At 32.2% G+C, this 72,089-nt stretch overlaps 3 protein-coding genes across 4 annotated transcripts; 1 reads left to right on the top strand and 2 right to left on the bottom strand.

Moving 5' to 3' along the window:
- The first annotated feature begins 12,962 nt into the window (after positions 1-12,962).
- On the top strand, positions 12,963-13,544 carry LOC103485706 (uncharacterized). The gene has a single exon (XM_008443404.2). The coding sequence runs from the start codon at positions 12,963-12,965 to the stop codon at positions 13,542-13,544; it is 582 nt and encodes a 193-aa protein (XP_008441626.2).
- A 17,583-nt stretch (positions 13,545-31,127) lies between these two features.
- On the bottom strand, positions 31,128-37,086 carry LOC103485705 (probable metal-nicotianamine transporter YSL7). Its single transcript, XM_008443403.3, has 6 exons — positions 36,262-37,086; positions 33,592-33,749; positions 33,402-33,499; positions 32,803-32,937; positions 32,520-32,709; positions 31,128-32,422 (listed from the first exon to the last, which is right to left on the bottom strand). The coding sequence occupies exons 1-6, from the start codon at positions 36,698-36,700 to the stop codon at positions 31,325-31,327; spliced, it is 2,118 nt and encodes a 705-aa protein (XP_008441625.2). The 5' UTR covers positions 36,701-37,086; the 3' UTR covers positions 31,128-31,324.
- A 12,834-nt stretch (positions 37,087-49,920) lies between these two features.
- On the bottom strand, positions 49,921-62,004 carry LOC103485437 (UPF0400 protein C337.03). 2 transcript variants are annotated; one of them, XM_008443030.3, is made up of 8 exons: positions 61,572-62,004; positions 60,345-60,466; positions 59,402-59,649; positions 57,945-58,064; positions 57,695-57,851; positions 53,725-53,837; positions 53,595-53,630; positions 49,921-51,084 (listed from the first exon to the last, which is right to left on the bottom strand). In XM_008443030.3, exons 2-8 carry the CDS (start codon positions 60,418-60,420, stop codon positions 50,275-50,277), a joined length of 1,560 nt encoding a protein of 519 aa, XP_008441252.1. In that variant the 5' UTR covers positions 60,421-60,466; positions 61,572-62,004; the 3' UTR covers positions 49,921-50,274. The 2 variants fall into 2 exon arrangements, with proteins under 2 accessions (XP_008441252.1, XP_008441251.1); XM_008443029.3 differs by having other exon boundaries at positions 53,725-53,864; positions 61,572-62,003.
- Between the last annotated feature and the right edge of the window lie 10,085 nt (positions 62,005-72,089).

Genomic DNA, 72,089 nt, shown 5'->3' with positions numbered 1-72,089 from the left:
ATGATTCATCTTCTAACTCGTTTAGAAGTCTATTTTTTACCAATCTCTCGATCCAATCGAGATTTATATGACCTAATCTTAAATGCCAAAGATAGGTATTGTTATTTGGAGAAATTCTTTGTCTTTTATTTTAAGTATTAGCAGTTTTAAACATCTCATGATTTAAAACTGCTTTTCCTTCATTAGGTCTTAATACATACAAGTTGTTTTCAAGCTTAGCCGAACAAATATGTATATCATTCTTAGAAATGACCGCTTCATTCAAAGAAAAAGTAATTGAGTATAATTGTTCGATAGGTGAAGAAACAAAAATTAAGTTCTTCTTAATTTTAGGAACTATGTACAAGTTTTCTAAAAAACAAGAATCTATTTCTGAAAAACAACTTGACATCTCCCACTACACGAGCTGAAATGACATCTCCCGCTCCAACCTTGAGCGTCATTTTACCCTTCTCAAGCTGCTTGAAGGAGCTAGTTTCCTGTAAAGAAGACTAAACATGGTTAGTGGCTCCTGAATCAAGTATCCAGACATTTTTGTAATTTTCTACTAAACATGTTTCTAAGACAAGTAAATCATATTTACCTTCCTTTATTTTCTTCTTAGCAAGGTACTTAGGACAGTTTCTTTTCCAATGTTCATCCACATTGCAATGGAAACAGTTCCCCTTGATGGCTACCTTAGCCTTCCCTTTGCCCTCAGCAGTAGCAGTAGGATATTTCCCTTTCCCTCCTTTCTTCTTCTGAATTTTCTTAGATCTAGAAGATGAAGATGCAAACCTCTTGGAATGGATAACATTTTCCTCTCTTTCTTTCTGTCCCTTAAGAGACTAAAAAGTTTGCAACTCTTTTAGGAGGGTAGTCATATTGCACTCTATCTTGTTCATTTTCGCATTGTCGAAAAATTGAAGAAAACTCTTCGGAAGAGATTTCAAGATATAGGACACTTGACTCTTCTCATCAAAGACCGCTCCGTTCATTTCTAATACGTTGAAGTTGACTATCATACCGAGAACATGTTCTCTAATAAATTGGCCATGTTTCGTACGTGCATTATAAAGGTATTTAATAGCCTCTTATTTGATCTGAATGGACGGTTGTCCAAACATCTCTTTGAGGGTGTCCATGATCTAACGTGTAGTGACAATGATCTCCTGTTTCTTCCTCAGTATGTCAGACATACTAGCCAAGATATAGAGGCGGGCCTTGTCATTGGCCTTTGTCCAGTGGTTATATGCATCCCTAACATTCTGGGATGCATTTTGAGCAGGGAAAGGAGAACATTCCTCCATTAAGATGAAGGAAAATCAGCGATAACTAGAATCATATTTAGTTTCGATTTCCACGTCGCATAAGTTTCACCGGTTAATTGATCTTTTTTAAGCAGTGCGATAAGTGAGGAAGACATGTTGAAATAACAAATAATTGTCTGTATTAGTTATCTTTGTCTTAACCCATTATACAAAATAATCCAATCAATTCAGAAAAAACAAACAATCAAAGAATTCTAATAAAACAAATGATTTAGTTTTTACAACGATACTTCAGAAGTTTAGAGCAATAGTCACCGAAGGGTGATCAACTACTCCTCTCCTGAATTGAGACAATCTTATAGTTCTTAGCTATCGTTGTTCGATTAAGAATTCATTAGCTAACTTAATTTATCATGTAAGTGTGGCCCTACCATTTTCAGCTCTCAAAGATACGCTTCAACAGGCTACCATTAGGAAAGATAACTGTTGAAGATTAACCTAAGAAACCCTATCCATTTCTGGAGTTTGCGATGTTCTGGCTTAAATGATTAGGCCCTTCGAAGGGATGATCGCTCCAGAACGACACGCATGCAAATCATAGAAATCTCACAGTGCAACCTAACAAAGAAGATCGTAGGATACGTTGACACGCGTCTTTCTCCCACTTACTATGAATATTTCCTCTATTCACCTTGTTATTGACCCATACAAACATTTTCCGAGGAGAGGTTGCGTCTAGGGCGACACGAAGCCAAGTATGAATCTCACGTGTGAACTCTTAAGGATGTGAGAGCTAAAAATTGATATATCATATATACCACTTTTCTCCCACTAAAATGTTCTATTAATTTAGGGTTTGGTCGTGCTTAGCTAAATTCTGGCTAAATGAATCTAACTAAGTCTATTTTTATTATAACACTTATAATAAAACTTTACTCTAAAGTTTCTAGGTGTATTAAACCATTTAATTTACCTAGTAACATCTTATGCTAATAGGAATAAGGTTAATTCAATGCTGGTTCCAGGTCAGTTCCCAGGTAGGAGGTGTTCCATAAACCGTTAACTTAAGTACCCTCAGCCTTAGACAGAACTTTACGGGTGGAGTTCCCTTGTAACCTTAAATCCTATTTGTTCTACTTAGTTTCATTAAACTAAAATAAGACTTAATTCTAATCCTATTAAATTAATGTGATCTTAGGTTTATTTAATTTTAAACAATTTAAAAATTAAACCAAATTTATCATAAGATCCTATGTTTGCATGAACTCTTTATTATAGGTTGACAGTTTCTAATTATCAATTTTTATAACTATTATAAAATTAGTTAATTAGTCCTATAATCATGCATACTATGGTTTAATTAATTAAAAACAAATTATAATTAAATAAAACCATATTACATGCAAAACAATACATTAATATAAGAACTATATTAAACTATGAATGTAATATGCTCAATGCAAGTTGATTTTCATCTTAATTAATATAACACTTATATTAAAAATATATATGAAAATCAACCAAGCATATACAAGACATTAATTTAATATAACAAATTATATTTAACTAAGTAATGTCATGCATCATACTTATCCAATTTCATATATTTAAAATATCGACATATTTTAAATAACTCATGAAAATCACAATCATGCATTATTACCATACATTATAACATTTATAATATATAAAAATGCATGAACACGCTTAACTTAAGCTGAGATTTATCTAAATGACATCCAAAAGCATATAAACAACAATTGAACCTGTAAAATTGGCCCTTAGGATAAAATCTCAAGTGTTTTCTAAAATTCATAGTTGTGAATTTGCGACGACTATAACTTAACAAAACGTAAAGCGCTAGTAAAGTATATAGAGTTAAAAGTACGTACTTGCGGTACTCTGCATTTTCATCTACATCGTTCAAGATGTATTAATGTATTTGGTGTTTCTCTTCTTGTGATAGAGATCGTAAGCTTGCCGTGCCTAATGGTCGTACCTTCTGCATAAACACTTTAAACTCACCAACTACCTCATCCTCGGGAATGCTATCATCATTTCGTTCATCTCTAGAAAATTGAGTTTCAATCTCATTTAGATATTTCGAACAAAAAGTACTTGATTCATTCATGATATATGCTTCGACAATAGACTCCTTGGGACGTGATTTGTTTCTGACATACTACTTCAGCGTGTGTAGACTTCTCTCAATGGGATACATTCAACTATAATTAATTGAATCAGTGATTTTTGCTTCATACGGTAAGTGAACAGTAAGATGTACCATTACGCTGAGAAAGACAAGTGAAAATATTATTTTCAATTTACAAAGTATGATGATGATATCTTCTTGCAACCGGTTCAAATCTCACGCACAAGTTGCAAAAAAAAAAAAAACTACACAGTTTAGTAATAGTAGTGTACACATTCTTCGATAAATAGGTAGAAGTCGATGAAGCAAAACATGACAATCGTGGGTCTTAAGACCTGATATTTTTCTGTCTTTATCATTCACACATCTAATATTATAAACGAATCCTTCAGGAAACTTAATTGATTTCAGGTAGTTACAAAACGCAACTTGTTCGCTGCTAGTCAACGTGAACCTTGCATGGGGATTCACTAATCTGTTATCGACTTCTAGCAAGTGTAAATCTTTTCTTATTTTCAAATCCTAAAGGTCCAACCGAACATTCATAGTATCCTTCATTCTCCCTTCAATATTCAACAATGTATCGACAAAGTTGTCACAAGCGTTCTTTTCAATATGCATTACATCCAGTTTATGATGTATTAGTAAACTTGGCCAGTAAGGCAAATCGAAAAAGATACTTCTTTTCGTCCAATTCAGAGTTTTTTTGTCTTTTTTTTATCTTTCAATGATAGATGTTTACTCATCACTGAAAACTTTAGATAATCTAGTTGTTCCAAGATATCATGCTTATTCAGTATAACTGGATGAGGGCTACGCTCTACACTTCCATCATGTAACTGTAACGACCCAACTTTCCGGACTAAGCTGAGGTCACTACTCAGTATTAAGACTCGACCATAAAACACACAAGTTCATAAAGAACCAGTTACGATTCATTAAAAATGTTTTAAAATGTCACAAAAGCAGTTTCAGACCCTATTTTAAATCACATTCACGAAAGTTCCAAAATACAGTACTCAGATCATCAAACACAAAATCACAACCCAAATATTCTAACCATGACTCGATCTGACAATGAAGAATAACGGGTAACAAAATACACGAGCGGAAGCATAAAGAAAACCAGACGCGTCCATATGGCCTTCACGCATCCTTCTTGCCCCTCGTTGGTCTGCCCCTCGCTGTGCCCTTACCTGAAAAGTTAAAGAGGAAAAAAGGTGAGTATAAGATATACCCAGTAAGGGACCCGCTACTGGGCCCGTTAGGGATTAACAGTTAACTTCCTATTCAGGGGTACCCTACATAAATAGTCTAGTGGTTCCGTAGAACGCACACATCAGTCTCGTGATCCTGAAGGATGCACGTATCAGTCTAGTGATACCGAAGGATACACGTATCAGTCTAGTGATCCCGAATGATGCACATATCAGTCTAATGATCCCGAAGGATGCACATATCAGTCTAGTGATCCCGAAAGATCCACATATCAGTCTAGTGATCCCGAAGGATACACATATCAGTAAGGTACACTACCCCATAGATGAAGCTAACCGTTATCCCTCAGTCCATACTACATCGTCTATAACAGTCACAATCCGACAACGTTCATACTAACAATTCTGTCATAGGCTTCGCCAGTCAGACAGTATAGGTTTAAACAACTATATCCTCAGTTGCTATATGCATATCCAATTCACACATCATTGTGACATTCTTTAAATCCAGTCAACTAGTCAAATCAGAATCGGACTCTTAGTCCTTCCACGACATAACTCCATAACCAATATTCGGACAATAGACTACCACATACCCAACATTAAGACTTTAAAGTCCATCGACATACAATTCCAGTTCACAACGTAGCCCACCAACATAACTACAATACACAGAACATCTGGGCATCGATGTCTATCCGTAAGCAACTCATTACACACGATGGCACACAAGCTACAACTAGCGGTCACGCTACCTTTAATCAGACAAGAGCATAAGTGATAGGTATTAGTCAAACATGCGTCAATTCATTCAGTACAATTACTAACGTATAATCCCCTGTGGATTATTACGTTTCCAGCCTCGATCCGAGGTCCAGTAGTAAGAAATCCCTTACCTGTAACTTGGTTATGCCTCTTGATCGAATCCGCGCCCAAAAAATCACCCTAAACGAAATCATAAGGATTTAAACGATGACACTAGTAAAAGTCACTTTTAAATCGTTCTAAGCAACATCCGACAACTTACCCGAGTAAAGGAGAGCTATCTCCAATTAAGCCTGCCGTGAAACCCGAGAACTTAAGCGTTAACTCACTAATACCTTCAAAGATTGAAAGATAGAACCATGTCTTATTCCAATATCTAAACTCGAATCGGCTATAGTAACATTAGGAAACTCACTAAATGATCCTTACCGAAGACTCACCGTGATCCGAAGTAGAGGGAAGAAGGCTTAGGTGGCTCGGTGAACAGGGAGTTCACTTGACTTGGAGGCGGCTCGGCTCGCGGCTTGGCTTGGTCAGTTCGCGGCTAAGCTCAGCTTGGATCAGCTTGCGGCTCGGCTTGGGTCGCTACTCGGCTCGGCTTGGATCGCTACTCGACTCGCAGCTCATCTTGGCTCAGCTCTCGGCTCGCGGCTAGGCTTAGCTAGCTCACGACCCGGTTCGGCTCAGCTCTCGGCTTACGGATCCGCTTGGCTAGCTCACGGCTCGGTTCGGCTTAGCTCTTGGCTCGCGGCTCGGCTAGCTCGCGGCTCGGTTCGGCTCAGGTACGGATAGCGGCTCGGCTAGCTTGGCTCGGTTCGACTCAAGTACGGATGGCGGCTCGGCTAGCTCAGCTCAACTCAGCCGACTTGGAGCCGATTTGGTTTCCACACGGCAGCGAATACACGGTGGCGGCGGCAAAGGAGATTTATCCGGTTACCTACGTCGATGCAAGAGGTACGGCGACCGACACTGCACAATCGAAGTAGAGACAATCGATGGATGGTCGTGCGCGTGGAAACAAAAAGAAGGACGGTCGGAGACGGCTGCCGCTGGATGTCTTCTCGTCGGTGAGGTGCGACTGACGGCGTACGAGGCAGAGACGGAGACGATGACAGGCGACAACCCCAGAGATGGAGATGGAGACGAAGTCGGAGACGGGGACGGAGGCGAGACGCGTGTTAAAGGGAAATGGATGAAGAGACGGCGGCGGCGTCGGCTTCATGAAGGGACTGAAGACGAAGAACAAGAAGGGGGGGAGGGGGGGGCGCGCGCGATTAAGGTTTTTTAAAAAAAACATTATTATATATATATATATATATTAAATAATAATATAATAAATAATAATAATAATAATATAATTAATAATAATAATAATATAATTTAAATTATATTATTATTATATTAATTTACACCATAGTATATTATAAAAAAAATCATACACTTCGATTTCTTTTTCTTTCCTCTTCAAAACCAACAAAAAGAATTAACACCAAAAATTTTAAATTCTCCAAAAATTAACATAAAATGATAAAATTTTACCTCGAAATTTGGGGCGTTACAGTAACTTACTTTTACATCAAACATGATTATCTAGAAGATAATGTCGGTGTCTCATGAAAGCTATTTTTTCTCTAATCCCAGATGATGATTTATCTTCCATGAAAATAAGTCATGCCTGATACCCTTTCGTACTCCACTTAGATAAGTCACCATATGACATAATGTCATTAATAGTCCACAATAAAGCTATGTACAATTGAAAAAACTAACTGGTTAGAGAATTATACGTACGAACACCAAGACTCCATAACTCTTTCAGCTTCTCAATCAATGGTTATAGGTAAACATCAATTTCTTTACCATGAGATCTTGGATCAGATATTAGCAATGACATGAAGAAGTTGGACTATTTCATGCATTTCCAAGGTGGCAAATTGTCAGGAATTAACACCACAGGTCACATACTGTAGGCGGTACTCATATGCCCAAATGGATTGAACTCATCAAAAGTTAATCCCAAACAAAAGTTTTGTGGATCTAAAGTGACCTAAAAAAATTCAGAATCAAAATGCTTCCATCCATTTGCATCAATTGGATGTCTCAACGAGTCCTCCGTTTTGACTTGTTTATCCTTACGTCATCTTATTTCATATGAGCCCTCTTGCGATACAAACAATCTCTGTAATTTTGCTATCAACAGAAAGTGTCACAATACCTTATGCGAAAAAAATTTTCCTCTATTAGGACTAGCATTGTACTGAGACTCACCACAAGTTAGACAATGTTGCAAATCGGTGAACTCCTTCTAGTGCAATATACAATCGTACTTACACGCATTAATAGTCGTGTATTCTAAGTCCAAGTCACGTAGTTTTCATTTTGCTTCATAGAAAGAACTAAGGATAGTAGTATTATACATTGGAAATACATGTTTTAATAATTCTAATAACATGTCGAAATACTTGTTACTCCAACTGTTAAGAACCTTAACATGCACCAACGTAACCAAAAAAGTTCATAGATAAAAATTCTGAACAATCGGGGTATAGCTCACGACATGCTTGATTTAATAACTCCTGAAACATATTCGTTGTCTCCTCTTCTACACCACTATTGAACGACATTTCATTCTCTAAATCTTCCTCCACCGTATTTTCTTTGTGTTCAATCGGAGCATGTAAATCATGCAGCATATCGAACATTTCATTGTCTTCAAAAAACAAATTATTACTGGTTCCTTCATTATGGAAGGAATCACTACTAGTTCCTTCATAAAATCTTTTTATACCTTTATGCAAGTTCATTAGCCATGATACACTCATTCTGTATAGGAGAGGCACATTCCAATTGTTAATAAATATCTCTCCACACCCACTATGAATCCCAATTTGAGTTCATGCATCTCTTACATGGACACCTTATCCGTCTGTACTCATCGACGTAATACTTCGCAATTTCTAAGAATTGGAAAACTCCCTCTCTATACTCAACCGATAACTTATTCCTAAGTTTCATCCAACCATTGTCCATCATTAAAGACCTAGAATATAAATACGTGTAATTAGTCTTATATTCCTCCTCTCAAATGCTAACTTTACTCTATGAATAAGCCACACCTCATAAGTATAAATATCCCAACTTTCACTATATCTAAGTTTAAACTAAAAAATCTAACACTTATGAACTAACAAGCGTTGGAAGCTACCTAACACTGCGAAAAAATTATCTTGCGCTACGGGTAATTATTATTATAACTAAATAAAGGTTACCTTACTTCTAATAAACAAATCATGTTCACAAATAATAAACTACAAGCTACCATAATTGCAAGGTAGTCACAACACATCAATAAAAAGTTTCAACTTCATCAATTTCATCAATTTAAAAATTTTAATACAGTTAAATCTCTCTATAACGATCATAATCACTATTTCAATAATTTAAACCCTAACATATTACAATTTTCAAAATTTCATTCGTACGTATAATTTGATTCTTAAACAATTCAATATACACATTTTAACTGAAAAAGTTTATCAATTTCATTATACAATTTAAATTCTGAAAACATTTACTTATTCATGCAACAAATTTAATAATAAGCATATATACAATACACATATATACAATCTACAAATTATACATACAATATATAATATACATACAAAAAACCAATCTACAATCTACAAATCACAATCACAATTACAATGTACATATTTTTTTACAAACGAGAAAAAGAACAAAATACAATATTTTTACCGATAGAGATGACGAACTAACTGGACAGATATAGAAGGATAGTAGGCGATGGCAACGACAACAACGGACAAGAGCTTGACGGATGGCAACGACGTTGGATCGACAAACAACTTTCTCTTTTCTCTTTTCTTCTTCGTTTAGTTCTGTGTTCCATGACTTACAGAACTAAAATGATAGGGGTTCTCCCGGCGCACCCCAAAAACGTCATAAGAACCCTTCAAATGGTGACGTCGTCACTTATGGCATCGTTAGTTCTTCATGTAATGTCGACGCAGTCACGTATGGCATCGTGAAAACTCTTTCAAAATCAGTCAAAACATCACATATCTTGCGATGCTACCTACCACCACGTTGGCAAAACGTCAACCTATCACAACGTCATGTATGTTGGCTTCACGGAAAGATTGTCATAATAATTTAAAGGTGCAATCTTTGCCGACGCACTCAACGTAACGTCGTTGTAGACGGACCAACTGTCGACGTCGTGCATGAAGACTTTGCGATTTACATCAGTTTGAATAATATTTTCAACTTTAGCTGACGCCATGCTCTAACATGTCAGCAGTTGTTAGGGCAACGAAGACATGTACATGCATGGCGTTGAAAAAAATGTATATTATTATTTAAATGAAATATTTTTTAGACGTCTCTACGCACGACATCGTGGAAGGCGTATGCTCTGTTGACATTATCTATTTGACGTCGGTAGAGCTCTCTAATGCTGACGCATCCTACAATGCATCGTAAAAATGTTCTTCTTACGACGTCCTTTATCTCGACGCATGTTTCACCATTAGAATAGTTTCAATCTTTTGTAGTGTCATTTCCAATCCAATGATCGTTTAGCTTTCTAAACGATCATTTACTTTTTACATGATCGGCTAACTTTTCATACAATTGTTTAACTTTCTACACGATCGTTTAACAAAATACTCATAACTTTACTTTTATTAAATAATTAAGAGAATATATATATAATATAATTATACACATACACACATGCACGCGCGCACACACACGCACGCGCGCGCACACACATATACATATTAATTTTGGTTGGGTTGGGTTGGATTGAACCAAAATTTTCAACCCCCGAGCCCCAACCCAAAAAAAAAAAAAACAAAATTTTCAACCCAATCCAACCCATATAATATGGGTTGAGTAGTTTGGGTTGTTGGATTATTCGGGTTGGACTACATCCCTAATGTATATTATCTAAATCAAGCAACAAAATGTCTTGGACTTCATACTACGTGAAGTAGAGTACTACTAAATATATCATTATTTGTTTTACCAAGCTTTCTAATTGAGAGTTCTATGTTGATATATAAGAAGTGTAAAAGAAAAGACTATATAATATATTCATATTATTTCTTATGAAAATCTACGATTGTATTTTTAGTAATTGTTTATAATTAAAAAGTAGTTAAAGGTAAATTAAAATTGTTTATATCATATGATAGACGAAGGAGTCTTCTAATATGCATGTCTTGATCGTTCTTACAGTTTGTCATATATTTATCTTAGGCAAACTATATATGATAGTTTTATCAGACTTCCAAATAATCTAAAATATAATATATTACATTAAAACAAATAATTCCCTTATACAATGTTGTACTACTAATTTATATGATGCATGACTCTTAATATAAGAACACCTTGATCATATGTTGTATCATTTCACTGTCTACGTTAGAAAAATAAAATAACTAAACCAATCTTTTAAATTTAAAAAACTAATACTGATCAAATCAAATATCAGAAAAATTACAAAAAGAAAAAATCTAAAATTGTAGATTAATCCTCTTGAGAATAAAAAGCTAATAACAAAAAGGAATTTATCTTTTATTTTCTTTTAGTTTCACATTGGTTTCAACAATGTATTATGAATTTATCTAATGTTAATTTTTTTTAGTATTTGAAATATTGCTACAAATCATATTTTTACTAATTGTTTTTTTTATTTAAATATTGTTGTTCACTAGAGATTTTCGGAGAAATGTGATTTGTGAAATTGAACTTTGTATATTGATTTATATAGTGTTGTGGATACAATCTCTAGTATTTACTCCCTTAATTCTTTCTCTTGAATACAAATTAGACTTAGAATTTCTTGGTATTCGATCTTTAGGAAATTGTAGTTGCAAGTCAATTTGAGCCTCAATCTTCTAGAATTCTAGGAAAGTTTCATCTTCCTAGTCTTCAATCATTCAGAAGATGATGATCCGAGGGTTGATAAGAACTTGCACATGAACTTTTTGAGTTTGAATCTTCAATTCTTCATAGTTTCGATTCTTCATAGCTTTAATTTTTCCTTCAACCAAATCTCCAAAATGAACGAGAGAGTCTCTTTTTATAGAGAATTTTCATGGGTTTTAGGTGGGCTTAGGCTCATTTGCTTGGTTGGCTTGGGTTTGGGCCCATTTTTCGGTTGGGCTAGGCTTAGACTCGGGCCCATTTATCGGTTAGGCTAGGCTTGGACTTGGGCCAATGCGCCTGCTGGACTTGGGCTTGGGTCCATCATCCTTTTTAAGCCCAATTTGTATATCTAGTTTGGGTTTTGGGTATGATAAAACTTAATTAGTTAAACCCAATCAAATTATAATTATTGCAATGTTTGCTGAGATGACATGACGGAATTTAATTGGCCAAAATTTCTTGCCCAACACTTGTATCTAATAATTATTTCTTTATTTTATAATTTAAACTTCTAACAAATTATTTTCATAAAATAAAATAATATTTTTAAATATAATAAAATAAACTAAAATATTCACAACATAGGACAAAATTTTGAATTCTATCCATGATAAATACCGATAGACTTGTATTATTGTCTATCAATATAATTGATAGAAGCAAATCAGTGTCTATCAATATTTATCATTGATAGAATTTGAAATTTTGTTATATTTTGTAAAAATTGCCATTTTTTTAACAATTCTCTATTAAAAAAAAAAGATAAAAGTGAAAAATAATAACAAAACAAACTTAAAATAACAAACAAAATGAAATAAATGAAAAAGAAAAATATGAGAGGACATTTCTGTACCGAATGGATAGATGATTTTGTTTGTGGTAGGAGGAGGGTTGAAAACGCGTCCTTTTCCGTTTTCTTTCCAATGTTGAACACTTGTCCTTTTCCCGTAAGTTTTACGATAACCTTATTTTATTGATAAGTTTTTGAAACTACAATGTTTCAATAAATCATCTTTAATATGGAAGGTGACGCGAAAATGAGCGCTAATAGGTTAGGACTACTGTACACATCCTCGGAGCTAAAGCCATGGATTGTAAAACTTTGGTAATTGAAAATAATAGCTTTACAAATGTCATCCTATCATAAAGCCCTCCCAAACCACAAACACAGCTCCACTTCTCAAACTTAAAATACTCAGCTTTCCTCCATATCAGTTCTATTTCAATCAAAACCTTCCTCAAATCCTTTACTTCTCTACTTCTTCTTCCTCCAAACCAAAATAAGTAATAACTATGTTTCTAAATCAGAAAAGGCTTCAATTCCTCGGAATCTATGGAATTTTCATAGAAACCTTCAAATTAATCTTCACAGCAAGAGTAATCTTCTCTCAAATCACTCTCGCTTTCATTCTCCCCCTTTCTCTCCTAATCTTCACCCTCTCTCAATCTTCCAATCCATGGAGTTCCCATTCTCTGTCTTTCTATTTCACTCTCTTCTTCTTCTCCACCGTCTTTTTCTTCATCTCCACTTCCGCCGCCGTCTTCTCCGCCGCCTGCACTTTCACCGACTGCCAGATTACCTTCCACCACTTGATCCTCGTCGCGCCCAAGATCTCTATGCAACTTCTCGTCACATTCCTCTGTTTAATCATAGATTTCTTGGCCTTCAATTTCATCGCTCTTCCCGCAATTACACTGATCGCCATCGTGATTTCTCTTCTTCTCATCTACGAACCGTTGGAGCTCCTCACTCAATTGCTGGTTCTGTTTCTTTGCATTGAGGTGTTCTATTTTGGCCTAATTTGGCAAATCTCGAGCGTTGTCTCTGTTTTCGAAGCGGATTCGTATGGATTTGAGGCGATAGCTAGAAGTAAGGAAGTGATGAAGGGGAAAATGATGATGGCTTCGATTCTTCTGATTCTGATTTGCTTCCCCTTCGGAGTGATTGTGTTTGTGTTAAGTTATGGGGTTGCTGAATCCGCGTTGGTGAGAGTGGGAATTTTGGGGAATGTTTGGATTTATTCGTTTATGATGTTCTTGTTGAGTGGTACAGTGTTGTATTTGGTTTGCAAATTGTTTAACGGCCAGAGCATCGACGAATCGGCTCTTTCCAATCACCTTCAAGGATATTTTCAGATCAACTTTGAATCGCTCAAGGTTGAAGACGATAATAACATTGAAACATCGCTTGTAGTCTAAACATTGACTTATTTATTTATTTTCTTTTTGATTGGGTCTAAAAGTGGACTTTAATCTTTTGTTTAAACAAAACCCGTTGGCGGAGCTGATGTAAATTATCACAAAATAATCTTCATATCACAAAATAAGACTTTACATAAAAAGATTTACTTTCTTTATACTATTGACTGTTTTGTCTTTATTTTGGGGCTTCTCCCTGTATCTAAAAATCTTTTAAAAATTTAGACGTGTATTTTAAAAAAAAAATATATATATATAGTGTTTTTTCCTTTAATAATGACAAAAATATGAGAGTTTGAAAAAATAAAAAAAAAATATGATGGTTTCGTAAACTATTGTAACAAATAGGATGATTTTGAAAAACATATACCGGTACATGACTTTCATTAATACACATCAGCATAATTGATCAGTTTGACCTACATGGAACGTGTTTGGATTATGGAAGTCGTGTATCTTAAAAAGAAAAAAAAAATTAAATTTTGAAAAACATAATTCATCAAGATATATAATTAAAAAAACTTAATATTCAAATCTTTACCATGATTGTTACGTTTTAATTTCTTAGGAAAAAACTACCATTTTTTTTAAAAATCTAGATATTTAATTAATTAATCAATCGAACTCCAATTATGGTTTAATTTATTAAATATTAATTAATCAATACCTTAATTAATCAAATTATCATTTAATTTGTAAAAAAACGTAACTAATCAAATATATAATTAAAATAACTTAATATTCAAACCCGTATTAAGATTATTATATTTTAATTTCTTAGTAAAAAACTACCCTAGTTTTAAAAAACTTAAACATTTAATTAATCAATCAATCAAGCTCTTATTACGATTATTATGGTTTAAATTATTAAAAACTTAATTAATCAATCCCTTATTTTTATCCTAATCCAACCAAAATTATTATGATTATTATGATCATTTACAACGAATTTTAATTTATATGTTTAAGTGCATTAGAATTTTCTTCCCACATTTTTATGGTCTAAATTTTGAAACCATAGTTACAACCCTACTCAATTATATGAGATTTTTTATAAAAATTTTAAGTTAAAAAATTTGTATATTTTTACGTCAGTTTTTAAGGATTATTTTGTCACTTAAGTTTGTAGTATGGTCATGGTTTTGGTGCAAAAAAAATTGCATTTTCAATATAATAATACATTTAAAATTGAAAATTACAATAATTAAAAATTAATTTACAAACTAAAGATTTTCTTCATCTCCCTCTACGACATCATTGCCTTGTCATCGTCTACGTCGAGTGCGTCTACGATCTTTGTCGGCGACATTGAGTTGTCAGGTCAGTTGAATAATTTGTTCTATATTTTCCATTGTTTGGTCACACATTGAGCTCAAATCTTGTAAATTGTGTTCCATGGAGTAAGCATTTATATCATGAACAAAATTATTCTGAACGATTACAAATAATATAATTAAAAATGTACATGCTTCTATTAAATTTGTAAAATAAATCATATTAAAATTCTTACTGTGCAAATTATTTCACAAATGCCACATTGCTATATGCAGGTGTAATGAAGTGTCTGGTAATCGATGAATACCAGAGAAAATAGTCATCTGATACTGTCGACTCGTGTGTTGCTATTGCTTCTACACGAAAATTATTTTGCAAATGCCACATTGCTATATGCTCCGCATGAATCCTATGCCAATCTTGATCGTGCTTGCCTCTTAAATTAATTTGGTGTAGGGTCAGGTTTATGAAGCTAAACTCTGGTGGCATTTGCAATATATCGAACTGTCACAACACATAGTCTAGATGATGTTTCTCAACAATATGAAAACAAATCATAAGACCCACGTAAGTCCACACCACTTGACTATTATGACATCAATCAGGAAAATACCATAATGTCGGGTGTGTTGGTGTCCAATTAATCTATTAAAAAAATAAACATAAGCAAGCAACAAAAAAAATAACTAGACAACATTCGTATAATATTTTACTATTTGAGGGTGTATCAGCCGATCAAATATCATTCAATAGGTCAGCAACATATTGCTGACTATTCAGATGAAGGTAGAACCACTACAACAAGTCGGGATATTCTTGATGCATTAAAACATCGGAGTAGGCTTGAAATACGTTGGGGACTGCTTTCCCAACGCAGAAAGTGACATTCGGGAAGCGTGTCGAGAGAAATGCGAGGGAAGACCCATTACTAACGCATTACCGACACGACGTCGAGAGTGAATGTCTCCCGACGTCACTATTGCCGATGTTGGTATGACGTCGGAAAACGTCATTCCCCGACGTCGTCCCGATGCAACGTTAGAAACTATTGTTTCGACGCTATGCTAAGTGTGTTGGAAATGACTTCTAATTGCCGATGCATATACTGCATCAGCAATTATTTTTATTTTTAAATTTTTTTATTTAATTATATTATTCTTTTTCGATTCTAATTCGATTTAAATTGAATCAAATTATAGAAAATAAGCAATAAGTTAGTAAATAATTATATAAAATATCAAATCCAAATTTTTTATTTATTTTTACTAATATTTGAAAAAGTACATAATATAGTAAATGTTCGAAAAAAAATACATAGAAATCAAAAAACTACGAACGTCTTCTAACAGCCACGTACGCCATATTACACTAACTCCATACCTACAATGACACAAAAGTAAGTTTATTAGATACATATATCATTGAATAATGCAATGTAAAAAACTTAATAATGGAAAGATATATACATACCGCAAGGGATCATGGTCCCCTCTATGTCCGACTCATTTCTTCTATAAGCTTCTACATTTGTTCCATTTGTGAAGTTAACATCTTCGATGTCTTTCTTTATTTTTCAATCATGTGTTTAGCTTTATCAAGTTCAACTCGTTGTTGCTCAATCATGACTTGTTGTAATTTGTACTTCCTGGCTTGCAAAAATGTGGTGGAAAAATTGCTAGCACTAGTCGTCTTTTTAGGACTTGGGCTTGGGTCCCCAACCAAGACCTTTTGAGTAGCCCAATCGTCTATCCAAAACGGTCTCACATATCTCGTCCCTAGAGAGTGGTTTGAAAACCCTTTGGGGTACGCTGGGGCTGGAGTTTTAGCATTTGATTCTACAACAAATTTCTTAATTAAGTTAGTAAGACACAAATAAAAGTACATAATAAGACAAAAATATTGTTTGAACTTACATATGCATCCTTAGTAGCCTGTGAAATGAACGTGCCAACTCGAACGTGTGTTTGCTTGAATAACTCCACACGGTCGACTGGTTGACCTTGTTGCTTAGCAAGCTCGTGCTGTCATTGTATATATAACTTGAACCCACTGCTATGATTATAAGGATGCTTTTGTCATGCAGTTTTCTTTTGGCTTCATAAAATGAACTAGAGATAGTACTACTACACATTGGGAATGCTGCTCTTAACAGTTCTAACAACATGTAAAATAACTTGTTACTCTAACCATTGAGAACCTTGACATGCATCAACTTAACCAAAAAATTCAAGGAGGAAAATTTTGAACAATCGGGGAATAGCTCATTACGTGCTTCATTTAATAAGTCCTGAAATATGATTGTTGTCTCTTGTTCTACATCTATCCCAATATTGCATGACATTTCATTCTCCAAACGACCTTTCTCTGTTTCCTCTTCTTGTTCAATCGGAGCTTGTAAATCATTCAGCATATCGAACATTTCATCTTCTTCATGAAAGTGGCTACTACTAGTTCCTTCATAAAAAAGGTTACTACTAGTTCCTTTAACAAAGTTTTCTGTACCTCTATGCAAGTTAACTGCCTCTCCATGATACACTAATTTTGTGTAGTAGGGGGATATTCCAATAATAAGTAGATTTCGTTCCACACCCTCTAATGAGTTCACATTTGAATTCATACATCTCTTGTATGGATACCTTACTCGTTCGTAATCATCGACTTGAAACTTGGCAACCTCTAAAAATTGGGCTACTCCGTCTCTATACTCAACAGAAAACTTATTCCTAAGTTTTATCCAACCCTTATTTATCGTTAAAGCCCCTAAAACATAAATAGATTTGATTATTCGTATATTCCTCCTCTCAAACCCTAAACTTACTCTTCTGAATAAGTTATGCTCAATCTCCCAAACTTTTCATCAAAGCTAAGTTTAAACTAAAAAGGCTACCACAATTGCAGGATAGCCACCAATACATGCTAACCACAAACAACTTCAATCTTTACAACCTACCTACCCCTACAACAGCTTCAAACCCTAAAAAATACTAACAAATTGAAAACTAAGTTAGCACTTAATAGGCTACCATAACTGCAGGATAGCCACAATAAATCAGCAATAAATGACTTCAAAACTACTAAGAAATAAACAAATATGATTGAACTAAAAGACTACCATACTTGCAAGATAGATAAAACAAATCTCAACCATAAATTACATAAATTATAAAACAATAACAGCCCTCGCCCTTCTTAAGTTTCTAATACGACCCCCCTCCCCCAATTTTCAACCCTAACCCGCTTAAATTTTCAATTCAACCCCCGCCACTCCCTTCCTAAACCCAATTAAACCCTCCCCTGTCAAATTTTGCAACCCACCCCCTTCAAATTCTTAATTAAAGCCCCCCCCCCCCTCAAATTTTCAATTCAACTCAACTCCCAAACTTTAAATTTTCAATTAAACCCCCCCACCCCCATCCCCACCCAATTTTTAACCCACACCATTCAAATTTTCAACTTTAAAATCAAAATCTATTCAAAAACAATATCATAAAACTAATTCACAATCAAAATCCTAAAACTAATTTTAAAACACCAAAACTAAACTAAATTAACCCTAAACAAAACCAAAATTTAAACTAAAATACTTACGAAATAAGGACGAGAGACAGCAGACGGCGATGAATGGCGACAGAGGCACGACAATGAGCGACAACGACAACGGTTCTCTTCCTCTTCTCCTCCTTTGTTCTTTCGTTTTCTCTCCTCTCTTTGTTTCGATTCTGTGGTTTACAGAACTAAAACTTCTATTTTATAGGAGAACTTCCAATGCACCACGAAAACGTCGGAAGAATCCCACTATTTCAAACGTCATTAGTAATGCGTCAGGGATAAGCACACACATTACCAGCGCATTACTAATGACGTCGAGAATAACTAAACTTGTTCCTGATGTCATGCATGGTGCGTCGTAAAAAACGATATGAAATATTTAAGTTTTAACAATTTCTGATGCCTTTCGCAATGCGTCGGGAATAACGCCTCCCATTACTGATGTTTTCCTAATGGCATCGGAAAAGTGGACGCCCATTCCTAACGCCATTCAAGCCACGTCGTGAGAAAAGTTATATACTATTTAATTGTTCACTTTTCACTACGCATTACATATACACATAAAGATTGGCAACTTGTTTCTCGATGTCATGCAGGTGACGTCGGGATAGATGATCAATTAAACATTGTATTTTTCTTTCCCCACCGTGGACAAACCGATATCAGGGGAAAACCTCTATCCCGACGTCCTTTCCTCCGACGCCTCTTTGTGCGTCGGAAAAGTCTTGATTTCTTGTAGTGAACACCACTCCATCTAATGTGTAAAATAAATTATTAATAAGTTATAGATAGTGCAAATTTTATTTAAAAACAATATATCATGAAATAATACCTCTTAAACTCAAAGGTCGACCAATTGGAGCTTGTAGTGGTCTTCGTGGCGCCACAATAGGGAATTTGTTGCATGCCCATATTTGTAGCGACATTAATGAGCCTGTAATCTCGAAAGATTGTGCATTACTCGCTCGACATAGCTACCTAGCGAGGCATGCAACGCCCCAATCGATATCAATTCTTCCGGAATCTGATTGAAGACTTCTTGCCCTTCGAAAATCCTCTCAACCGACATCAATTCTTCCCCCATTACCAGTCCTTGATGATGATCTCCTCTCGCTCTCTTGCTCTTTTGACTTGGATTGAAGTCGACGAGCTCCTCCTCCTCCCATTCCTCCTCCATTCTGATATCTGCCGTTTCAATCAATCTGAGAATGAAAAAGATAAATGAGAGATGATGGATTTGGCTACGGTTGTGGATATATATATATTTATGAAGGGTTCAAAGAAGCCATTTCCCTGATTTACGAAATGAAAATGAGAAGTGATCCGATTCGTGAATCAGAATGATATGGTTTGAAGTGAAAAAGGATGATCATTGATTGGCGTTTGATTTTGAATTTCAGTACGAAGAGGGACGCAAAACCAAATTGAGAATTAATGTTTTATAAAGAACATTCTTGAGTTGTTACTATAATTTTCTTTTTTTTTTTTTCAACTTTATTTTTTCTTTCTAATTTGGGTAATACTTTGTTTATCAAATTTAATTTTTTATTTTCAAAGTTTCAAAATCATTTCAAAATTATTTGATTTCAATATCATTTTGGTGTCTTACTTATTTTAATTTTAAAGGAATTTAAATAGTCGTTTTTTTAAAAGATAAAAATCAATAAAATTCAAATTACAAAAACCAAAATTAACATTTTAACGTATATAACAAAATGAACCAAAATTATAAAAGTGTAGAGAACAAAATAGAAAGATAATTGAGAACTTTGTTACAATTTTTCTTATTTCTTTCAACTTTTTTGGTAATACTTTGTTTATCAAACTTCTTTTTCAAAATTTTAAAATCATTTACTTCCTTTTCGAGAGTGTCTTTTCAAGAATAGAAAAAACTTTGCAAATTATTTGAACTACATAGAATGAAATCACTAAAAAATAAAATTCATTATATTTGATTTTTTTATGATATGTAAATATTTTGTCAAATGTTCTATTTTTGACAATTTTTCCTTTTTTGACAATTTTTTCCCTTTTACAAAGACGTTCCATGTGATTGTTATTTTAAGTTTTTAGATCTTAATGCATTTACTCGAACTAGTTAATAACACGTGCATTGCATGTGAAATTGGTCATTTTATTTTAGTATATAAAAATAGTAAGATGTGTATAAATAACATAATATAAATTTGTATTCAAATATAATAGAATCTCATATTGTATAATTAAGATAGTTATCTCGTATTATTTAAACAATATAATTTTTATAAACATGAAAGTAAGCACACACAATATAATACTAGACACTAAACTTCGCCTATATACATTTTATAACTAACTATTAGATGATTTTATTATTTAAATAATTTAAAAAACATATATAAAAAATAAACTAATCTAACGTAGTCAATTTGGAAATGTGTAAATTAAAAGCATGCACTATATCTCACATCTAAAGGCGGGAATAATTTCAACATAATAAACTTTGAGCAACAACCAAATTAAAATTTTGATATGAAAATCAAAGCTCATTTCAGAGCTTAAATAACGTAGAATTTTATTTTCGATATCTTCATAACTCTTCCAAGCTCATCATTTTTGACAACCTCATAAGACACATTTCTTCAAATTTGGCACTACTAAATTGTTCGTAATTTGTCATAATCGACTCTTTGATCCTAAACCCTTCTTCACTACTCTACATACAAACAAAGAAACTTTTAGAGGGTGAGTTGAGAAAAAATGCAAATTACGAAAAAAAATTATTTATATAAAAAGAAATGTTAACTTTACATAATGATAAACTTAAAAGATTACAAAACATTCTATTATTGGTGTAAGACCATTATATAAAATGACTTTAAAATATGTATGGAAGCCAAAAGGATTGATCCCTTAGTTTAACAACAAAGCATATATACATCTCTTATTAATGCAATCACCTTAATAATACCTGATTGTCCATTTTAGCCATTTAATTGTTTTTAATAATAATTGATTACCTCTAATTTTATTTAAAATTATTTATTTTATAAATTAAATATTTGAAGATGTACTCCAAACAAGAACGCTAGTTCTAGAAAGGAGAAGAAGTAAGATGGGGTTGGAAATAAGTAAAAAAAAATTAAAGAAAAAAAACTAAGAGAGAATGGATTAAAACAAAAAAAAAATGTATATATACATAGAGGGAGAGAGAACTCACTCAAGTTTCTCTACTTAAAAACATTTTTGAAACTCTTGCATGTTGGATTTAAGGAATGAATTCATCAAATATGAGACAGTCACAAATATAGCAATTAAATATAAAATATTTGTATTATTAACAATATTTTTAAAGAATTATTAATATAGCAAAATTTGTCAAAATTTATTAATAATAAAAGTCTATCACTGATAGACCATGTTGATGTGATAAACCATAAGAGTCTATCACATATACAATTCTAACGATGATAGACTTTGCTATATTGCATTTGGTTGGGAAAACCACATCAAGAATGCAATTCCCAATATAATGGTGTATTACTGCGTGTCGAGAGCACCCGACAACTCTCGAGAGCCTTGATACACTATTAGGAGATAGTAACGCCCTACGATTAGTATAAACATCGTCTGGAGATAGGTGTCTAGAATACGTCAGGAGTTGGTAAGTTATCTACCAAGGACAACTCTCCCAATCAGAAGTGCCTGAACTACGGACGGAGTCATTAGGCCAGGAGTAGTTTCTTCAATTTTGAATTGCAATTTTTTATTTTTATTTTTATTTTTTTTTATAGTCACCAAAGTCGTCGTCTTTTTCATTTTTTTTAATCTAAAATTCAAAGGACTATTGTCAAACCAAACGATATATATATTAAATAACGAAATTGTAACAGTACAAAAGTTAATGTCTACAAAATTAGATTGTATTTTGTAACGAAAATTATTATAAAAAAGTTTATATGATGGTCTACAAAATGCTTTTGAATTTATAATAAATACATAAAAAATGACGTTGTCTCCAAAACATCTACGGCCGTCATCTTTGAACAACTATTTACCTACGATCATGTTAAGTAAAATACATTGTTACTTAATTAATTCAAAAAATCCAAAATTCCAACTAATAAAAAGTTCCATAGAACTATATTTAACTTTCCAAAACAAGTTAAAATTAAGCAACAAGTAATTAAGCGAAATATCATTCACCCTTAAACAACAAGTTAAGCAAACACCCCTTCACCCTTTAACAAATCAAGTGAAGCAAAAAGTGCATAACTCACCCCCTCAACACAACAAGTAAAGCAGATTCATTCACCTCTAACCAACATGTTACTCAATATCTCCCGATGGGTTAATGTTGGCCATGGATAGCTCCCCAAATTTTTAAAATTTTGTTTCTTAGTTTCTGACACTTTTATACTGCATTGGGAGCTAGGACCTACTTCCGACACTCAGCATATAACGTTGGGAGAGAGTCTCTTTTGACGCCTTATCTCCCGACAACTATTTTAAACATCAGGAGATCCTTGAATTCTTGTAATGTAAATTTATAGTAATTAAATCTAATATAAAAATGGATATATATATATATATATATATATATATATATATATATGTAATAATAAAGAAGTGTTGATTGCTTTGGATTTTTTTTCGCGTGGAATAAGCATGAAAGAAGAGATGGTGACCAACTGTGAAATGTTATGTATATATTCTACTCATATGTGTCGCCACATACTCGAGACAATAGGGAATGACCAATATTCTAGAAAATGATTAATTTTAAAATAAAATAAAAAAGGGTCGCCACCCTTCTTTTTTACGGTGAGATTGGACAACGAAAAAAAGCAAATAACTTTTAAACAAAATTAGTAAAAATTGGTTACCGAAAACTAAAGTTGAGTTCATGAGTCATTCATGTATGAGGATGATGTTAGCATCCTTTAACATTTGTTTAGAAAGTGGTGGTAAAATTTTATATCTCGGGTTGAAATCATTATTTAAATAAAATTCATTTGAAAAAATAAGATTTTAAAATCTATCTTTTAAGTGCAAATCACTCTCGAAGCATGATCCTATAAAATAAGTGGGAACATTCCATCAATTATACTATATTGAAAAAAAATTTCTCACCTTATGAAAATGAGAAATTATTAAAATTTTCCAAAAGGATAGGATGATATTTAAATAGAGAATTTTTTTTAAAAAAGCATCGATTAAATTCATATTTTGTCAGGATATATCAAATCTCGGACTTTCAAATATATTAATCCTTCATCTAATTTAGAAATAAGTGACTCCCAGATATTTTTAGATTCCATTGTAAAATATTGTTTAAGAAAAATGATATAAGCTATCAGAAAAGATTGATCAAGAAAACCTTACAAAATCATATATTAAAATATGAATCTTTGAAAAACATAAAATTATGATTTTAAAGAATTTTTTTAAATGATTTAGAAAAAGTTTTATTAAAGATGAACACAATATAATAAGCTAATCTAATCACCATTTGAATGCATAATAATAAATTAAATAAAAAGTTAAGATTTTAATAAATAAAGATCGGAGATTAATCTTTTAACTCTCAAACAAATCATCTACTCACCTCAAGAATTAAAAAAACAGAGTTTTAGATTTTTCTAGAATTCCATTGTCGAATGATTTTAAAAAAGAGATTAAGAAATAATAAGATTAATCAACCATGTAATTTGCAAATGGAAATGCACATATCAAAATAACAAGAAATGATAAATATCTCATTAAATGTATTAAACAAAAATATAAGGAATATGATTAAACAAAACAATAAATAAAAAAAATTTAATAAGTCGTAAAAAATAATAAAGCATAAAATAAGATTATGAAATAATATAAGAAAAATTTAACAGAAAAAAATAAAAAGAGAGACAAAAGTTAACTAAAAAAAAGAAAAATTGTTTGTGAAATGAAGAACATTTTGTTGAAAAAAAAACTTTAGATCTTTTTTATAAGTATTGAATTAAATGTGTAGAAATGAATAATTGAATCTTTGATCTCAAAAGTACCGTATCAGTTAAGCTATAATTATCTTACCTTCAAATCTTATTTCTATATCTAAAATTTTGTATTGGTTTCTTTTTTACCTTTTGAAATTTTACGAAGGTTGTTGCAATTGTTGTATGATTAAGATTAAAAAAATAGCTAAAAACATGATAAAGATATTAAAAAGTATAATACATATTAATTAGGCCCATTGAATAACTATTTAACTTTTTATTTTTAGCTTTTAAAAATCAAACTTATAAATAAATTTTAAAAAACCAAATGAAAATCTAAAAACTAGAAGAAAAAAAAAGTTTTTTAAAAGTAGTATTTTCTTTGTAATTTAACTAAGAAATTTCATTAAAGAAATATACAAACTATGGTAAGAAATTAAGGGAAAAAAATTTAAATTTCAAAAATCAAATAGTTACGTAGCTTTAATAATTACAATTGATCGATCTCTATATAAATCTTTGGCAAAAAGAAAAAAGGAACCAATAATTTGTTTAACATAACGTACTACATTTTCTACATTCACATTATATAATTTGTCTTGATAAATATTTATGGACTTTGAATAAACGTCAATGATTCTCATCATACTTTTAAAAGTGTGTTAACATCGATCATACTTTTAAAAGCTTGTTAACGTCGATCATACTTTTAAAAGCGTGTTGACGTATATGACATTTTTTGTCACAAACAAATTCCATATTTGTGATATTGATAATACAATCAAATTAATGCATGTCCCACTTTTTTTTTCCTAAAGGGATGGAACTCCATATTTGACTCAAAATAGGAGGTGGATAAATTAAATATGTATAGGGTTGGAAAAAGTGAGTATTGACTTGACTTCACTAAATTTTAGGATAGGATGAAGGGAGGAAAGACAAATTATTGTAAATGGCAATAAGTCGTTATCAAATATAATGAAATAAATCAAAATATTTACAAAATTGAGCAAATATCACGATCGTTAGACTACTATAGACACAAATAGTATAGTAGTCTATCTTGGTTTATCACATACAGATTGTGATATTTTGTTATGTTTGTAAATATTTTTAAATGATTTATCATTTAAAATAATTATCATAAATATTAATGAAATATAGCAAAGTTTCAGATTTTATAAATAATAGAACTAAATAGACATTGGCACACTTCTATCAGTAACATTGATAACCACTCACAAAAATTTATTAGTGTCTATCAGTGTCTATCACTGATAAAATCTAAAAATTTACTGTAGTTTTTAATTATTTTAATTTATTTTGCTATATTTGAAAATGTAATTCAAAGTATACATGTCAGTTAACTAATTCAATAAAAAAAAATTATGAGATTTTTTATACAAGTAATTATTAAAATAATTAACAAATATAAAAATAGTTCTCTCTTTTCTTAATCCAGAAATAAAATTATACTTGATGTTTAAAAAAGTCTAAAAATATCATAAATGTTGTAAAAACGAGACAACCAGAATACGAAAATTATGAAAATATAATATATAAAATAAATAAATAATAAAGAAAAAGAAAACTAGAAAAATCAAGAAATTAAGAAATTGAAAATCTCATAATTTTCCGCTTTCTTCAAATTATTTGAAATTCTCTCCAATGTTAGCGTTTCTTACAAATCCACCAAATGTCACAATTTATAGGCAGTTCTACAAGTAAGATGTAACATTACTTGGCCACTAAGGGTGCATAGTTACTTAACACATGGATGAAGGAGGTGACCTTATTTGGACACTAAGGGGCGTTTGGCGCCTAGGTTCAAAACCAAATGTCTGGGAATTGAATATCTGTGAGCTTATCTGATGGGGTTCTAATGCCTAGGAATCACAGATGCTAGTGTTTGTGGTGTAGAATTTGTAAAATTGGATTTCTGATGCCTGTGTTTGAGGCACTGGTTTTGAATTCCTATGTTTAGCTAATCTTTTCTTCCTTTTCTTTTTTTGTGAATTGTACATCCTTATCATGTATCAAATTTTTAATTGATTTTTTTTTCATATTTTGTATCTCCTATTCAATTTCTTGACTCCATTGATTTGCATGACAATATTCAATTACAGTAATTTTCATTACAATTGCATTAACATGAATGGTTTAATTAGGAATATTATAAACTATTTACAAAATATAATAAATCATGTAATTAAATAATGTTTCGAACGTTTCAGTTAAGCAACATTAAAAAAAAAAAAAACAGTCTAATAGGTTTCAAAATAAACATAACCAAAAGGGTCATGCAATGACGAAAGTTAAATAAAGTTACATTTACCCATAGTTATGGTTGTTTTCCTCTGATACGCATTCAATGTATTTTAAACCACTTTTATCACAAAGAGTTTAAATAAAAATGTGTTTTTTTTTTTACAAACACTTTTTTCCTAATTCGATTCAAATAAGTTTTAAATCTTCTAGTTAAATTGATCACCAACAAAAAAAAATGAAAAATGTTATACTAAACTAAAAATAAACCATGGTATATGTGATATATATTTATAATTTCTCATATATTACCAATATATTAATATTTGATTTATACTTGACTAGGAAAAATATAACAAAATAAAGAAAATCTTCTAAAATGAAGGAAAGATTAATTTTAAACAAAGTAGAGAAAAGAGATAATTAAAAAAGATGATCTAAGTATAATTATGATTAAAAAAAACTCCAAAAGAAAATAAATAGAAGAATGAAAAAATGTATAGTTTAAAAATACTATTGTGATTAAATCAAATGCAAATTTGGAATGACTAAAAAAAAAGTTTTTCAAAAATTCATTTTTATTAATTTTTCAAGATTTGCAGTGGTTGTAGGAGTTGGTGGTCGAAAGTCCGCTTGCGGAGTTGTCAAAAAGGACACCCAATAGACCACCAACAATGGTCACCAGGGGTGGTGTTTGGAGTTTGCTAATGGATTTTCTAGATTGAATTAGAATAAAAAAAAAAAAAAGGATCCATGGCCTTGAATAATGTTTTTACTTATTCAAACCCATTGGAAATAGTGTAGTAAGCCTTGGTGAAGACGAACTTTGGTCAACGGTCACCAATGTTTAAGATGATTGATTGGTCGTCGACCATCATGATAATCAGTCGTCAAGAGTCATGGTTATTGGTCATTGACTATACTACAGTTGTTTGTTAATAGGAATGACATCGATAATTAATGACAACGATTAGTCGTCGTCAATTCACTCGACGACAGTAACGTTCAAAGTTGTAGGTCACCAACGATCAAGATGATTGATCACCGAAGAACGATAATCGATGGTCAAGACAATCCCAAAGCAACGATCAAGATGATCTGGAGCTGCTTGTTAAGATGATCACTCATCGTGACCGTCGATCGATCATGATCGATCATCTCATTATTGATTGTGAAGTTGGCTAATGTTTGTTGTCAAGAGTCATCAATGATCGCTCCTAAGAGGTTGAAGTAAAAGATTTTCAAAAACATATGACCTTCAATAAAAAGAAACATATTTCAAACCCAAGCGTCCAAACATGAGTTTGGGTTTGTTGACGCTAATCACGAGAGGGAGCTTTGAGTGTTGTGATTGTTTCCAAACAACACATCTAATTAGGGAGAACCCTTCAAATTCCAATAAAGAAAGAAGACAAGAAGGATTTATTAAGATTCTTCAAGAATGGACTTTTGTCGATCAAAGAAGATGTCCAAGAAAAAAACCAGCAGTAGGTATAGATAAGAAAATCAATTTTACTCCCATAAACAATGTTGGAGTTCTGATTCAAGTGATTCGAAAGAAGAATTTCAACATTCCAACTTTGGTCATGCTCGATTTTCTCAAAGAACCTACCATTATCCAAATTGGAAATTTGATTCTAGTGATTCTAGTGACTTCGGTGATGTTTCTAAGGCAGTTTGGGACGGAATAAGAAGGCGACAAGATCAAAAAAAGGCCCAACGATCCAATTAAACCCATTTTTCAAGAAATCAATGTAAAGATTGAAAGTTTGGATGAATTAAAGAATCGTCAAGAATGGATTTTTGCCATCCAAGAAGAACGTTCAAGAATCAAAATTACTCTTTTGGTTATGAAACACAATCAAGAAAGATTGATTCGAGAAAATCAATGGATGAGTCTTATACCCGCTATGAGATTGCAACATATTCTAGAATCCAACAAAATGACTACTTCATCTCACAACATTGGAGGAAATAAAGAAAACAACAAAAGAAATTCAACGTCCATTGGGGAAAATGACTCAACATATAAATCAACTATCAATTCATTGGCAAGAGTTCAAGAACGAATTGGTTTCATATACGAAAGAAAAAACAAAGGAGTCACGGTTGGAAACTTTTCAAATAGAAAATCTTGAAGATAAAATTGAAGAACAAGAATTTGAAAATGGTCACAAGTGAAGAAAAATATAATGAAGAAGATGAAAAAGAAGTATTGAACACCGAGTAAAAATCGAACAAGAACGACAAATTGGTTGCGGTGGAAATGAATTTCCAAACCGCCGAAGAATTTTAAGCAAATGATAAAGAAAATGCGGTTCTTGAAGGATTTTCTTTGAAAGCTAATTCTTTTGAAATTTTTTCTTTGAATACGGTTTTGAGTGAGATTGAAGGAAATATATTTTGCAGGTTTACAGTCGATGAAGAGGTTCATCTTTTGGTGGTCATATTTGATTTTTTGTCTTGATTTTATCCCTTCGATCATAATATTTTGTAGGAGCTTGGTTTGGTCATACACCATTGAACAAGTATATTTCATTCCTTTTTTTTCCTTTATAAATTTCTTTTTTTAAAAACTTGGGTCAAGTTTTCTTTTTTGAGGGGTAGAATAATGTAAGAAGACAAAGGGTTAATTGGGTAATTAGGTAATACTTTAGGTTAATTCCCTTTTTACCCCTAATTAACCCTTTGTCTTTTTACATCATTACATGTCGTGTTGTCTTCGTATAATGTTGTTGGAAGATATTTACTAGAAGACAAACCACATGATTTCCAAATATATGGAGTCATCAATCTTAACCATATAAATTCTCGGGTAGCCTCATGAATTGCAAGAATATCGACATGATTTGAGGAGGTGGCTGTTATGGTTTGTTTCACTGATCGCCAGGATCAGCAGTTCCTCCACATGTGAATAGATAACCTATTTGAGATCTAAGTTTGTGTGGATCAAATAAATATCCACTACAAAACTAACTGGGTTAAAATTTGATTTATAATTTGAATAAAAAATAATCTCATATCAATTGTTCTTCGAAGATAACGAAGTATATGTTTAATTTCATTCCAATGTCTTTTGGTTGGAGAGGAACTGCATCTAGCTAATAAACTTACTGAAAATGCTATATCTGATATTGTATTATTAGCAAGATACATAAGTGCACCAACTGCACTAAGATATAGCACTTCTAGACCAAAGAGTTTTTTATTATGATCTTGAGGTTGAAATATATCTTTTTTCACATCTACTGAACGAGCTTGCATTGGAATGTTCAATGGATGTGTTTTATCCATATAAGATCTTTTCAATTTTATTCCTGTATAAATTGATTGATAAATAAACATCTCATCTGCTATATGCTCAATTTGCAAACTGAAGCAAAATTTTGTTTTTCTGAGGTCTTTCATCTTGATTTCTTTCTAAGATATTCTATTACTTTTGAAAGCTTTCCAAGAGTTCAAGTTACATTTAAATAATCAACATATACAGTTACAATAGCAAATTTTGATTGTGATTTCTTTGTAAAAACACATGGACATATTGGATTATTTTGATATTCTTCTTTCAATAAATATTCACTCAGGCGATTGTACCACATTTGTTCTGAATGTTTCAATTTATATAATGATCTCTTAAACTCTATTGAATATAGTTCCCGAAAACTTGATTTATATGTTTCAGATATCTTAAATCGGGACTTTCATATAAGTATCATTATCAAGAGATCCATATAAATATGCTGACTACATCCATAGATAATGTATGTCCAAATTTTCATACACAGCCAAACCAATTAAAAATCTTAATGTGATTGCATCCACGATCGAAAAATATGTCTCCTCATGATCAATATCAGGTCTTTGTGAAAAACTATGTACAACTAATCTTGCTTTATACCAGTAAATAGTGACGTTGTGATCTCAACTCCCCACATTTGAGAGAAGACATCCATCAAAGGAACACAGTCTTTATAATATAGATTGTTCCTACCCATATACTACACATCCATAAAAAAATATAAGACCGGCAAATTTGGGAGTATTATAAGCATATTGTGTTTTGTTTTGTGGCGATGATGTTTCTGTGCTTTGGCAGCTTGTGGAATCTACTGATCACAAGGGTCATCTCTTGTGTGTATGGTAATTGGGCACTACTAGTAAATAGTGACATTGTGATCCCTTCCCCAGTGTTGATATAAGATAATCAAAAATAAGATAAATTTTAATCTAACTTGTTTGAAATTAGGAAAAACTATTTCTTTAACCTATAAGGAATAGAAAAAGTCATATCTTTTTTACTTAAACATCAGAGTCATTTTTGTTCTGTAGGTCCTCTCTTCTTCTTTATAATTTTATTGTTTTCTCTTGACCAAAGTTTGGTATCATAATTGTAACATCATAAGTTAATGTGTTACAATACATTTAACTTTTATCACTCTAATATCATGAGAAATTATACTCATCAATCTTTAGTGATATATAGTTCGGATAAGTTTAATTAAGCCAGTCCTTCAGATATTGATAAAAATTAAATTCATTTTCCCAGAAAACAACTATTTATTAATATTTTAACAACACATGTGAGAGAGTTCATATACAGATGAAGCACAACTATTTTATCTAAACATCAAGAAGCTGTTTGAGTACCTTTTGCACTCATACAATAATAAAGCTATAAACATTAAATATATTTAGAACACTACCTTCTTCTATTGTGGCTTTGAACAAAGGGCTTCATGATGCTAAGAAGTTATCAACCTTAACATTTGTAGTCCTTGATAGAAACTTCATGCAAATGGGAGGTTTAACTCCAGCCAAAGCAAGGATGGAGCTAGGCAATGTCCATATTCCATCTCCACATATCAGACCAGACGCGACGGCAGGTGCGAAAGCCTCAGCTTTGGCCTTGTTAATCTTTTCCCACACAAACAATATTAAGCTTCCAAGGCACATGTCAATGGCAAAATAAGAGCCGATATAGAACGGAATCGCCATTGCCATAGGTATTGGGATATACTGACTTACCTTCTTCCCTGATAAGTCCCTTATCAAATTTATCACAATGGCTGCTGCGAAGAACCCATAACATAGGGAGAGACAATTCTTTGGTAGACTCGAGAAGCCCTCAACTGCAAGAAGTGCCATGTTACGATAGACTGTTGCGTATGGCGCTGGATAAGCACTTTCGGGCTGTCCAAGGTCATCAAATGCCTTGTAGAACAGCCAAAATACACAGGGAGATATGATGCATCCCATCGCAGTGCCTACAACTTGGCTCACGAACATCGACCTCGGTGAAGATAATGTCATGTAACCAGTCTTGAAATCCTGCATTAGATCAGATGCGGTTGAGACAATGTTCATCATTACTCCGCAAGCTGCTAGGCCTGCAAGGACACCACCATGTGCAGCACCAGCCCATGCCCCAATCGTGAAGATGGCAAGCTTTCCATAGGTAGACGCAAGGGACCAATCAGTCAACCCAGTACCATAAGCATTGCAGAAAGCTAGTACTGGTGCAATCACGTAGATGACAAGTATATAATACCACTTCAGCTGCGAAAAGATATGCGGCAATGTGGCTATGGATACAGCTGCAATCGCAACATAACCTCCAATGACAAACCACGAGGGAATCTGATCTTTGAGGAAGAGTTGAGTCCTCCGTTTGTCGTCGAAAGATACATCGGACGTTGAAGTAGGGGAACCGTCTGAGACTGGGATAATATCTCTCTTCTTCAGCTGACGGTGTAGACCAATGAGAGTTGTTGCCAACACCTTTACAAAGTTGTAAGTCCCATCGCCTAGAATCAAGGCAATGGAGATAAACACCTAAAGCCACAAAAAGAATTGCAAAGGAGCAAGTAAATATTGGCATGTTAAGAGCTTGTAAATGAAGATCTAAACTGGTTAGAGACATTGTTTCAACCTTGTAGCCTTGAAGGCCATGAAAGCTGGACAGGGGAAGGTCAGCACTGAACCAATCTCCTCTTTTTTTCTCAATGAGAGGCCACATTAAACCCCATGAAAGAATTCCTCCAACCAACACAGATATATTGATGATGTATGGACAAATCATTCCCACCCCAACATATGTTGCTGAGAAATCAAAATAAAACCTGCAGCAAGAAATGAGTGTTTGTTTTCTTTATAAATTAACGCTGTGGAAAAGTACTGTATTTAATTAATAAGAAAGAAAGCATGGAAAGTACTTGTTTTTGTAAGCTTTGAGGCCAAATGTAGGGAAACTGACAAATCCACAGTCATCTCCGGCAGTGAAGAACCATTGGAAGAAACCCCACAAGAAGCTGAATGAGAAAAACTTTCCGAGCGTTCTCACTTGCTTCCTGTAAAGTAGGAAATGTACCAAAATTATAAACTATACATAAAATGTGACAGAAAAGATTCATTATTTTAAGTGGTTCAAAAATATTAGAAGGGCTTGCCTGTAAAATGAATGTAATTAAAAAAATGAACGACTACCAACTTCTTGAGGTTGTATAACCAACTCAACTTTATCGGTAAATAGTATGGAAGTTTAAACACCGTTAAAGTTTACGTACTTATCATTTTTCATTTTTTTTAACTTTTTACATTTATCAAGAAATTTCTTGTTCTCATCTATTCCTATTTTTCACATTTATCGAATAATTTAATGTTTTCCTCTTAAACTTGTTCCTGGAATTAGCCACCAACTCCATCTTCCAGCTCTATTTTTTATACAAACTTTCTACCTATTAACTCCATTCAGTGGGTCAAAAGTTTTTAAAAGAAAACAAAATATTAGTAGTGTGTAAACAGTCTGACTCACTTGGCTAATTTTGCTCCTCGAGGAGTGTGGAAACTGTTGATAAGATGTGCTGTGGCAGTACCACTTGGGTAAGTCAACTTGAAATCTACGATCATTATCTGAAAGCCAGCCAAAAGAAATTTCAAAAATCAAAGCACGGCAAGTCGGTTCTATGTAAATTATGAAACTTCTATTTTAAATTTGAAAATACCTTCCGTAAAGGAACAACCGAGAAGAGGCCGAGAAAGCTGACGATGAAAAGAAAACCAATTATCCATCCTAATGAAGGGTTCTTGAATTCATTGATATCGGCTGATGATAGCTGACTAATGCGCTGACTCAGTCCAAAAAGATAGCTCCCGAAACCTCCTGTTTGAGTTCCAAGTACATCAATTACAAATATAGATTACGCATAATATCAAATACAGAACAACCATTATTAAAACTTTTTTCATACATTTCATCCTTCTTAAGGTCTTAAGTTCAAATAGTTTAAACATTCAATTTTTATCATTTTTAATACTTTTCTTCTTGAGGTTTGTTGTTTTGTCACAGGTGAAGTAGCCAAGAGAAACGGCCAAAAATATATGAGGGTACTTTTGCAACAGTGAATTCAGCAAATGTGTTTCGACCTGAAGAGCAGGTATCTATTATTTGGGAAGTTGATAATTTTTCCCTTTTTGAAGTAAAAGGCAAATAAAAAACTTATTTTTCTAAAAGTCTTGTTTTGCGACTTCATAGTCAATGCTTTTGCTCACCATGGCTATCCCCCACATTAAAGATTCTTTGAGAAAAAACAATAAAATATAAAATTTAAAAAGGGGCTAAAAAGGACATCATCTTTGTTTATTCAGAGAATTTATCTTTAACACAAAGTGAATTCTATATTGTTTTATTTGCTTTCGAACTTTCAACTTTCCAAATAAATTTTAATTTTATTGTACTTGGTGTTCTTTTTTTCTTTTCAATTACATCTTTATCATTAATAAAGAACAAAAACATTAAAGTCATTCTTTTCATTTTTTTTTCATTTTCATTTTCGAAAAAACTGTGCTCCAAATGAACTTTTTATGCTATTTCTTCTTCTTCTTCTTCTTCTTATTATTATGACATTTATTTCTGTTTTCATTTTTTTTTCAAATTAATTTCTGATGTTATTATTTTTTATAATTAAAATCATTTTTTTTAAATGTTTTTAAATGATTTTTATTTTATTTTTCAAAAATTATTTTCATTTTTCTAACCTATAAAGAAGGTATATTTCAATGTTATATCTTCATCCATTCTTCCACTGTTCTATGTACTGAATATGCAACACCTTCAAATAAGGTTAATATTTCAGATAGTTTACGCGAAATCAGAAAAATACTATTTTTGTTGTCTTCTTTTTAAATTTTGGAAACAATTTTTTAAAATTTGTTTGTTGAACTTTCTTTTCTATGATCAAAAAAGAAAAAAGAAGAAAAGAAACAGAAGAAGCTTACTGTTTTAAAAACTAATTAATGAACTATAATATTTTAATAATAATAATCGGACCCACTTTGTCATCAAATCATAAACTTCTAAATTGACACGAAAGATCATGTCATGTTCTTTTGATTTAATAAGTTTATATTTTAACTTATTTTTCTTAGTTGTGTGGAATGCTATTAAAATGGTGGTCAATATCGTAGAACTGAGGATTTATAACTGTTTTGGTGTCTTTTTTTAATTACAATCAATTGTTAATGGTTTGCACAATCAAAGTCAAATGGCTACTATTTTATTCAATGGTTTTATCTAAGAGAGCAGCAGAGTGTTTGAAAGTTATAAAGTTTAAGAAGTTAAAACAACATAAAACATAAAATTAATGTTTTTTTAAGTAGTCGAATAATGAATTATTGGGTACCACTCCCGATTTATTGGCCAAACACTTATAAACAATTTAATCGTTTTTTATAAGTTAAATATCCTTTTATAAAAAAAAAAAAAAATTCTCTCTCAATTATTTCAAAATATAAAAAAGTGTTTTTAAATATAACAAAATGAATTAAGATATTTACCGCATATATTAGAAGTTAAATTAAATTGTTATATTTTATAAATATTTTTACCAGTTTTTTATTTATATAATTTTTTAGATAATAAAATTTTAATAAATTTCTCCTATTTTAGACTAATACTATTTTATTTTAAATTATTTTTTTAATTTAGAATTTTGTTTAGATTGTATGGTGTCTTGTTAAATACTTAGAACAATTCAAGAATTATTGGAAAGGTTAAAATTGATCTAAATGCTTATAAAATATAATAAAAAATTTTATGAATATAAAATAAGTCTAAATAATTTAAAATTTTGTTATACCTTATGAACATTTTGATTCATTGCTTTATATTTGAAAATATTTCTAAAATTAAAAAAACAGACCATTCATCAATTCAATGGTACTCTTGTTCAACTTTCCAAATAAGAAGTAATACTAAGTATGAAATTAGTACTGAAAAGAACTATAAAAAAGTGAAACCAACAAGTTACCAAACATAACTATGATAATATCCATTTTCAAAAGAAGAAGAAGATAATATCGAGAATAGAACTACAGAAGGCTGAAATTCAAGTAAGAAGTATCAGGACGATGATAATAACATTTAGAAATAGGCTTTCGATAGTTTTTATTATACTTTTTTTCCTGAGAAGATGTTAGAAATCGATTCAAATCTTCAATACAAAAAATTTAAAAAAAAAAAACTAATTAATTTAAATGTTTAATTAGGTGTTTAAGTTTTTGAGCAATGAAAATTAGTTGAGACAGAGATTACTCTGTCGCATCTTCCAAAATCGAAACCCTAACTAAGAAGCAGTGAAAAAGAAAACCCAAAGTTAAAAATGAAAGATACGTACCGCTGAAGGCGATGCCGGAAGAAGCAACAACACAAGTCTGAATCACGGTGTTCTCTTGGCGAGTGAAAGGCTGTTTCAGAAAACCAGATTTCTCCAGAAGTTTCGTCCACGTCTTCACGAAGAAGAAGCCAAGAAGTCCGGCAGAGACATTGAGCGAAGGAATAATACCGGTCGTCAAGTTTAGCTTCATCACGATGAAAGTGAACAACACGCTCAGTCCAAAGCTCACCACAAAAGCTCTCACCGTCAACTGATTCTGCCACGACGGTACTTCTTGCGCTTCAAAAATCCTCTCAACCGACATCGATTCCTCCGCCATTACTAGTCCTTGATGATTATCTCCTCTCGCTCTCTTGGTCTTCTGATTCGGATCCAACTCGTTGCGCTTCTCCTCCTCCTCCTCCTCCATATGCCTCTGATCTCTTCCGTTTCGATCCATCTGAGAATGGAAAAAGATGAATGAGAGATGATGGATCTGGGTACGGTTGTGGATATTTATGAAGATTCAGCAGCCATTTCCTTGATTTAGGCAGTGGAAATGAGAAGTGATCCGTGAATCTGAATCATATGGTGTGAAGTGAAAAAGGAAGACCAGGATTGGCGTTTGATTTTGAATCCTAGTATGAACACAGACGCAAAACCAGCAATTGTGTGGAAATTGATTTTGAATTTTGGAGAATCATAATTCTTCTTTTTTTATTTTTCTTTAATAAAGTGAATTTCAAGTTGACGTTGCCAATTTGACTCTTCGTTTCAAGTGGGAAAGAATAAAAAGAGATGAGGATGAGAATGAAAGAAACTGCTTAAAAATTAATTAATTAATCATATTTTAAAGACTAATTATTTCAAAAAAGAAAAAAAACAAACCTTCCAACCAAAAATATATTTATTAATATTTGAAAATATTCTATTTTTCTATTTTTGTTTAGAACTTTTTTAAACCGTAAAAAATAGGACATTTTACGAAGTATTTATAATCCGTAAAAAAAAAATTATATTAGTTTTGTTTAATAGTTTGTCAATTTTTCCCTTTTTCTTTTGAAAAACTCTTCTATTTTTAGTTTATATAATATTTGAGTTGATTTTATTTAAATTTTTTTAGTTTGTTCATTCTTATGTCGAACCTGAGTTGTTTATTTCGTGCCAGAAGATAGGCATGTGGATAACTACATTTGTTTCTTTGTAATATTAGATGTTTTAAAGCTTTATAGATTTTTTATGGAAATGGCATATTTGTTAATAAAACTTTTTACCCATTTTTTTCTTTTAGATGTCAACTCTTTTTATTTGTTTTTAATATGTAAAGTAAATAATATTTTTAAATATAACAAAATAAATCAAAATACCTACGAATGTAGCAAAAATTCAATAGACTTTGATAGACATAATAAGTAGTAATCTATATAATGATATATATTGATAGTAGTCCATAGTGTATAAATACACAAAATATAAATTATTTTGTTGAGTAACATTTAATAAATTTATTAAATTTAAATTATATTACACTAATATATAAATTAGTTGATAAACACATTTATAGAGTATAATGGGAATTTAAAATATTCTCAAATAAAAATTTTACAAAATAAAACAACATTATCTTTATTCAAATATTCTCAAATGACCTAAAAAGATTTGTATAAGACAAGCAAAGCTATCTAAAGACGTTAAATATTTGTTATTCTATACATTTGCAACTCCAAATTTTGATTATCTTGACTTCAAAAAGAAAAACATATGCTTTTTCTATTTGTTCTCTAGACTTTTAAACTCAAATGTCTTGTTTTAATTGCTAAACTCTTAAAGAACAATGTTTTTGGTCATATGTCATCTTTCTATCTAATATTCAAGTCTCTAATTTATATAACTGGGAATCATATTAATTTTGATTGTATCATTAATTTGTTAAAATGAATAAATAAAATTAACGAAACGATTGATTTAAAAAAAAAATGAGTCGAAAGTTAAACCTCTTCTTGAAATTTTCAAACTCCATTTAAAATGTTTTTCAGGGTTTATTGGGCCAAACAACTCGAAAGGTCAAATGTTTCTCAAGGCTACTTGCTAGGCTCGACCTCGGGCAGCTTGGAGTAAGCATTGGCTCATATCTACTTTTTTCCTTAGATCTTTTCACGAGCCTAAGGATCTGATAGGTTAGTTAATTATGTGTTCTTTTGTAGGTAGTTTCGTTTAATCAATATATTGTATTATATATTGCATTTTGGATGTGAAATGTGTTTACAATTAAATTCTACATGGTGTTAGAATATTGTATAATTCTTTTTTTTTTTTCAAACAATATGTGAGATTAAGAAATCAATTTTTTAGCATGAACTCGAACAAGCTAAGCTTTGTTCATTTTGAGACTAGAAAATAAATATACATATTGACTAAATTTTTCTCCACAAGATAAGGAAGTTACAATTTTTCTTCGTTGTGGTCTTCAGTTGACTAAATATGCATGGAATATGGAGATGATGAGTTGATGGCATGAAGTTAAAAGTAAGAAAGAGAAAATAATTTCCCACCTATTTTTGTTCTTTTTCGAATTTTGTATTCAACATTTTTAAATATAAGAAAATAAACTCAAATATTTACAAAATATATCGATTGCAGGTTAAAACAAGTATATAGATATATATGTATCTCTATCCATTTACAAAAGGGTACCCAAATCTTCAATTTCAAGAGGAATCCTATCATCCCCCGATTAGAGAAATCTATGGTGGATGGTCCAATGTTTCAAATTATCGTCCAACCACTAGGAAAAGACCGATCGCTAGGTCTAATTCAATGAGAATATCAATGGATTTCGAACAATCCATTCCAGCCGTTCAATATGAGAAGTCCAAGGGATCTTTGTCGTCCACTCAAACCGATATGGAGAGAAAATCTGGAAATATTTACAGCTAGATAAATACAATAGCTCTGAAGACAAGACTTTATACGATCTATATTATGAAAAATATGTTGATCAGTATATCAATCAGAAAGATTGGGACAACAAGCCCAAATTTCTTTCAAAAAACGAATTCATAATTAGGGTTAATCAAAAGGCTAAAGAAGCTAGTGTTCGTGTTATCAACAAACCTCTCACCTGGAGGACTACAACTGGAAAAGAAATTCTCTCATAATATCCTCCAGAGGAGGAAGCTTCCTTTTCCTCGCCCAAAAAAATGCCAAGTGTCGCAATTGTCTTGTCACCTTATAAAACTATCGATGAAGAGAAAACCAAAATTGTTGGTGCTAGAGAAATAAAAAAATATCCAACAGCAACTCAAGTACTCCAATAAGGTCTTGACTACTTTATCATGATCTCTTGAAGAAATGAAACCAGACAAACAGGGAAAAACTCTAGCACTTCCAGAGCAGCTAGGATTACCTAGGGTTGACCCCATCCAACCAATAGTGCAACCAAACTCCCTAGATATTAAATTAAAGGGATCAAATACTGATGTGCTTCTTGAAGAACTAACTCGAAAGCTCTCAAAAACATCTATTTCCAAGGAACACGTAGGAACCTCTTTCAAAAAATAAATTAGTAATTTTGGAATGGGAAGCCTCAATACAATCAGTTATGATTCTCTAAAAATTCTTCATATCAAGGTTTACAACACCGATGTGAAGAATCATTACAAAAGGTCATCACCACCAGATCTAGGATGGGATGACTTACATCCTGATTTTTGATCATTTGATGGAAATAATATCAAAACTTGGAACATTGATGGATGTTCTGAAGGACGGATGATGATCATTTTCCAAGAAACGTTTATTGCTGCAACAAGTTATCTTAGGAGAATGAGTCAAAGGGAGATTGTTGACGTCTTAACTGCAGGGTTTACAGGAAACCTCAGAAGTTGGTGGCACAATCATCTTATTGATGCAAACAGAGAAGCCATAAAGGAAGCTGTTTCAGAAAAAACAGAACAATGACCTAATTGTGACACTGTTACCATCCAGCCAAACTCAGTAAACACCCTCGTTTACGCGGCTATTAAGCACTTTATAGGAAGAATCACCATGTACAATGATCAATCAATGGAAGCTCTTCCGGGAATGAAATGCCCTAAAATGAGCAACTTCAAGTGGTATAAAGACACTTTTATGTCACGTTTTTACAACTTTACAACATGCAGAGACGTAGTCTGGAAACATAAATATATAGAAGGACTACCTAAGTATGTTAGGAAAAGGTTCTATTTCTCTATGGTCACCAACAGTGGAGGAACGAAAATAGATTGGAAAGGTATCTCTTACGAAGATATTAATTCTACAATTCAAAAGGTGTGCCTAGAAATCTATCAACAACAGAAGGACGCTACCAAGGTTGAAAAAGACTTAGATTATCAAAGAGAACTGGGATCTTTCTGCAAGCAATATGGAATTGACAACACTCCTACTTCTACAAAAAAGATTTGGTCCAATAAGATCTTCACAAGGAGTAGATCGAGTGAATCATATGGGTACTCTAACCGCAAGAGAAAGTACCACAGTAAAAGTAAGAACAAGCAAAAAATTTCTAAAGAAAATACCACTTGTTTTAAATGCAATAAAAAGGGTCATTATGCCAATCGATGCCCTATTTTCAAAAAATTAACCAAATGGAGATTGATGAAAATGAAAAGCAATCTTTGTTGAAGGTTATCAAAGCTGAAGGATTATCTTCAGAAGAAGAAGAATTCTCTTTTGAGAAATAGGAGGATTTGCTCAATGCCATCCTCGAAGAATCTTCAAAGGACCCTTCGTCGTCCGAAAGTGAGTCAGACAACGAAGATGTAATTCCCTGTTCTGGCTTCATTAATGTTCTCACAAGCACCTAAAAAGGTCTCTTGAACATTGAAGAAGTTGATAATGATGCAATTAGAAAAAAGATACTTTTGAGATTTCGAAAGGACCTAGAGACTCCCGATCAAAAGTTTAAAGATCCGATGAATTTCAGTTTTCAAGCTGTGATGAATCAGTTGTCAAAAGAATATGTTGCACCAGTCAAAGTCACAAACCTCCAGCATGAAATCAAGGTCCTTAAAAAGGAAATCAACGAAAACAGAGAACAGATATCTTATCTTGAAAATGCAGTTGTTGCAATTCAAAAACAAATGATTTCAAAAGAAAGCGTTGAAACTCTAAGTAATGAGATCAACGTTATCAGTAAAATCTTTAATCAAAAGTGGCTAACTAAGGTTGCATTGAAGATTAAAGATTATAAGTTTGAAGCAACAACCTAATAGATTCAAATGCTGATCAAAATGTGATCAAGAAGGAATTATTCCATCTAAATATTTTGAGATAACCAAAGAAGGTCTCAAAGGAGCTGGTAATAATTCTTTGAAAATCAACTACAAGCTATCTAAGGTACATGTTTCCAAAGATGAAGTGTGCCTAGTGAATTCATTTCTCCTCGTTAAAGGCCTTACTGAGGAAGTAATTTTGGGTACTCCATTTCTTACCCAAATTTATCCATTTACAGTTTCTGACAAAGATTTCACTTCTCAGAAATTTAGAAAGGAAATTATCTTTGAATTCTATAAACTAGTCATTCAAAGGTATCTTTCTTCAATCGAAAATGTTATTGTGCAAAGTCTTAATCTCATCTCAAAGAAAGAGAAGCAAATTGAATTTCTTCATGATGATATAAAAGGACGGAAAATCAGTGAAGAAATCAATAAACCTTCAATTCAAATAAAAATCTAATCTATCCTCAAAAGGATCGATTCTGAGATTTGTTCTCATTTATCCAATCCTTTTGGACAAGAAAAATGCATGTTGTGGACCTTCCTTACGTAGATAATTTTGATGTGACCAAAATTCCTACAAAGGCTAGGCCCATTCAAATGAGCAAAGACCTAGTTGATACTTGCTTCAAGGAGATATTTGATCTCCAAAAGAAGGGATTAATAAGTCCATAAAAAAGCTTATAGTTTTGTGCAGCCTTTTACGTTAACAATTAGGCAGAGAAAGAACGAGGTGTCTCTCGTCTGGTTATTAACTACAAACCACTAAATAAAGTACTCAAAAGGATTAGGTGCCCAATTCCTAATCACCAAGACTTGCTTAAGCTATTGCTAACGCTAAGATCTTCTCAAAATTTGACATGAAATCTAGATTTTGGCAAATTTAAATTAACCCAAAAGATAGATATAAAACCGCTTTCAATGTTCCTTTCGGTCAATATGAATGGAATGTTATGTCATTCGGTCTTAAGAATGCTCCATCAGAGTTTCAAAAGATCATGAATGATATTTTCAATAAGCATCAGGACTTCACAATAGTTTACCTTGATGATGTTTTGATATTTTCTGAAACTATTGATCAACATTTTAAACATTTAAATATGTTCATTAATATCATTAAAACAAATGGCCTTATGGTATCTCTGCCTAAGGTTAAGTTGTTTCAAACAAAGGTAAGGTTTCTTGGATTTGATATTGATCAAGGAATCATTAAACCTATCCAAAGATCATTGGACTTTGTGGATAAATTTCCTGATGAAATCCAGGATAAAACCCAATTACAGAGATTTCTTGTGTGCGTCAATTATATCGGAGACTTTAATAAAGACCTCCAGACATTTGTCTGCCACTTTATGACACACTAAAAAAGAACCCAAAATCGTGGACGGCTTAGCATTCTCAAGCAGTCCAGTCAATCAAATCCCTGGCCAAAGGCATTCCATGCTTATCGCTTGTGGATGAAAAAGCCAAAATGATTGTCGAAACCGATGCATCCGAGAAAGGTTACGGTGACATTCTCAAACAGAAAATTAACAGAAAAGAATCATTAGTTTGTTTCCATTCTGGTGTATGGAATAATGCCCAACAAAACTATTCCACCATCAAAAATGAATTTCTAGCTATAGTATTATTCGTTCAAAAATTTTAAGGAGATCTTATCGACAAAGAATTTCTTGTCATAACAGATTCAAAAGCAAGTAAATTCATCTTTGAAAAAATGTAAAAAATCCTTTTTCAAAACAAATCTTTGCAAGGTGGCAAGAAATATTATCTTGCTTTGATTTCACAATTGAGCCTATAAAAGGCATCAACAACTGCCTTGCGGATTATTTCTCAAGAGAGCACATTTCAAGACAAAAGCTCTTAAAATCCTTGAGTGCTAAAAAGAATGCCTCTGACCTCAGGCCGTCCTCGATCGTCGAGAGGCCTCCACCTCCTCTTTCTCTCAATCAGCCTAATCCGGCTACTCCTCAACCAGCTAGCTCTTCTAGAGCAAGCTCTTCCAAGGGCAAACACCCTATATCTCAAGTATCTGCACTCACTCCAATGTGTGCAGACAATTACGCCATGGATCTAAGCTTTCAAACGATATCCAGACATCGTCAAGGTTCCTCACGAAGGAATTTAACAATTGGATCAACTCCAGATACCTTAACAACTTTGTTGCGTCCAACAAGTGCCGCAACATCAAATAGGCCAACCTCTAAGCCTAAATCCTATGCCCGGATGATTAAATCATCGATATTTATGCCACGACCACTGGTCACAAGATATCAAACAAAAACAATTTTGGAAGATGTAGTCATCGAGTTGGAATTCGATGGACCTTCCATTCCAGAAATTTGTTCCCAAGTATATGCTCATGGGTTCAATTTCTTCCCGGAAGATATCAAGAAAACAAGACAATTTTACGAGTTCATTTTGATAGACACAGTTTCTGATGAATACCTCACATTTCGGACTGGAATAATCCGAAGAAAATTGTCTATTACAAATTAAAAAATTTTAAGGTTCTAACACCATCCCATTGGTCTTAAGGGATGTTTGTTCCCAAAAAAATTTCAAAGCCATTTAATCCTCAATCGTACACATACTAAGACTACATGGAAGCTTGATACAAAGTACTTTAGCATGAGTCCCACAACCACTCCTGGTTTATTACGTTTTGTAAGAAATCTTACAAAACTAATTTTTCAAATTGGTTTCAAAAATGGTGGAGCTATTTCGGCCTAACTCCGGAGATCTTCCCAGTTGAGGTCCAATGAGCCTACCACACACTTCTCAACAAGCATCTATTCATTTGCACTTTTCACTGACGTATAGATTCTTTCTTTATTTTCAAGTGCCTTGGATTTTCTGTTGGAGTCACCAACTTTCATCTATAGCAAAGTTCAAAATCTTGGAAAATATTTTGCGTGTCAAATGGTGGGATAAGTATGACTATGCTATCTGAACGAAGAGCAAATAGTGAAATGGTTCAAAACCAATGCTCATCTCTCTCTCGAGAAGAAGACCAGTTCCTTCTCGCAAAGAACTCAACCATGACCTCCATTGTCGGAGCAAAGTCTAAAGTAGACCTCCAGGCGATCATGGAAACAAACGTCAACAATACTTCTGACGACAACAAACAAGATGAACCCGAAGATATCGCAAATCTCTCAGATTCATTTGTTAATGATATCGATTTTGATAATGATCCTTATTACAATTTCGATATTTTTGATCCATAGTTGGATTCCCAAGGATGAAGAATAGGTTATTACTTTTGTAAATTATTTTTTTAAAAAAAGTACATAAATAAATTTTTTCCTTATAATTTTTTCTATTTCCAATCTGCAAGTGTAATCGTCAATTTAGGAATCTCCGATTGAAGGGGAGGTGATGGAGATGACAGGTGACTAAAGCGACGTGACCAACCACAGGCCAGCACAGTTAGCGAGCATTATTTTCGGTCAAGAATTCTTACTGCGACCAGCAGATTCAACGAGACTAGGATTCTTGGGCAATTAATGGCAGGGAAGCCGAGAGCAAGTCCCTGGATGTATTCTATCTCGGAGAATTTACAGTCGTCACATATGAGATCATTCGGTCCATTTAGACAAAGTCGGGTGACGTCATCCTCCTCAAAGAAGAAATCACCAAAAGAAGCTTGAAGACATTAACAGACATATCATTTCAGCTTTTCTTTATTTTGTGTGGTTGTATTTTTGTCCATTTGTAATTTTGCTTTTGCTATTTAGCTTTGTATTTAGTCATTATTAAGCATCTTTTGAGATTACGAAAAGATAAGGATAAGCGAGGGTCCTGTCCCACCCAAAGCTTATCGTAATCTTTTCTTTTTCAAAAAGAAAGATTCTAAAGAGATAAGATGTCTGATAGGGGTTCTATCCTGTCAGCCACTCTTTTATTTTTCTACATTTGTAAATTATTCTTGACACGTGTTTTAACCTGTATGGATAGAGCTTAGCTTAACAATAACTAGCGTGATCAAGATGGAAGGTTGGATACTCCTCCTACCCTTGTTTTGCTATAAAAAGAATAGGGAAATAATACAAATTTAGTCTGAAAATGGAAAAATGACTTTTCCACTATAATCTTGACTATTGATTATTTTATTAAAATCTTTTAATTGGTAAGAAAGTTATTGAATATTCTATAAAATTAACTATTAAAATTATAAAATAAAAAGTTTCTCTTTTACTTGAAAAGTATATCGCTATATTTATAAAATAATGGTTGAATTATTATTTAGTTCTTAAACGGTATAAATAAAAGTTTAGAGCACCCTTAAACATAAAATTTAAAGTAATATCTACTAATTTCTTAAAATTATTAAATTTAAAATTCAAGTACTTAATTAATTTCTTAAAATTTTAAAATTTTGTCGAAGATTTTTATGAAAATAAATTTAAAGTTTGGGACTTATTAAAAACTTTTGAAAGACGAAACTTAAAATTCATAGGCTAATCAAAATTTTACCCAAAAAAGAAAAAGAAAGAGAGAAAACTAAGATCATGTTTAGTCCAATGGGAAAAAGAATATAAAATCAATGATAATTAAGGGGACTTTATTTTACAACGATGCATTTTGTATTTGTACTAAGATGCATTCCCACATTCAAGTTTGTCATGAAAAACAAAAATTGGTGGATGAACAAAGAATGATCAATTCAATTGTGTTTGAAAATTACACGGAATTCATTGTTCTTACGTTAGAAAAAATATGAATTTACTACATTTATTGCTAAGGTTAATGTTAGGATAAAAACAGTAACAGTAATACCAAATGATTTATAATTTTCAATAAATGACATCTAAAACCATTTAATTAATATTTGTGATTGAGGTTTCATTACATTTGATTTACCATCAATAGAATAATATTAGGAGTAGTACACTACCTTTCGTTAGAAGACAATATTAAAATTGAAAAAAGAAATAGTATAGTAGACATGAAAATGATTTGTGGGAAAGTCAAAGTCGCGTGTTGAACCCACGAAAATGCAGCCATGTGATGTGATGTATATTAAGGTGGCTTTCATTTTCATTCTAACCTATTCAAATAATTGTACTCTTTTTCTTTTTTATTTATATTTATATATATATATATATATATAACTCAATTAATTATTAATTTCAGATTAATTTGGTGAATTAAGTAAACAAGTCCAATATTATTTTATTCTATGAAAATCAAATGTAAATGTGAACATGTTAGGAATTTCCTATATGTCATTATCCCAAACAGCCTTTATATATATATTTTGATGAGTGGGCCCTGATTTTGTGTATCTCCTAAAACCCTAATTTATCGTTCCCAATTAGTTCACCTTTAGAATCGGGTCATTGTATGACTCAATTGGTTGCAATGTCTCTTACTATAAATTCAACTTCTACCAAAATTTTCCATAAAATCAAGATTTACATGTTTCAAATTTTACTTAAATATCGATAAAAACAAAAGTATCAATTAAATAATGATTCTTTTTATTAAAAAAGTCATTAAAACAAATAAATTTAAATTAGTGTTTTATAATTTTTATGTAAGTTAGTATGTCTATTATTATATTATATTTACATTAATGAATTCTTTAATTAATATATTGATCCACACCTCATATCCATATCAAATTTATGGTAACATGAAAGTCTACCATGTTGATGGAAATTTAATATTGTATAAATATGATTCAACAAATTTTTGGAACTCGTTAAATATATTGAAATCTCTTTTCATTATGAATATGAGCTTTTTTTAAAAAAAAAAAAAGTTATGATCAAACTACTAAAAATATCTATAGATATAATAAAAATTTTGATTTTATTAATGATAGATGCTGATATATTTTTATCAATTTCTATCATGTCACTGATAGATATGTTTCTATCAATAATTTAACTGATAGATACTAATATAAGTCTATGAGTGTCTAACATTGATAGAATCTAAAATTTTGTTATATTTTGTAAATATATTTTGATTCATTTTATTATATTTAAAAAATATTTTTTTGTTTTTCTATTTTAGAATATTAGAGGTTGGCAGGAACAAAATAAGATTAGGAACAGAAAAGTATAAAGTTGTAGGCAAAATTAAAGGTTAAAATAGAAATTTCTTAAGGGTAGAGAGGTGAGTTTAATTATAGTAACTAAGTCTAATATTTGAATAAATATGTATTATATAATAAACAAGGTGTTGATTGCTTTGGAATTTTTTTTTCTTTTAATTAAAGTGTGGAATAAGCATGAAAGGAGAGATGGTGACCAATAGTGATACAATATATATATATATACATATATTCTACTAATGGGTTTTGAAGAGTTCAAATTCTATTTTTTGAAGAACAAATTAGAATCCTGCTTAAGGAAGTAATTGATGTATATATAAATAAATAGATTTGAAGTGTGAACAAATTACAAATTATTTGCTCCGTTCCCCACTGGTTTAACATTTTTTTTAAAGCAAAAATAATTTCAAAAAAAAAAAAGTCTTTTAAATCTTTTTCTAGGAAGGAATTAAATGTATAGAAGGGGAGAATCGAATCTCTGATCTCGAGATTGATAGTACGAGTACTGTATTAGTTGAGCTATATTCATCTTGACTTTTAATATTATTTCGATATCCAAAATTTTGTATTGATTTCATTTTTAGCTTTTGAAATTTTATAAGGGTAGTTGTCATAGTTAAAAGCATTGTACAAAGTATAATACAGATTAATTAGATCTATTTCGTAACTATTTGACTTTTTGTTTTTATTAGTTTTCAAAAATCAAACTTATAAACACATTTTTCACAAATATTCATGCATTATTATCTAAGGTTTACCAACATTTAAAAAATCAAGCGGAGATTTGAAAACAAAAAAAAAATTATTTTAAAACTTTTTTTTTCGGTGTGATTTAAGAATTTTCAACGTACTCTTTATTTAAAAGAATATACAAACTATAGTAAGAAATTAAAAGAGAGAGAAAAAAGTTTAAGTTAAAAAACCAAATAGTTATCGTACCAACCTAATTACCATGGATCAATCTCTAATCTCTAGATGAGTAGTTGGCAAAAAGAAAAAAGAAAAACAGAAAACAACTATACATCTAAACTAAAGTAGGACAGTTCATTCACAACTTATTTATACAATAGTCAAAATGAAAATCAACGATCTCCCCTTCAAATAAACAAAGATCATAGATTATACTATATAAACACTTGTAATTGATGAAGGAAACAATGGACTAATATTTGTCTGTCTTTGTCACATTCAATTAAATTCATCATGCTGCCATTTTTCAAACTTGGGCTGCTTAGACGATAGAATTGTGGTTGAAAATGAGATGAAATCTTCATTAAAAAAATTGCAATATGAGAATGAGAAAATGAGGTATAAGATAAATAATGTTTTAAGGGATAAGCAATGAAAACAGGTAGAAGATGATGATGTAACATCATACAGTACAATTGTGAGAAGGGAATCCTTCTAGATAAGTCTTACGCTTGCGATCTCAAAATCTTGAAATGGAAAGAAAGTCAAAGACACCATAATGTGACTGATAATTTTGAATCATTGTACTGTAAAAGTAAAATGGCAAAAACACTTTGAATTTTATATTTGTATTGTAACAATTTTATTAAATAATATTTTTTTCAAAACATGCATAAGAAAAGTTGAAGATATCACTCATATAAATAGCATCTCGATCATAATAGAGAGTTTTATATATCAAACGATACATTTATTTCTAAATACTTGATCATTTGGCTATTAGAATGACTTTTTTATCACAAGTAAAAAATTGAAGTTTAAAAATTATTTTAAGTCAATGGAACAACTTTGAGTCCAAAAACATCATCCAGTTTGGATGGCCAATAGCCCAAACAAGTGATACCAGAAACCACATATGTCAGGTCATGTAACCTAAGAAAAGATTGTAATCAAACCATCTATCCCATCCCACTTGACTTAGGCAGCTTAAGCCTTTCGAAACAAACTCCTTCGTAGCAGTGTTTGAGTCCATTTATCACAATCCTAACGAAAAATTGTCCAAAATAACCCAACCAAGTTTTCACAATCAAATTTTCACGTTATTAAAATAGCACACTTCTAGAAAGAAAAACAATTTCCTGATAAGTCATAGCTGTACTACATGACTAGTGTCAATTTTGGACTAACTAACAAGATCGGTCTCCATTGTCTCTCATCTCCCAAATGAAATGAGAATTTCTATCGATATTGCATGGATTCTCTTCAAGACTTGTAGGATTGAGTGCCAATTCAAGTCCCCAGGACTTCATAGTCATCAAAACAGAATGATGATTCTCTTTTAGATGTTGATAAACAATTTATTCAGTCTAATATAACATCTCTCGACTTTAACTCTCCAGCTGTGAGCTAAAACTAATCCAGACAAAACAAAATAAACAATCAGACTTCAGTCAACCAGATGAAATTCTGTTCTAGCCTCCGAGTATTACATTAATAAATGAAGTTAAAATTACAAACTCTTACTATGTGCAAAAATCTATGAAGTCAACAGAATTCATTATCATACTACTCCATTCAACTAGGCGAATTATAGTCATCAACTCCAAGCAATACATTGGAAAGTGAAGATAAACTACAAACTATTACTATGTGCAAAATCCATGTAGTTAAGTCGTCAGAACTTAAGGTGGAGAATTACAAGGATACAAGATTTCCTCGTAGGAGCTTAAAGGGATGCATCACTTCCTGAAAGATTTGTTAGCACAACAGATCAAATAGCACTAGTAGTATTACACAGCTCTATTGCCTAGAAATTGGTGCCATCGGCATCGATGAAGACTGATTATAGAAATTACCATCTGGAGCCTGAAAATTCTGGTAAGAATTTGTTGGTATTGTAAAGGGAGACATCCCGGTCACTGGGGCACCTGCATTTGGATAGCCAGGCATTGCCAATGGTGGCAGTGATTGCGTCATACTGTAGCTGTAAGGTATCGGTATGCTACTTACTGACCCTGCATTCTGTGTGAACTGGGGCAGAGGGAACTGTGCAACGGGAGGTAATGGAGGCATGGGCGGGGGAGATGATGACGGAGGAGGTGGAGGGTCAGAAGGAGTGTATTGTTGACTGGTGGATGAAGTGTTATGTTGGAGAGACTCTGGGTGTGGGAAGGAAGAGACTGGTGGTCGCTGAGGATTGGGAGGCAACGCGTAAGGCAACTGGTCATTTTCAAGTTTTGGCCTCTTTTCAGACGGATAATCGCCTGGTAAATCTTTATTTGGATTTCCAATTACACCCTCTGATGCCAGCGAAGATAGGACGTAAGAGAGCATCTGTACCGAGGATGTTGACGCTGTGAGCTTTGCTGCCACTGCAGCAGCAGCTGACTTGCGGGGATCTTCCTCACTAGGCCCAGGTTTTGAAGGGAAAGGTACTGAGGCTGCATACATTACTGGCGCTGATTGTTCTCTCTCCCTTGGTACAAGGCTGTGAGGTGCTACTGAGGTCTGAGCATCTTTTGATCCCTCTTCAGTCATAGGTTGCACGTTTTCACCGTTTAAAAACTGCCGGCAGAGATTCTGAGTTTGTTCCGACTGGGAATGAGAAGCCTGTCAAAATACAAACATGTCAGAAGAGATAACAAAGTATTGTTTGAAACATGTCTCACAAAGCCATTAATTACGTTTCAGCTGGTAACAGAAATATTGTCCCCCCCTCCCCCCAACATCCACCTGAAGAAAAACCGACTCCCTTAAGTAACCATTTGGTCTTTTGTTCTTTATATGATTTTCAAATTTTCCAAGTAAAGTAGTTGAATTCTTATAGCCAAATTCCATATTCCAAAAACAGGTTTTCAAATGGTACTTCTAAAAAGTTGGTTTTTGAAAACATTGGTAGAATTTAGAAGACAAAATTTGTTAGTCTCTTTTCTTTATTTCAGTGAAAAACTTGTTTCAATAATGAAGCAAAATATTTAACATGATTGGGAAAACGTGTAGGCATATTAGGGTACATTCCACTCTAGTCCTCAAGCTTCCAACAGCACAAAAGGTAGATTTGCAATCGGTTCACTCCATAGTCCAGAGTCCAACCACTTCTATCAAAACATGCTGATATGTGATATCTGCAGCATGTCAATGGATTTTGCTCCTCAAAACACGTGTATCTCAGGATCCAGTCGCTGAGAAAATACCATTAGAATCTAACATAATTATAGAGGCCGTATACAGCACAAGTTTGTGAAAGGATTCAAAAGGTCTAAACCATGTCTCAAGAATCCTAAAATTCCTCTATCCAAGGAAAGAGGATCTAATCCATCCACATATCCAAAGAACTTCATCGTTGGCTCTATCTTTAGCCAATAACCCATAAAACACCAGACAGCCATGTGTGAATTTTGCTCATTGCACGCGTACTAAATTTGGTTGCCAAGAGAAGTCATGATATTAAATCTCATATAGATAGTCATGGAGACTTAAATCCATTTCCCACAAAGAATTTCCAGCAGGAGAAACCAACGTCTAGCAGCAAAATGGCAGTGCAGGAACTAAAAGCACATATCACAAGCATTTGAGAGTTGAACTAGCTCGGGATTTTCTTTTAGAGCTTTTCTGTCAATGTTGGGGATTCTATTTGTGCATGCATTGCACCGAAACCAAAAAACAAAAATACCTTTCATCGTGATTTTCCTTCCTATGTATGCTTAACAAAAGGTATCCACAGCTCCGTAAAAACTTACAAACTATTCAAGAAAAAGGGTTTGACAACGAAAGTCCCAGATTTGTGTCTAGTCTACTTTAGACGTCATCCCTTCAAAGATTGTGTTGAAATACAAAATAAACAAACAAAAAAACAATTTTTAATATATGTTCTTTACTCCAGATAATCTTATGATTGAAAATGGAATTAAAAAAAGAAAATAGAGTTACTTTAATGAAGCTTAGCTTGACACATATTCAAAGAGGGGAAGTCCCTTTTTTAGAAGAAATTGAAAATATGAATATACAAAGAGGGGATGAAGAAGTATCCCAGCGCCAAAAATGGAAACACAGAAGGGAGTGCCAAACGGCCAAAATATGAAGAAATAAAATTAAGCCGAATGGCCCCAAACCGATAAGTTGACGGTTCAATTGATTTGGTTCAGCAGTTCCCTATTTGCACTAAACCCAAACATGTTATCTTCATGTTGTTGGGCCCCAGCCTCGGGCCATTGAAATATAAATGGGTGCTGGAACTGGGCTGGCCGCGGAAAACCAACTCCATTGGTTTTAATTCACATGAAAAAAGAAGCATTCACAAGTGTCGACTCAGGACCTAGAAGTTACAAGAGCGCATATATAGCCATTTGGACTAGTAACATTATTAAATTATATATACACATATATTTTTTAAATAAATAATAAGTCTAAAGTATGTTCGGTCCAGCCTTGCCAAACCCAAAACCAACCAAATATAATTGGTTTTTCTTACACAAAAACCCAAACCAAAAATTGATTCCAACAGCAGTTTCAGTCAGCCTTGAGTTTTTTGGTTTCCCTTGACCACAAAGTAACTCTATAACCAGTAAAAGGAGAGATGTGTTTGCACCAAAAACTAGCCGTAAATACTTGATTTAATGCACTGTTTTCTCAAACAGGGGAAAAGACTCTGGCTTATCTTTCAAGCATACAGCTTTCTGTAAAACTTACAGAGTTGTTCCCCCGCATAATATTCATCAACTTGGGAAGGTAGATACAGGAACCCTGACTTGCTTTATATCAACTCACATATAATCAGTATGGTTCAAACGACACTAATCTGAAAAGCCTATCCATGGATTAAGTTCCTTGCATTGTTAAGGTTTGGTTGCATAAGCATTAAAAAAAAATTAATTTAAAACAAAAAAACAAAAAGAAAAACAAAACAATCAAGGTTTGGTTAAGCATGAACTTCAAAATGAAGAAGAATGACTAGGCATGAATTTCAACTTAAGGCTAGGAGGTTAGTTTCAGGTTAAAAATTAAACCAATCCCACAAAACCAATGGAGTTATCAGATTTGGTCAATCTGAACCAAGTAATTAGAAAAATAAAGAATCATTGGCCCCGTACTCCAAGACAATGAGAAGCAGAAATGCAAACCTGAAGTTGGTTCCGGACTTGCTCTAACTTGAATTCCTGCAAATAAATTTATTATTATTATTATTAAGAAAATCCAGATTTCCTTTGACCATGTCACTACTTTTTTTTTCCTAGAGGGATGCTAGCATACCTGTTCTTGAAGAGCCTCTCTCAGATGAGACACAAGGCTCGCCCTTGATGTTTCAATTGTTGTTAATTGTTCGATGCAGTCTCTCAAAATTGTATGATGTCCCCGCAAATCATCTGCAATTGAAGATCCACGGTATTGCCCTGGGTAGATAAATAGGAAGAATAACAACAAAATGCAAACAATCTTAAAGTTTAACAAAAACAAAAGCAGTGTGAAGAACGGGCATGAATACTATTAAACTACCAATTCACCCAAAAGCTTAAGCTAGTGGTTGAAGGTAAATTTAATTATATATCACTAACATTCCCCCTCACTTGCAGACTTAAAATATTTGAAATGCCCAACAAGTGGAAAGTGATTTTAATTGGGGAGGAAACGATAACACAGGGGTTTGAACACAGAATCTCCCTAGACCAACTGCTCTGATACCATATAATCTACCGATTTACCCAAAAGCTTAAGTTTGTGGTTGAAGACAAATTTAGTTATATATCACGAACAAATACAACAGGGCAACACATCTATTTCTAGAAATGTAGGGCATGGACATACTAGGATATGTTTTGTAGAAGAAAAAACAATAAGGGTGTGTATACTATAAAGTTTAAGGACAGACATAAATTTAGCATGAAAAAATTAAATGTGCTTGTTACAATAAGTAGCATGGATCCCGGCATCTAATTTGGGCAAAATACACTTTTAGTCTATGGGGTTGGAGTTTTTTTATTTTTGGTCCATGAGTTTCAATCAAGACATTTAGTTCCTAAAGTTTGGAAAATTGTTCTAACTTCTCTATGGTCCCTTGTTTAATTTGACTATTAGTGGATTAACAAGAAAGTGACGTGCGGTCAGAAATTTTGAATGAGTTCCAACTTTTTATTATTTTTATATTATTTCTATGGATTACATAGATTTTATCCCTTCTATCTTTCCTTCTCTCCTCATCTGTTTCTCTCCCCAACCTTCAGCTTTTCCCTTCATCTTCTCTAACGGTAAGGTTAAGGTTGCGACGTCATTGACAAAGGCAAGCAGATTGTGGACAAGATGGATGTTGTATCAGCAGAAACTACCAAAGCCACCAGGAGTGGCAACTCCGAGGAGGGCAACGAAGAAGACATAGTAACGAAGCAAATCGAATCAAATTTCTTAAACAATTTTCTAGGGTTGGTGGAGTTGATTTGGGGGAAAGCACCAATGCCCGAAATTTATTTGTTGGGATTGAAGGGATGTTGAGTTGGAACTTGGAAGAAAACACAAAAGAGCAATTGTAATGGACTGTGTTGGAAGAGAGCTGTTCGACGGTCAAATATGGAAGCACAAAGCATTAAATCAGACAAAAATAGATCCACAAAAGGTAGGAAACTTGGGAGAAAAAACCTCTAGTCTAGCAAAATAAGACCAGCCAACTAATTGCCAAAAACATAGTTACAAACCCCCACAGAGACGTTGAACTGAATACAAGACCAAGCCTCATACAGAGGTCTATCAAATCATCTGAAACTCCTATTGTTTCTCCAAAGCCCCACAACGATAACACGCTCCCCAGTTTGCAAAAAGAAAAAAAAGAACTCTCTACTCAGAAAGGAAAATGAAGCAAGAACTCCACAACCATATGTTTGCAGTCTCTAAGTCTAGCCAAGCTAACATCAACTCCTCCAAAAATCATCTCTACACTGAAAAAGTAAAGTCAAACTCCTAAAGAATGTGATCAATTTTCATTTTTGCTCCCCTACACAAGATGCAACAAATCAAATTGGGAAACCTTCTCAAAACCCTTTATTCCATGGATAACCAGTCAAACAAAAAACCTAACTTCCTTGGAAATTTTCACCTTTTTATTTTTTATTTTTTTAATATCCATAAGTGTCCTAATCAGCTTACGCACACCTCGACTAATCTCATAAGACAATCCACCTACCTACAACATTTGGGTGTCGAGGAAACTCGAAAGAAATTAACTCCTAGGTAAATTGCCTCCATGGATTGAACCCACGACCTCTTAGTCAGCTATTGAGACTGTCTCTCTTTTTACGAAATTTTCACCTTTCAAGATATGAAATCACTCAAAGGAAGGGGATTAGTTAAGAAAAGTATGAGAACCCTTCCAAAGGACTAGGTTCCAAATACGAATATCCTCTCTCTTTTCGGCCGCCATGAGACTCTCCAACCATAGATAGAAGATCAATCATGTCTAGTGGTTCCCATTTAGATAAAGAGCAATAAAGCCCCGATGAGAGGGAGAACGTGAACCGAAAATAGACCTCACCCAACAATTTTTCATAGAGAACAAACGAACTTACCAAGGAAATAAAGAGCAAAAAGGAATTAGGGGATTGGTAAGTGGTGATTGGTCTAGCTTCATCGGGGGCTTTATGAGGACAAGCAACTCATAGTTCTAAGTGGTTCTAGAAATGGAATTATTGGTTTTCTTTTTCTTTTTTTAATATCCGTAAGTGTCCAAGCTAACTTACATCTGGATCAACTTACGCGCACCTCGACTATCTCACAGAACAACCCCTGATCCTACACCATTTGGGTCTCAAGAAAACTCGTAGGAAACTAATTTCTAGGTAAGTGGCCACCATGGATTAAACCCTAGACCTCTTGGCAACTTATTGCGACTATGTCTCCTTTTTTCCACTAGGCCAACCTATTATGGTTAAGTGGGATTATTCGAATTGTTTCGAAATTATGGTCCATTTTTTAATCTAAAAGGAGGAGGAGATTGAGACTGGGGTAAAGTAAAGAGGGACAACAGGCTCAATGAAAATGACAAAATGGGAAAGACCACGAGTAGAAGGATAAAGAAGAGAATGGGAAAGAGGGGAGGCCAAGGAGAAAGGAGAAATGATAGATGGAAGAAAAATCAACGTAATCCATAGAAAATAATATAAAAGAAGTAAAAGTTGTCAACTATTCAAACCAGCAGTTCAACCTACCAAGTCACATTTTTGTTAGCCACCTAACGATCAAAATAACTGACGAACTGTTTAGAACTAATTTTAAAATCTCAAGGACTAAAGCATTCTTTTTGAAACCTCAAGAATCAAACAAACATACCTTAGAGACCAAGAATGCATGATGCTCTAATTTATTGGTCAGGTTAGATTTTAGGATAAGGATAAAAAAGATGATTGTTTGAACAATGGGCATGAAGTAATAACAAGGCCAAATGCTTTGATGTCCTTTTCAAATTCTCAATAAATTTTCCTAAGTTAGTGTGTTTGTGTGTACGCTACATGTCTAGACATGTCTGATGCATGCCCTTGATGTGTTAAAAATTGGAAAGGTTAAAAATAAAATTAAAAAAAAATTCACATATATGAGACGTGTCCGAAGTGTCTGGCCATATCCTTGCCTGTCATGTGTCTAACACGGGCATTGGAAAAACAAGAGTGTTTGTGCTTCCAAGAAAACAAGTGAATAAACAACTAACATGATTTATTTTTCAATTTTAAATTGCATGACAATGTAACGAGTTATGTAAGTAACTAATGGAAAATAGGTTTTTCTTTTAAACAGGAACCACGTGATATGTACAGTTAAATAAAGGTACCCAAGATAAGGGGCAAAAAATCCTTTGGAAGAAAATGTGAGAGTGATATTAATAGATATAAATAAATAAGTTCTTTCAACCCAACCAGCCAAACAAAGTGCTGAAACTGAAAATAAAGACCTTTTCCCAATGATTCACATGTTTGATTTCTCAGAAACCAAGAAAATAACATTTTTATTAAAAACAAAAAGGAACAACCCCTTTTTGTGGTTTGAGTCTGAAATCATCAGGTGGAGGTGGAGGCGGAGGTGGAGGTGGAGGGAGCAAAAAAAAAAACATAGCAGCAAGAGTTAATTAGTTCCCTAATTCCAGAATGAATTGTTCCCAAATCTTAAAAATTTTACACAAAGAGAGCTGATATAATACTAACCATGCAGAAAAAGTAATTGTAAGCCCATCACAACGTATAAATACCTGAATTGACATCAGCGCCAATTTCTTTGTCCAATTTCTCGAGATAGCTAATAGAATTCCTGCATTTGCTCAATACTGCATCTTCATCAATCTCCTTTCCATAAACAACTTGATAACCAGAAACTATTTTATCCAATGACACACTGGCGGATTGTTTCTGTTGAAAAAGAAAAATTGAGAATAGGTGATTTAATGGTCAGACTATTCATGAACATAACTCAAACATGATGAAAGAGCAATTATATCTTACCAGTTTACTGTTGAATGGCTTCCCATTACGATTACCAGTTTCCAAATGTTTTCCCATTATCTCTTCTTTAAGACTCTGTCCTCGAGATCCAAAAACTTTTCTTTCTTCCCAAATGCCAATCTATGAGTAAATTTAAAATAGGTATGTAAATAAAACAAATGATATCAGAGTCCAGATAAAACAATCAAAACTTTCCATTTTGACATATCAAGAACCACTAAATACAAAAAGAATGACATGGAAATTTGTGAAAATTTCAAAAAAATGTGAAGATTTGATCTTCATTTACAACTAACTTATTCCCAGATTGAAGAACCATATTCAATAGTTAGTTTAGTACTATGTTACACATTTGAGTTTAATAAGTAAAGGAACAATATTACATGTATGGGAAAGTTGGAATCGAGTATTCAACTTTTGTTGGAAGGAACAATTAATGGCCAAGAGATTAAATGGACGAGAGAATTGAGTATAAGTTAGCTACAAATAACAAAGAAAACGTGTACAAAAGTGGGGGAAGCCTCAGCCACGAGAAGGTTCCAGCTAGCAAAAGTAACAGAAATTGAGTTATGAAAGGAATTACTAAGCTTAAACCAGATAGCAAGAAAGGAGAGCAAAATTCTATCCTTGCCTCCAAAATTGTATGTTGTCCCTCAACTCAGAGGGCCAAACTATTAATAAAGTTGAGTAACAAAAGTTGGCTTACTTGAAAGCTTGATGAAGAAGGATCTTCTCAATATTTGTTGTCATCATTGTTGTTTGGTGAGATATTTGGATCAAGAGGAATAAGATTTTAAGAGAGATGAATAGATCAGGTGATGATGTTGGAAATGGGCCAATGGCTAAAATAAAAGGAAGATCGCAAAGAATCTTTTATCTAATAGACCAAATAAAATAGTTAATGACCAACAGTCATAAATAAGGGATGAAGGCATTGACATGAGATAGACTATTTTGTAGTCCTTTTATATTCAGTTTTGCTCAGCTCAAGGAGAGGGTAGAAAGGTTTTATTATCGATAGTAATATTTTCTTGTTCTTGAACAATCCTATCTACTTCCATAAATTGGAAATTGGTTGTATGAAATGGATTAAATCCACGAAAACAAATCATCTATTCTTTTTTAACGCAGGGAATAACATTCATCTTTCCTTAAGAATTCAATTCCAGAAAAAAAAAAGGTGCACCACAAGAACTTAGCCAGGGTGTCTGGGGAGAGTAAAAGATGGAATGTCTTTAATTTGAAAATGTAAGCATCTAAGAAACAATGTTAACGATATGCAAGAAATAAGAATGCAACTCTAAACAAACTTCGAGGTTCCCATAGTATAAGAGACTTGAATGCCAAGTATCCAATAAGATTTTCACCAAAGGAGGGACAGAAACATAGAAGAAGGAGGTTCAAGAAATTTTATGCACAGAATAAAAAAGTTGACAGCATAGTAAGCATAGATGTACCAGTCGTAGGGCAGCATTTCTTCCAAATTCGTCTCCATTTCCAATTACATCACGCAGTGCATCAGGTAAGACTTTCCAAAATTCACCAACAAACTCTGAGCCTTTTCTCCTACTGTTCTGCAAAATGTCATTAGCAAGATACAGATATGCCAACCTCTGCTCACGTGGAGAACAATGAAACTGCTTGTCCCATGTTTCTACAACTTGCTTGGCTTTGTTCATGTGAAATATGCACCAGTGGGATAAAGCTTAATCGTATTAAGGATGGTACTAATATACCAAACAGACAAAGTAATAAGACACACACCGAGGCATTCGGCACTTGCTAATACACTTTTAGTGCCTCACCTAGTGGCTAGTACCAATAACCTTATTCTCATCTTCTCATTTCATATATTTATAATGTCATAGAAGCATACCCGAAATGGACTGTTAGGCAGTACCACAGGTCCACAGTACTATACCATTATACTATATAATATATATATACAGAGACATAGAAATGAAGGTGGAACTGAGAGGGAAAAAAAACCACAATAAGTCCTAAAAGACAAACTGAGAACATACATCCAAAACCCATCTTGTAAAAGCAAACCAAAAGGAACATCAACAGGACAGTTAAATAAAGACACCAATGGTGGAGAGACGTAGAACTTCTCCTAAGGCATAAGATTAAATACAGACAGCCTGACTAATACACTAAGGAAACCTAATCAATTTCTAAATGTGTAACAACGAAAGTAATTCATTACAAATTCACAGGGTTACACACAACAACATTAAGCAAGCTCATGAAACACTGCCAAAGAAACAATGGGTGAAAAATACCTCAAAGAACTTAATACAGAATTCTTTCAACAAAACAAGAGAATTAAAGGCCAAAAGAAGAGAATAATAAAAAATATCAATAATAATAACTTGGTATAAATTTCAAAGAGGATACTCTCAATGCTCGCCTGTGAGTTGTTAAGCCTGGCTAGCTTGTCTACCAAAATTTGTGGATTGAACGTACCACCCATTGATTTGGATAATCTTTTTGAAATAAGGTAGAATATGCAGGCCAATCTGTGTAAGGATAAAATGTTCAATGAAAAGGGAACAAATGAAGTATATAATGTATGCATGTTCTTATCAAAAAAATATATATGATGTATGTTGTTTGCTTAGCTTTAGTATTTTGTAGCAGCAGTTTCTAATAAAGTAGATGTGTGATCTCAACATATTACTAAAACATAAAACATCACCTCAAATGTGATATTGACTGATAAGCAACTACTTGGTGTATTTCAAATTTTAAGAACGCAGCTCTGACATTTTTGGTGCAACTTATAGTTTTAGTTGTTAAAGTTAAAGTCAATAATGTAAGATAAACTGATGGACTCTACGTAACAGTATCCCAGTAATGCTTAGCGCCACCTTTGCCTACAATGAACGGTGTATTCCAAGCGAAGATGTAAAAGGGTGGGGGCGGAAAGATTGAAGCTATTTTGGTGCAACTTACAACTTTAGTTATTAAAAACGGAATTGTTGATGTAAGCATAAGATAAATTTCTGGATTATTTATATCAAGATCCCTGCGTGCACAGTGTCAGTGCCACCTTTTTCTAAAAAGAAACAAAGCATCAACTCCAAAAGGAAATGCAAAGGAATTTTGGGGGAAGGGAAGAACAATTGTTTGTGTTATCTAAACTTTGGCTTTTAGGAGAATATCTTATGAAAGTTCAGAGTCAATTTCTATTTTTTCAAAAGTTAAGCAAGCTCCTGACCATAAATGACTAAATTTTAGAATGCATATTTTAATCCACTGCAGTTAAACTAATTCCAGCCGCTTCTAATAATAAATAATCGTTCTTCTCTCCTACACAAACAGAAAATTCAGACCTCAAAAAACTAATAATGTAGCCGCAAGTCAAGATCTGCTTTTGGAAACTGCCCTTCACTCATCAGATGGAAAGATAAACAAAAACAAAAACAAAAACAAAAAAAATGCAAATAATCCACAAAAATAAAACAAAGCACTCGAAGGCAGATAGCTAAAAGAACAGGAAAAACTGCAAAACACTCGAAAGCAACAAAGTAAAAACGATCACGATATAAATTCCATCCTTCATAGAACTACAATTGCAGAGCTGAACAACATAGACAAAGTAGGAGAAGAAACAGAAGATACCTGGAAAAGGGAATGTGGGTTAGAGAGAAAGCAACTAAAAGGGGGCAAATTTAGGCCATTGGAGGCCTTTCTCCATAGGAATTACAGGGAATCGGTAAAAGGGTTTGCGAAAACAGAAAGAAAAAGGGCAATAGAAGGGAAATGGGGGGAAGTGGGAGAGTGTATGAAGAAGAAGATGAAAACCCAAGAAGGAGAAGCGGGGATTTTGGAATCAGGGGGTGGGTGGCTTAGGCAGATAAGATGGGCGGTGTGGTGTTAAGGAGAAGTCGCTACAGTTTGGGCCGCACCGCACGGGTGTGGGAACTAGAAAGTGGTAAGTGGAATGGAACTGATTTTGGCTTTGTGATTATGAATCGGGTCGGGATTTGGCGCCGCTATATGGGCGCGACAGGTCTTGTCTCGCGCCTCCTTTCCTCAACCTATTATGCTTACAATTCTGAATTTTCTTAATGTAAATAATAATAAGCATCGAGAATTCAGACCTATAATCGAATATAAGAAAACGTGTATCTGATTATTGGAAAAGTATTGGACTTGAAATTGAAAAAACTAAGATGGAATGCAATGGTCTCGTGTCTTTTCAGGTGTTATTAGTTGCAGTGGAAACTACTCAAAACAGGATTCACATTAAATTATAAAAGATAAATTATAAAAGAAAAATTGAAGGAGATAGCATACTTTAAATAATGGAATTGCGTTGCGTATCGTTCTAAAAAATACACAAAAATGTTGCAATGATTTTAAACTAAGCTACAAAAAATTCATAAAACTTAGGGGATTAAGTTAACAAAATTAAAATTAAAACTAAACAAAAAATGCGAAAAAAATATTGGACGAAAACAAAGGTTTTTAACTTAATTATTCATAGAAGAAAGATTATTACCATAAAGATTTTTATAAAACAAAGTTGTGAAGTAAATATTAGTTAGAGATAAAATAAGGTTGTTCTTTTTTTTATATATTTTCTAAGGTCAAGTAGACAAAAAACGTTGTCTTTAGTAAATACTTTCTATTAAATTTTTTTTAATTGTTCCATTTTTTGTGTGAGGCTAATTAATAGAAAAAAACTAAAGTTTTTTATTATTATTATTTTTAATGTAAAATTATTTAGAATAATTCTAAGCAAACATTTGAAAGGATAAACTGTTTCTCCTGCGTAGCCCTTTTAGATAGTATAGAATAGATATAGATAAGAAATGCATAAATCAAATAACTACACAAAAATGTCACGATCTAGATGCAGTTAATGTGAAATATCAATTAGGTAAGGAATAGAAATAACTAAAAACTCTTGATCCTTCCAAACTTTATGTGAGAGGGAGAGCACCAATACATTCTAATTATAGCAAAAAATAATGAGAGAAATAGACAACTCTCAACTTATCGCTTCTACTCTTAGTCACTTTAATAAAAAAAAAAGCGGGACTTTCAAAAAATCTAGGGTAACTTATTTCAAGAGATTGATGACTTCTAAGTAATTAGACTCAACCAAAATATTCTAACACATGGATGGAAGATTGATTCTCAATACCAAAGCATATAGGTCAAGTTTTACCTTCCTATCTCTAGAGATAACTTAATTTCTACCATATACAACCCAAGTGGTCTTGAAGCACTCAATCCAACCCATAGAATTATCGGCACGGTTCTAAGCCCCATCAATGTTCAACTTTCAAGAAGATTTATTAGGACAAATGCCCCTTTTTAGTTGTCTTATATAGTTTTAAATTTTCTTTCAAAAAATAGTTAATCTTTATTCTAAAATTTGACCAAGGATGTAAGTTTTAACTTTTAACCCTAAACGTTCAAAGTTGCTAATCATTTAAGTTTGGAAGTTAAATTAATAATGAAATTAAATGTTAGGTTTAAATGGATAAAGTTGAAAATTAGAGGTTAGAATTAATACAATCTTGAAGTTTAATTTAAATTGATGATAGGGTAAGTCTAAACTCACCTCTTTCACAAGTTTTCTTTTTTAAAAAAAAAAAAATAATAATAATAATAGTATAAGGTCCGTAACACATGCCAATATGTGAATTATGTTGCCTTTCTAAGTTTTGTCTTTAACCCTTTTAATTATTTTTTCTTCTATTTTAAATGTAGCTAATTAATTTATTAATTATATTGAATACAGTTAAATAATAAAAAAATTGTCAAAAATAGAAAAATAGATAAAATATTTGTACTTCTTGTAATGAATTTTTATAACATTTTAATACAACTAACTATTTAGTTAAAACAAATCGATCATTTGTTTAATTAAAATGTACATAAAAAATTGAAACTATTTACAAAAATATAGCTTAAAAAACAAAAACTTATATGAATTTCAGAAATTTTGATAGATTTGTTTTTTTGTTATATTTTGTAAGTTTCAATTTTTTTTACTATATTTAAAAATATCCCTATTTCAAATTCACAAATACAAAGTTTACAAAACAATTTCAAGTGATAGTTAACCATTTATATATTTACTTATTTATCTATCCATGATATCCATTAATTTGATTTCTTTAGGTTGGCTCTAGTATCTCGTTCGCATTGGGTTATGTTGTCAGTATATGGTGGCCTTGACCTCCAATTTGTTTCTCTTTAGTTGTGTTATTGCAAGTGAGTAAGAAATCTTATGTCGGTGCGGCCCCAATCTTAATGCACTTCAATGTTTAAATTAGAATTAGGAGTGACTAATTCAACTACCACGTAAAAACTATTTAATTAGGAGCAACTTATAAATTAGTTATATTTGGTACATACCCACAATTAAATGTGGTGGTACGATGTTTATGCACTCAAGGTAAAGTCCAACCTCGATTTGTTTTATTTTCCAATTATTGGTTTTTTTTTTTTTTTACAATTAGTTATGGACTTCGGGTGTTTTCCAATACCTTTAGCTTAGGCTTACACATATAATTTGGGGCTTGTCTTGATCAATCTATTAACATCTTATTTGATTGGTTTTCTAATTATCTTAGATGATTGGACTATAGATAATAATGATCAGTTGTTATGTATTTTAGTATCGTTATCTTTTTAATATTTTAAATGATTTGTGATTTAGTCAATGCGAACGAGAGATACAAACATAGAATATCTAAAGTATTGGTCAAAGATAATTATTTTAAATTGGTTTAATTAGGTTTAGATTGCCAATAAATAAATTATATATATATATAGAGAGAGAGAATAAACATATTGGGAATGTAATTTGGTGTGAGTTTCTTGTTGTTTAATTAAATTTCTTAAAACATGCTTTTACTTGTTGGGTTTTGTTTTTCTCTTTTCCTTTTATTCGGGTAAGTATAAACGTTTTATGTCATGATATGATTTTCAACTCTTTATATGGAATGCAATTAATACATCATTCCATTAAAGGATTTATTTATTGTTGTTTTTTTTTTCTAAAAGAATTTATATCAAATTTAAAATATATAACTTTATGAATAATAATTCCTTATAAGTTAACGTATATCGTTTTCATCTACAACTTTTTTAATAATTCCACTTTTGACATTTGTATAATACTATCGATGAGATGAGATATTTTAAAGACAACCACAAAGTCATCATTTTCAATTATACTTATCGTGTCCCTGTATAAAATTTTTAACTCTTCGCTAAAAGAGAAGGATTAAATTTTTGAATACAAGTTTTATGTTAGAATTTTGGTAAGATGAAAGTTTATTTTTGCACATGGTAAAGTTCTTAAATTTCTCATTTATTTCATCAACAATTAAAGCAACATGTTTGTTCTACATGCAACAATTAGGGAGGCGAGTATCGAGAATTACTTGCCATTGCAAAAAAAAAAAAAAAAAATATTTGAGTTTATTTATTTTTTTCCATCTACTAAAGAAATGTTTTGGTTTAGAAGCTTTCCTAATATGAATACATGAATGTAGGAGTAAAAATTAAACTAATTTGAGGCATCTCATTTGTTAACTCAACCAAGATCAAAGTTAACATCAAAATTTTTATAGTTTCAATCTTATATCTAATTTGTAGATTCATGAACTTACCAAATATTGCAATTGTATCAACTACGAGATCGTCAACATAATTTATTTTTTGCACTTTTAAAACTTGCAACGATCTAGTTACTATCGTAATACTATTAAAATCTAACCGAGGAGATTTCTACTTCTAAATACATAAAACCAATGAACTAACCCTATTTAAAAAATTAAAACACAAAGTTTACGTGATAAAATAATAAAATTTTCAAATTATTAACTAAATCCTTACAAATTTTAAAATAAAAGGTAAATAGATAGCTAAAAGTTAAAGGTAATCCGTTCATTTTTTCTTTGTTTCTATTACATTCTAGGTCATCGTATCAAATTTTGTTATGGAATGTTCGAGAATCACCCTCTCAAACTTAACTAAATTGTTACAAATAAATCTGCACAATCTTATAAGCTACTAATCCAGAGCCCTTAGATTGCACACAAACAAAGAATCCACAAATAGCCATTATACATATACATACGAAATCCCCAATTGGATTAGGTCAATGAATTAAACTATACATAATCGGAATTACAAACGAACAAATTAAAACAACACAAAACAACTGAAGAAACAAAACGAAGGATAATCGATGAAGCATTAATTTGAGGTTGAACAACATGTCTCGGCTTTCTCCAACAATATTTATTTGACAGAGTTGTTAGAATTAGCTTTATTACTTGGATGAATCTTCATTTTCCTCAACAGCCAGCTGGACCCTTGTTTCTTCGCATCGTAATTAGGGCTGGAATCGGTACTAGTACTGATCATCTTCTTCTTAGTATTCTCTCCTTCTTCTTCCTTCTTCAGTTTCTCGCGATTCATTTTCCCCATTACGTAGGCTTCGGCAAGAGAGTAGTTATTCATCATAGCTAACGATTAGGGCGTATGGAGATCAGAGAGGAATTGGGAAATTTTGAAATGGTTGAGAGGAAATTGGGGGGAATTTATAGAGAGAGGGGGGGGGGGGATTAATTATTAATGGAAATAGCTTGGAAGGGAAGTAAAATTGGGGAGAGAGGAAGAGGAAGAGGAAGAGGAAGAGGAGAGTGGTGAAAGGGAGGTTTGAAGCCCAATTTTGACTTTGGGTTTTGATTTGGGACTTGCTCACCAAGCAAAATTGCACAACGACAAGAGCCGCCTTGGCGCCTATTTCTTGGACCTATTACCTTTGAACTGAGAAAGAATATCAAACATTTTACAATTAGCATTTTCGATGTATTAGTATTCTCTCCGTTGTCCTATCATATCAAAATTACAATTACAAAAGCACCACCAACTTTGCTTGCCTTCTTATTCTTCTTGTATTTGTATTCATAAATGTCCTTGTTACCTAAATAGACTTATCAAGGATGATAAAGGGATGTATGAGCCTTTGTCTTTTTTGCTTAATGAATCGTTATTTCTCTTAAAAAAAAAAAAAAAAAAACTCTTTTTGGCCTCTCAGGGATTGGCTCGTTCTGCTTTTTGAAAATGGCGTTTTTTTAGACATAAAATTCAGATGCAATTAATAAAATGAACAACATACATGTGAACTGAGTTTTCTTGTTCTCTTACTCTCTCGCTCCCTTTTTTCTCTCATAGATTGCTCTCCTCTTTTTTGTTTGTTGAGCTTTTATGTTTTCTTTTAAACTTTGACATTAGTTCTCATACTGCAACACAAAATGAACAGAGGAGAGTTAGAGAAGACGCCCAAAATTGCTTGTGTGGACTCGCCAAAGCTACACCTAGGCATGGTTTTAGCCGAATTTGGCGATGGCAAAAAGTTACGGTCATCTCGGAGAAAGGAGAAAGAAATCCAAGGCAGGAGAAAAAGGAAAAATAACTAAGGGACCAAATATAAATTAGATCCAAAATTTAGGACCTTAAAAATATTTTTTCCAGTAATTTATTAGGCCTTTTGATATCAATTTGATTTATAGAGTTGGAGTGGTGTTTGAAGCAAGAAATGAGTTATTATAGTTTGATTAAAGTAGTTTGTGTTATTTTAGTTTGAGTTATAATAATATTTATTTAATATATAGACTATTTTAGTTTGATAAAGAAAATAGTAAACATTGTAGTAAATAATAACGATAAATGTCAAATAGTAAAAATTATAGCTAACAGTAAATATTGTAGCAAACTAATTTAATACTTTTAAATAGTATTTACCGTAACAAGAGGTGGTTATTATCGTCATAAATAATCTTTGTCCCAAAAAAACTCTATAGTCTTTAGAATTTAGAATTTATGTTTGTTTACTTAGTAATTAATTTAAATGTTTCATGAATAGAGATGAAAACTATATATAATATTATAAAGAAAATACGAATTTATAAACACAATTGTCAAAATGAAAAACTAAAATTTAAATAATTGTTTCTCCATTACAACAATTGTGAGGAGGTGGATCGAACATTCCATTTCTAAAATAGAAGCAATGTCAATTGTTGTCGATCTATGTTGGTCACCAATTCTTTTTTTTTTTTTTTTAAATTTCAAGTACTTAATACTTATTTTTCTTTCCAACATTAATTCTACCATTAATTAATTCAAACCTCATCATTTTCTTTCACAATTCTCAAGTGAAAAACAAGGTTGTTGGTAATGGAAAGACCATGGAGGGTGAAATGTGAAGTTTAATCAAAGTGTAATCACATTAATCTCCTTTTCATTGAACCTAACGGCTAGAATATTTTTTTTAATCATTCAAAACTAATTATAATAATATAAAAAATGTATAGAAAAGTGTAAAATTAAACAAAATAAATTGCGATTAAATACATGTATTTGAGTAATTTTGAGACATCAATAATGATGTTAGTAATTTTCAAATCTCTCCCAAAACGTACCGGCCAAGTTGGGTTGGCTTGATTGTGTGTTTTTTTTAATATCATTTATTTGTCAATAGTACGATATTTTTTTCGACATTTTGTGATTCCAAAAACGAACCAATCTATTTTATATAAAAATGAAAGTTGAACCTAATATACTCCTAAAGTTTTGGTTTTGAATATAATATCAATAAATATGTGATTTTGGAAAAAAGGTGAACAAATCAAGAGTACATACATATTATACATATACATACATTATACATTATATATTCTTACATTATACATTATACACAATTCTTTTGGTGTATTGGACTCACTTGAGTGAGTGTTTATGCACACGTGTCACTGTCCACGAGCACGTGAGAGTGGGCTTGACGGCCAAGCAAAACTCACGGTTTATAATAGAGTCCAAAATTTATTATATCATATATGTTATGAAATAAAAGATAATGAAACAAACAAAGAGAATAATAGAGAAGAGAGAGAGAAGAGAAGACAATTGAACTCAATTGTGGTGTGTATACAAATGATCTCTACAACCTCTATTTATAGGGTTGTGAGAATAATGGTAACAAAACCAAACATAAATAGGGGACAAGAAAGTTATGGATATTGATGGGGAGGTTATGAATGAATTTGTAACCTAAGGAGGTTATGGACATCTAATAATATTTGACTTTAATATTGAATATTCATAACACTCCCCCTTTAGATGTCCATATTATATAAAATAAATGTCTCGTTAAAACCTTACTAGGAAAAAACTCAGTGGGAAAAAATCCTAGTGAAGGAAAAAGAGTACATCATTTTATATACTTTAATAATTGCCTCATTAAAAACATTGCTAGGAAGACCCAATCGAAAAAACCAAAGTCAAGAAAAGAATGTAGTATTTTTACTTCCCCTCATGAGTACATCACTTGAATTCTCCGAGTTATCACATTTCAATATTGTGCTTAAGCTTTTCAAATGGCGGAGTTGGTAATTGCCTTTGTAAATAAGTCTGTCATGTTATCTTTTGAAGAATTTTGTTGAATATTGATGTCATCATTTGATGCTTTGTCTTCACATAAGAACATTATTGGCTAGTTTTGTACATCATCAATATCGCTGCATGATTTAAAGTAGTTGTTCTGATCTGCTTCATAAGCTGCGATAATATAGAAAAAAATTCTTCTATATGTATTGAGTAACTCGTGTAAGATCTAGCTCGCATGAGTTAGATAAATAACCTGTATATCTTCATAATCAACTAGATCACAATTAGATCTATTAGAATAAATTATTGTAAGTTAATAATTCTTAAATTAAACATAACATAGTTTAATTCTATTTCAATATTTTTGGAGAAATATTATTTTTATGTAACAAAATTACTAAAAATATTACAACAGATAGTGGATAAACTAGTAAAGATACAAGTGCACTTATTTTTCAAAATTATGGTTCTTCACAACCTCAAGTTCTTCTTTATCTTTCTGATACAAAATGATATAAATTTTTTTTTTCCACATGGCCAAGTGAATGAATCACCCTAGGAAAGTTCAATGATATAACTAGTCCAATTTCATCTACTTTATGCTTTATTTGCAAGTTAAGACAAAACATATAATCTCAAATTCTTTTTAGAGAAATTCTATTGTTTTTGAAATCTCTTCAGGAGTTTCTACTCAAATCATCAAATTGGACAAATAGGGGTTATGTTTATATCCTTTTATCAACAAAAATGTAATAAGAGATGATGAATATTTTATAACTCTCTTATTATTGAATCATAAGATTTCATAACCTTTAATCATTCAAGGATATAATTATTAATAAATTTATATCAAATGTATAATGACTACATCCATAAGGTATATGTTAAGCTTTGCATACACACTAAGATATGTTAGATATCTCATGATATTGTATCCACCATAGGAGAATATGTATCTCTCATATAACCAATACCAATTCTTTGTGTGGAACTTGTCCCACTTTCTATTTGTTTTACAAACACTTTACTTGTATTCATCATGTTCGACATTCTCTAAATGTCTAACTAGTTCTCACGATTTGCAACATATAAGTTTATTTTGATTGGATTGTTTTTTTCACATAAGCCAATCCTTTTTGTGTTGTCGCAACATTGAATATGTCTAAGTACATATTACTTATTTTCATAAATAATATCGTGAGCAACATTGTATGCAAAAATGTTGTCAAGTTATTTAAGTATGGTTCCATTTCTTTATCAAGATCTCATTTACCATTTCTTTTTTACTTCAAGATTCTTATGAGTACTCATATTCGGGATTTCTTCTAGAATATTCATATTCTTAACTGATCATTAATTGACTATTTCTTCTTTAAGGATCTTTCTCTTTGGAACTCACATTTGCCTATCACGCTTCAAGCGTGTAGTATTGACAACTTGTTGCACTAGGATATCATTCTTAGATGGTATCTTTGTAACCACTATAACTCGGTCACTTTCTTACAATTATAAATATTCTGTAAATGCATCTACATTTGATTTGATATCATTTTATTCCAAATGAGATATCTTTTGAACTTCTAGTTCAAAATAATTTGTAATGATGATCAAAATGAGACAATATTTATGCATTTCATTCAATTTATTTTTTCAACATTTTCTTAATTTCTCCCCCTAATGTTGGAAAAAATGTCTCATTAATGAGAACTAGCAAATTGCATAGTAATATATCATCCATCCGGGGTTTAATTGTTTCATCATCTTAAACATGATCTCATACAAATTTAGAAGCTTTTCTATTCAAACATATGCTACAATATGTTCGTTCACTTATCTCAATCAATTATCAAATGTTTGGAATGCAAACTCACTAATATTCTTAAATCAAAATAATAAGTATATCTATGGCCAAAAATAGGATGCACCAACAAGAATTAATAAACCATGAATCTCTTCCCAAAAGCATGATAGTTTCAAGTTCAAATTTCGTTAGTGGGAGTTTGATAATTAACCTCTTGAGAACAAGAGACTCTTTGACAATTTATTACATGAAAAAATTTTCTAGTTCTTCAATGGATGTCAATGTATATTTCCAATCTTATATTAATTTCATTATTGATCCAAAATGACTCTCATGTCAAATAAAATTATGTTTGGATCAATGAGCTTCAGGTTCGTTGTTGCATATATATCAATTACACGAATGTGTGTGTAATATAATTGAGAAGTAAAGTAGGCAAATTTTCTATATGCACTACCTGCAGAAGATTATATATAATATATGCATATCATATATTATTCTTATAGTCAATCTTTCTAGATATGATATCGATTACAACATATACCTTTTCAGTTTACTAAACTTCTCTTTGATAGATTTACAAAGATAGTAAGGTATATCAAGACTATCAAGACTATCAAATCTTGAAGGTGTATTGTTTAGTTTTAAGTATAATATGCATAGATGTACTATATGCAACACATAAATATCAAGAGATTATTCTTATTCTCTCCAAGAGATTAAAAGAAAATCTAAATATTTCATCCATATATAAATGGGCAAAAAGAATAATCATCTCTTCAGGAGATTTTAAGTAATATGTGATATCCAAATAATATCATATTTATAAGATTAAAATAAAAATTATGATCTCTTCGAGAGATACAAATAATTTATCGAAGTTTGCTTTCATACATCGTTCTCCTTTTCATCGT

The sequence above is a fragment of the Cucumis melo genome, chromosome 3 (assembly GCF_025177605.1).
Source record: "Cucumis melo cultivar AY chromosome 3, USDA_Cmelo_AY_1.0, whole genome shotgun sequence".
NCBI classification, from domain to species: domain Eukaryota; kingdom Viridiplantae; phylum Streptophyta; class Magnoliopsida; order Cucurbitales; family Cucurbitaceae; genus Cucumis; species Cucumis melo.
The sequence above is the reverse complement of the archived record's forward strand: the minus strand, read 5'-3'. Positions and strand labels throughout refer to the sequence as shown.

Excerpts from the sequence above, each read along its gene's own strand:
- LOC103485437 (XM_008443029.3), bottom strand. The coding sequence starts at position 60,420 with ATGGGTGGTACGTTCAATCCACAAATTTTGGTAGACAAGCTAGCCAGG. Across the intron at positions 58,065-59,401 it reads GAAATGCTGCCCTACGACTG|ATTGGCATTTGGGAAGAAAG; the intron begins GTACATCTATGC and ends ATTTACTCATAG. Across the intron at positions 51,085-53,594 it reads AAGTCCGGAACCAACTTCAG|GCTTCTCATTCCCAGTCGGA; the intron begins GTTTGCATTTCT and ends GTATTTTGACAG.
- LOC103485706 (XM_008443404.2), top strand. The coding sequence starts at position 12,963 with ATGCAACTTCTCGTCACATTCCTCTGTTTAATCATAGATTTCTTGGCC.
- LOC103485705 (XM_008443403.3), bottom strand. The coding sequence starts at position 36,700 with ATGGATCGAAACGGAAGAGATCAGAGGCATATGGAGGAGGAGGAGGAG. Across the intron at positions 32,710-32,802 it reads CTCAAAGCTTACAAAAACAA|GTTTTATTTTGATTTCTCAG; the intron begins GTACTTTCCATG and ends TTCTTGCTGCAG. Across the intron at positions 32,423-32,519 it reads ATGGCCTTCAAGGCTACAAG|GTGTTTATCTCCATTGCCTT; the intron begins GTTGAAACAATG and ends TTGTGGCTTTAG.